This window comes from Wolffia australiana, chromosome 4 (genome assembly GCF_029677425.1).
Source record: "Wolffia australiana isolate 7733 chromosome 4, ASM2967742v1".
Lineage (NCBI taxonomy): Eukaryota > Viridiplantae > Streptophyta > Magnoliopsida > Alismatales > Araceae > Wolffia > Wolffia australiana.
Genome location: NC_135838.1, coordinates 22,488,476 through 22,560,279, shown reverse-complemented (window position 1 = coordinate 22,560,279; position 71,804 = coordinate 22,488,476). Strand labels below are relative to the sequence as shown.

Genomic DNA, 71,804 nt, shown 5'->3' with positions numbered 1-71,804 from the left:
AAAATAGTGTATCAATGAAATCGGATGCACTAGGCCTCCAACAACAAGTTGGAATCAGAAGTCCAAGATAAGATAAAAAAGAGGGGAAAAAAGATTAAATAGAAGTGACCTAATTTTCCCAGGAATTTGATTTATTTCCAAGGGTTTTGAGGGCTAGGATTATTTGATTTACAGCCTGGGTCCATGTTCCATCCTTCCCATATTTGAAAAAAAAGTCTTTCAAATTCAAATTTTGGATTAGTTCTAATATTCTTGCCTTTAGTTGATCTTGTTCTTAAGGAGGTTTGAATGAGCATCTAGAGTGGGCTTCTTGTGTATTAGGCCTCTTCTTATTATAATCTATGAGATGGCTTGTGTTTCTCCTTTACTCCCATTCACATCCTAAATTCACCATTTTATTTAACCAAGTATTGTTTTTCAAATAAAACCCTGAGAAGATGTGAGAAATTCACTTAACTCTAAAGAGTAAAGCGGGGTTTCTCTAAAAATCAATAAAAAAAAATAAAGCATATAAAATAAATCATAAGATTATCATTTTATCCTCAAACGGTGAAAAATTTAGTCTAAATCTAAAAATATTTTGCTAAAAAATATGTATAAAAGTATAATTTTATTGATCTAATTTGATGTTATCACCCATCAGCACCTTGTACTCTGATTCACCCATCGCTTAAAATGAAGATAAAAATAAATAAAAATAAATAAAGGTTAATACTGTAAGACAATTCTTGTGGTCTAATATTTCTTAAGAAGATCAGAAGGCTAAGATCATGTCCTTCCACTTAAAACGACCCACTTCAAGGCTTCGAGCCAGTTCATCCTAAAGTCCAGTCATAATTTCATTTTATTTCATAAGATCCTAGTCCAAGTGGCCACAATCCATTTCTTTGTTGTCAGTCTGGACCAGTGCAAGCCTGTACAGGACTGACAGTGGAATCTTATATCAAAAAAATCTGAAATAACTTTACTATATACTTGCCCCTCTCTTGCATCCTTTGAATTAAAAATCTATTTCCCTCTATCATGTGCGCTTGTGGGCCTCTGTGTGGGAGTCAGCTGCTCACTGGCTGTTGGCGGGCTTGAGCACCCATGCGCTCACCCACCTGTGGCTGGCTTGAGCGCTGATGCGCACTTGTAGCAACTCCCTCTATTCCTCATAAAAATACATTTTTTATTATTTCTTTCCTCAAAAAAATAAGCTAATATACTCGAAATAAAATTTCTCATTGACACTTTAAAGCTCACTTTGCATGAGAATAATTGAACATGTGATTTATGCAATAATTACATTAAAATTTATTCACGTAACAAGTAACTATATTTAATGCATGAGATTAAAATACATTTAAAGATGAAGAAAATATAGTTAAAATGATCCCAAAATTGGGATTATAATATGCATAATTTCATGATGCATTTAGTGTTCATCAACACTCTAAGACTCTCGAGCTCTTTATCTAACAACCTATGGCCTCTCTTCTCATGCCTTATGGACTCTCTTGATGCGATTGCTTTGTCAGCTAATATGGCTTTGGCATGCCAGACCTTATGCATTCTTTCGAGGCCTATATACACAAGATCTTGGTCATTTTATGCAGATACCTCTTAAGTCTCACTCGCTCCTCGTGAGCATGCTAGCACCTCTCCTCATGAGCATTAAGGCCTCTTTTTTTTTAGACATTTCTATACCTTCTTGTACTTCTCAGGATCTAACTTCCTTGTAGAGTCTTCCTCACACAAACTGACATCACCAGCAATCCTTACTCTCACAACAATGTCTTACCACAAGAGCATAACAAAAATAAAAGAATTCAAAAGAAGAAATCCATGCTGTTAAAATAAACCTTGATTTTCTCTATAGGTTAAAGTCACGCTCAGCCTTGAACGAATCTGTTACATATGAATCGGCTAGATATAAAATAATATAACATGTCGCAGCAATGGAACCCTTGATAAATACAAGACTAGATAAAATCTCGTGGACTCCTGACGGAGGCAAACTGCATAGTTAATTTTTAGTGTCGTTGTAAATTTAATTTGCCTCAAATCAAATAATTTGATAAAAGTATAAACTCAAACATATAGTTGGAGTAAGATCGTCTCCGCAGGGACTGGCCTTTAGAGATGTATTTAATAATTGAGTTACTAGTTAATAAACAATAGTGTTGAAAATAAGGTAGAAAGTATAGGAATAAATAAGAAGTAAGGTAGTATAGAGAATAATAGCTGAATAGATAGAACGGAATATCAGATAATATTTAGATGTTTTTGTGAGACTAGAAAGAGTAAAGAAGATAAGTGGAAGTATAGAGTTTATTTAATTTGCAAGAGAACTAATTAGATATGATAGAAGAATCTATAGGTAGTACAATTAAATTTATGATTTAGTTTGGAAAAGCTCAAGTAAAAGGATAATAATAAGAGAATAGAAGAAAGTTAGGCACTAGTATTAATACTCATAAGACTTTTACGGACGAATATTATTTTTACTAAGTTTGTTATAAGTGTGGGATTCGATTTATATGAGTTTAAAAGCTATTATATAGTTATATATAGGTATTTATATATTTTTAGGGTTGATTTTTAGAGCTAAATGGTTGATTTAGTCAAAATCAGATATATGTATAATCTATTTAATTTTATATGCTTTTTTATATATGGTATATAGATTTTATAGAAGAAAATTGAGATATAAGGGATGCTTTGTCGAATGCCCATGGGGTGTTTGACAGAATGCCCGAGAGTGGGTTGATTAAGAGAGATCAATGTTTTTCTTTATTGGTTTTCAAACTAAAAAATAAGAAATAATAGAGGTAATTCCGTCGGAACCCGAGAGGTATTTGATAGAATCCCTCTGAGAGGTCGATGTAAATGTGTATACTTCAATTTTATAAGATAAGTAATGAGAAATGAATACAAATTGATAAGTGCTCGATGGAATGTCAGAACGAAATTCGTGAATGATACTTATCAAACAAACTGTGATTTCTATAAAACATTTCAATTAAATTTTCTGTTGATAGTAAAAAAAATGTTGGGAATCTATCTACGAAAATCAGACCTCACCGAATGCCCTTATTTGAAGAGCCAGAGTGCTGAGGGACGAGGATGGGGAATCTCCTCTCATCGGTGGTTTTCACCGGCTGGCAGACAAAGAGGATGGCCAGGGGCGAAGGACTAGTTTGCCCCGCTTCTTTCGGCCATCTGATTTTCTTTAATTAATCGCAGCCATGGACCCATTCTTATTGATGTACCCCATCTTGTGCCAGGTCAGCACGCCTCATTAGTGCCTCGTCAGCCTTCCCTTTCTTCTTATTTGTCTGCCTAGGGTCTCTTAATCTGCGTCAACACCGATCAACCAATCATGGAAAGAAATACAAATGAGTTTTTTAAAAAATCATCTATATATCACCGTCTGATTTTCTTTAAGAAGATTGAACGTGCAAGATCATATCCATCTACTTAGAATGACCCAAAATGATACGGGTTTTGGGCCAGGTTGGCTCGAAGCTCGATGGTAATGGGTGTTAGTCTAGGTGGCCAAGGAATAGCCTAAGAACGGGGGGTGAATTAAGTTCTCTATTTATATTCTATTTTAATTTTTAATTAGCCTAGGATTTTTTACCTAGTAAATGAGGTAGGGGCAATGGGAGACAATTTTTTTTTAGACAACTTAGGCTAATCCTTAATGCTGTTCAGTGGTATCTATCCCGACGTGATGATGTGCCCTTACCAAGTTTGTGTGAATGCCCCCCAAAAAAATAACTTTGAAATAGGGATGAACAAGGATACCAAGAAAAAAGAAAAAGTAAATGAAGCTTTGTCATGCCCAACCTGAAAGGCTTCCGTAGAATGACGTTGCTTGATCTACTTGAACTTGGTTCCCAAAGCCTTCTTCTTATGGACCCCAAAGCTTTAATCTGAGTGATCACAAAGATCTAGAAATAACATTATATTTCTAAATAATGATTCTCCTCAACAACACTTAGTATTGATGGCTACTTAAAATAATATTCAACACAAGGACCAATTTTAAGTATTTTAACAAAAATACTTTTATGTCAAACTTTTATTAATTTAGAGATAAAAATTTATGAATATAACTATGAATTCCCTTCATTAATACCTCCTTGGTCGTTCTTTCTTCACTCCTCTTCTCCTCCACGTTTTTCTTCGAACGAAATTCTCGTTTCGTGTTTGACCTTTGATGCTTAAGACTCAAACCTGTTTTTCAATCCTGCACCAAATACAATGATTCCACCTGTAACATTTTTGTAACAAAATTTTGCACAATTGTTCTGTCTCAAAAGATCTTAAGAAACAAATCAGATAAGTCTACAGAGATCAATCTTTCAACGTCCTTTGTTTATCGCTCGATTCCTCCGTGTCCAACTTTAAACCCCTGTAACTCTTTCCAAACTCAACCAAGTGATGTGATTCAAAATTTATTTGGTTTTGTACGGATATTAGAAAAAAATAATATATTGAAAAAAATATGCTAAAAATCAGTATAAAAAAATATGCTAAAAATTATAAACTTACCACAGTGTCGAGGATGTGAGAAGTTTGGATCCCAGCCTTCTTTTCTTTGAATCTTGAAATACCGGCACCAAAAACCACAATTCCAAGTTCTGTGAACTTGGGTTGATGTTAGGAACAAAATATCTCTTCAAAGAATGCTAAAAAACTACTTGAAATTACTCCAAGAATTGAGAGATCTCTCTAGCTTTTGGACTGTAATTTTCAACGTGCAAGAAGAAGGGGGTTTGAAATTAGGGCTCAAAACTGTATACATAGACTTAGAAATCTGAAAGGGCATAATGGTAATTTTTCAGAATTCCAACAATCATATGCATTGATTATGATTAAGAAATATGAAATAATAATAATTTAATTTTAATTTTTTATATTTAAAATTTTGCCATCAGTTCAAAACACCTTTCAAGAGTTAAGAGAAAAAATTAGCCGTTATGCCAATGATGTGCATTTTAAAAATAATCTTAAACTTTTAGGTATGTTTACCACATCATTTAAATAAAGATATGACCATTGGATAATAATATCTTCATATAATTCATTTTCATTAAATCATCAGTAAATTTAGCCGTAAATAATCGAAGGTAATAAATAGGATTTTGGATAAGTTATTCAACAAATAAAATGAAAATAAATTCACACAAATACTTGAACAGTGTTAAAAACTATGTTGATCGTCATGCCGTAAGAAATATAAGTCCTAAATACGTGATTTTACTTGTTCATCATATGGTCAAACGAAGTAGGCTTTTATTATATCTAAGGCTCCTATTTTATCTTCACATAAAATCAGTCAACTACTTGGCTAAGGGCTTATTCTGCTTTGATCACAACCCATATTGAGGCATGCATCAATTTGAACATTCATCAAAATGCACATTAAAGTATTGTGCTAAAAATGCCCTTAAAGCTTAATCTTCAATTTGTTTTATAATTTCTTCGGATCGTGGCCCAACTGCTCATTGGCCCAGCCCGATGTGAATCTGGCCTAGGCTTTGGAAAATAGATATCATAGTGATGGGTCATCAAGTCAGGAGTAAGGGGTTAGAGGTGGACAAAGCAAAGGTCGAAGTGATCAAGAACTTAGCTCTGCCCACCAATTCGAAGCAACATGGAGGTTTCCTTGGCCACGCAGGCTTCTACCAAAGATTTATAAAATAATTTGCGCAAATCTCCAAGCCTTTGACCCATCTATTGTCTAAAAATGCTAATTTTATTTTTGATGAATGCGCTAAAAGACCCTTTTTGCATATTAAGGAATCACTCATCAGTGCTCTGAGCTTACAAGCTCCTGATTGGAATTTACCCTTTGAATTGATGTGTGATACCTCTGAATTTGCAGTGGGAGCTGTCATAGGTCAAAGAAGAGAAAAGAAGCCGTGGCCTTTTACTACACTAGCAAGACTCTCGGTGAGGCACCAAAAAACTACACTACAATTGAAAAAGAATTGCTAGTGAGTATTTTTGCTTTAGAAAATTTAATCTTATTTTTTAGGTATTAAAATCATCATTTTCTCTGATCATGCAGCTTTAAAATTTTATTTTTAAAGAGACAAAACCTCAGCTTATGCGGTGGATTTTACTCACGCAGGAATTTGATTTGGAAATCAACGACAGGAAGGGAGTGGATAATGTAGTAGCAGACCATTTATCTCGACTCTCTCATCACTCTATCACTCTCATTCTAGACTCGTTCCCTGATAAGCACATATTAGAAATAAGTAATCGATCTCTTCCATGGTACGCCCATAAAGTCAATTACATTGTTACTGGACTAATTCCGAATGAATGGGATGTCAATGATAGAAATAAATTTTAGAGATATCCAGTTTTACTTTTATGAGGAGCCAGTATTGTTTCATCAAGGAGTTGACCAAATCTTCAGGAGATGCGTACCCGAAGAAGAACAATGGTGTGTTAAACTTATGTCATTCTTCCCTTTGTGGTGGACACTATGCAAGTAAGACTACTGCTTTGAAAGTCATATAAACTGGATTCTTCTTGCCCACTTTTCTCAATTTTGTTCTACTTGCATTCAATGTCAGGAAGGATTAACATTAATAAGCATGACCATATGCCACTTCAACCCATCATTGAAGTAGAGATTTTTTACTTATGGGGAAAAGATTTCATGGGACTGTTACCAATTTCAGAAGGGTGTTAATATATATTACTGACATTTGATTACATGTCCAGATGGGTCAAAGCCATTCCCACTAGGAAAAATGATAATAAGGTCGTTTGCAAGTTCATTCAGCAAAATATCTTTTCTAGATTAGGGTGTTTAGGGGTATCATCAGTGATGGGGGACTCAATTTAATACTCACATTTTTTTTTCCCTCTTGAAGAAGTATGGAGTGCACCATAGGATACTACTCCTTATCATTCTCAAGCAAACAGGCAAGTAGAAGTGTCTAATAGAGAAATAAAAAAATATATTAAGAAGATCATCAGGCCAGATGGAAGATTGGTCACATAGGCTATATGATGAACTTTGGGCCTACAAAATAGCTTTTAAAACACCCTTAGGAATGTCTCCCATCGACTAATTTTTGGGAAATCCTGTCACCTATCTGTGGAAATCAAACATTAAGCAACTTAACCTCTCCTTAGAAGATGCAGGAAAAAAATGACAATTGCAGCTACATGAACTTCAGGAACTCCGAAACAAAGCTTATGAAAATTAAAAGATCTACAGAGACAAAATGAAAGTTTTCCATGATATGCACATCAACCGATGAAACTTTAAAGTTGGGCAAAAGGTTTGGCTTTACAATTTGCGCTTAAGGTTTTTTCCAGGAAAATTAAAATCCCGGTGGGATGGACCTTTTGAGATTCTTGATGTTTTCAAAAAATGGTTCAGTAGCTATCTAATCCTAAAACTAATGCAGAATTACAATCAATGGTCAACGGCTTAAACCCTATGTAGAAGCCCCTCGTCACCTCTATCCATGTTTTCTTTTTTTATAGGAACTCCCAAAGTCGATAGAGGCCTTGTCACCTGCATGATTGGTTTATGTTTCTTTCCATTATTTTATTTCTGTTCTTGTATAAATTCTTTTATTTTATTACTGTATGCATTTAGCTATTTCTCTTTCAGATCGGCTTTCCCAGACTTTTGCTTCCATAGCTCCCCATCTGAATTCGGCAACTTCGCATCGAGTGTGACACCACCACTGTTTGCCCTTCTTATACCTGGAACTCTTTTTTATTTTTTTCTCTTTCCAGATTCATTGAGGTCCCTGCATGTAAAGTTGGGGGGTACGTACTAATTATGCGTGTTGATGAGTATAATAGTCATGTCAAAAATTAAAGCTGGAATTCATGCATACCTCTAGGAACACATAAGTTTTGACAAATTATAAGCATAAATACCCCATGTAGATGATGTCATTTGAGATCCTTTCAGTTAAGGATGAATGTTGAGTTATTACTCTGAGCATATTGAGATCATGAGGTCTAGGGCCTCCAATGGAGAATTTGGTGGTTGACCTTCTCGGGGCAGGAATCTAATGAGGCACCAAGAGAAATGGGAACTCGAGGGGTTGATGTGCTATGAGGAGGAGATGGAGTGACTAAGAGAAAAAAAGAGCGATGAGTACCTTCCCTTCCCAGACGATGGCCGACCCTACTTAGTGAATGGGCTCCTCACTGCTCGAATTCTCCAAAAGAGTGCATTGGGAACGTCTTTGATATACCTAATTTTTTTTATGACTAAGCCTTTCACGATCTCCATTGTGTAGCAACCCCTTTCCAGCCTCACTGATGATTCTAAGATCCCAGGTAATTTCACACATAGGTTCACCCGCTACACAGCACTCCACGAACCATTGTTGTACAATCAGTTCATCTATCGAGCGCACATACGTTCATATTGTCAGTTAGCATTGGGAGTAGTTGCAAATGGCAATCATTTATGATGCCATGAGAAGCATTCCCAACTTATGTGGAGAATGTGTTTCATCTTGTATGTTCCTCCTCACTCAAAAAAAAGAAAGAAAAAAAGGGGAGAAAGAATATGATTTCTCAGAATGTTAAAAAATAAAAAAAAGAAAGAGAAGGGGAAGAAAGTTCAGAAACATACCAGATCATTCATCTTCACATCTATTATCAATGCATGTCCAGCACCACCTTATCAACCATTCATCTTCACCAATGCATGTCACCATCCACAACTCTACAATAGCAGCCAGATTAAGCCATGCATGCATGTTACCTAGGATAATAACTTTTATCAGTGGAACCTCTTTTTGCTTGTTGAGTGTACACCCTTTTCACCCAAATGTTAGCCTTTTCCACAGCTGTTCATCATGTTTTCTTCCAGCCGCCTGTTAGGATGATCACACATAGGAAACACTATTGACGATGCACTCTGAGAGGAAGGCCCGTTGGGGGGGAGCCTATATACACTATGAAGCCTCTAATCTGTGTAAATAAAACATCCATTATGGTAAGGGGTTGAGGATTTAACTCCACTTGTTGAGAGAGTGAGAATCATTTTTTTCTCATAGCATCATACCCACAGATGGGCCTAACCTTGACTCAAATTGAAGCGTAGGCTTTGAGCATTCGCCATTGAGCAAGTCCTAACATACTCTAAGAAGGTCGACCTAGCTTTGGAGTTAGACTGGCATGATTATAAGTGGAAATCCATTTAATAAATAGACATTGCACACCTTGACTTTTGGGATCAATTAATGACATTGTTCTCTAGGGGATCCAGTAGGGACTCTAAAATTAATCTCTAGCACATTGCTAAGGGAATAGCAATGGGTTAGGTTGGGGGGTATATAAACCTTAAAATAAGCATGAGAACTGATATTTAATTATGAATATTTAAGGATAAGTTGACCGTGTTTGTGCATGTTTACAGGAATTTTGAGGATACAACCAAAACTAGTTAAATCTAATAGATGATCAGCCTTTGCGTTAAACTTACTGTGTTATGAAGCTTTATGAATGATTATTGTATTAGATCTGAAATTTCACTCCTAAAGGGTTCGATTGAAAAGGAACTAAAAAAAATATATTATATATTTTAATTTGTTTTCTAAGGTACATTGGGTTTGTTTTTTTTCTTTGTGTATGCACTTCCATAGCAAAAAGGAGCCTGCGTCCACAAGGCCAGCTTGGCATGTTCCATAGGCAATAATGCCTATGTGGTGCACGAACGAAGCATTGACTGAGCACATCCCTGGAAGGGAAGTTCATGAGAGGGGATGCGTAGGAGCTTGGGTGCACTTCTTCAAATCCCTATTAACAGGCTTCAAATTTATACCCGCACGTAATCTGACATCCAGACATATGGGATAAAAATACTCACAGTAGACAAGCATATGTGGCAATATCCAGACCATGCAATCAAGAACTTCACGCTAAGAAAACAAAGGCATGGTAATGTGGCTCAATCCTAGAGGCAATTTTGTCTCGATCGAAGCTGACGACTATGGATGATGCTAAAGGAAATCGAATGGTCAGGAAAGGAAGAAAAAAAGGAAGGAGAATGTAAATGGAAAAATAAAGAAAAGGAAAGGGGGAAATGCGAAGGGCTGCCAGGGGGAAAATGACCGAGAGCATATAGGAGGAATTTCTGAGCTGTGGAGGATATTGAAAAACAAAGGAAATAGGCGAGAGAAGAGACCAAGGGACCCAGAGTCAGGGGAGACGAGGCACTACCTTCTTCTATTCTCACCGTGAACTCCTTCCCATTTTTCAATTTAGTTTCATGTTGTTGCAATACGCCACACTCCATGTGAAATGTATGGGTATGAAAAGAGGTTAAGTTTTCTTGGGAAGCATCACTAGAGAAGAGGTACTGTAGTCATTGTAACTAGGACAAAATTTTTCCATTTCATATTCGTATTACTTAAAAGCCTATAAATCGTTCATTTCCTTCCCTTTGAAGCTAATAATTTTGTAGACTAAAAGTTCTGAACTCATGCATATAATCTAGTTAACTCAATTCATTGTAGAAACATCTCTACCTTTGGTGTATGGTTGTTAAGTTAGTTTCTTATTTTCATTATTGATGAGTGTTATCAATCAATCCAATTATAAACCTCTCCTAGTGGTTTGACATCCTACACACAAATGTACGTAAAATACGTGTCTTAAGGTACTTAAAAATTATTGCATAAGTTTGGAAATTATGCAAGGATTCGGTGTATCAACCTAAATTTCAACTCATCACCATTTCATCCCTCATCTTCTCATTTATGGAGACAGCAATGGAGTCCAGGTTGGAGGTGCCGCCATTTGAAACACTAGAGGACCTTCTCCGCCCCGACAATGATGGGTATAAGGAGAAGAGGAGGATGATCCAATCCATCAAATTTAAAGTTGACGTGCTAGTGAGAAGGGTGCACTTGCACCGCAGAGGTGCGGGGAGTTTCTCGGCGCACTTGCAGATCACACAAGTGTTGCAAGGTGGCAGAGAGCACACGTCGTCCAATGACGTCGTTGCGGAAGTTGCGGCCGTGGCAGATACAGTAAAAAATCTTATACTTGCTTTCTTCAGAGAAGTAGGAGTTAAAGTTTTAAAACCTAGAAAAGCCAAAAACTTAACTTAAAGTTTCAAAACCTAGAAAAGTAGAACCGAAACTTGCCCTGCATGTTGCAGCTTGCAGTCAGCAGCTCCGTCCCCCATCTGCATTTAACATATATGTACCAAATGGGCTCAATATCCCTCTCCTTCTGTGTCCACCCATTTTCTCACTCTCCATCTCTTCATCCCTGGTTTTCTCGCTCTCCATCCCTCCACTCTTTTGCTTGCTCTCTTTCTCTTCATCCCCCCATCCCTCATTTTCTCGTTCTCTATCTCTTTATTCTCTATTCCCTCATTTTCTCGCTCTCCGTCTATCATCCCTCATCTTCTCGTTTATGGAGACAGCAATGGAGTATGGGTCAAAGGTGTTGCCATTTGAAACACTAGGAGAACTTCTTTGTCGCGATGATGACAACTATAAGAAGGAGAGGAAGATGGTCTCATCAACCAAATTCAAAGTTGATGTGCTCATGAGAAGGATGGGCTTGCACCAAGCAGATGAGGGGAGCTTCTCGATGCACTTGGGGATCACACAAGTGTTATAAGGAGGGTGGCAGAGAGCACACCTACATCCATTGAAGTAGTTGTGGAACTTGTCGTTGTGGCGGACGCGGTAAAACATTTTATACTTGCTTTCTTTGAAGCGTCAATCATAGTACGGTTGTTGGTGTTTAAGTTTACTCTCTTTACGCTATGGTCATTGGACTTGATTTTTGGTTACCATCCTTTCATCTCTTCTCTACTTTCCCTTTCGTGAATGCATGATCCTATCAGTTCAAACCAAATTGCGCATATTGTGCTCATTTGGAGGATTTTTTGTTTGTCATCTACAAGAATAAAGTCCATTCACCAGTTTAAGATGCAAAAAAAGGTGAACTTGAAGATTCAAAACCCAGAAAAGCGGAAAAGAACCTGCTTTGCCTGTTGCAGTTTGTAGTATGCGGCTCTGTACCCCATATAAGTCGAACAGATGTGTATGAAATGGGTTCAATATCCCTCTCCTTCCGTCTCCCCCGGTTTTCTCACTAACAATCTCTTCATCCCTTGTTTTATCAATCTCCACCTCTCTATCCCTCCATCCCTCATTTTCTCCCTCTCTATCTCTCCATCCCCCCATCCCTCATTTTCTCACTCTCCACCTCTCCAACCCCTCGTCCCTCATTTTCTTGCTCTCCATCTCTCATCCCTCATCTTCTTGTTTATGGAGGCAGCAATGGAGTCCAAGTCAGAGGTGCCACCATTTCAAACACTAGAGGAACTTCTCCGCCGCAAAGATGACACATACAAGGAGGAGAGGAGAATGATCCAATTAGTTATATTCAAAGTTGACGTGCTCGTGAGAAGGATGGGCTTGCAACGCGGAGATGGGAGAGATTTTCGGTGCACTTGCATATCGCACAAGTATTACAAGGTGGGTGGCTGAGAGCGTGCCTACTTCCATTCACGTAGTTGTGGAACTTGACATCTTGCGGGTGGCTTCAGTTTACTCTCCTTACGCCTATGGTCATTGGACTTGATTTTTTGTTACCATCCTATCCTCTCTTCTCTACTTTCCTCTTCATGAATGCATGATCCCATCAGTTCAAATGGGATTGCAAGCATGATGCTCATTCAGAAGAACTATCATTTTTCATCTACAAGAATAAAGTCCAATCACCAGTTTAAGCAGCAAAAAAGGTGAACTTAAAGTTTTACAACGCAGAAAAGCAGAACTAAAGCCTACTCTATCCATTGCAGCTTGTAGTCTGCAGGTTTGTCCCCCCATCTGTGACGAACAGATATGTACCAAATAGGCTCAATATTCCTCTCCTTCCAACTCCCCTTGTTTTCTCACTCTCCATCTTTCCATCCCTCATTTTCTCACTCTCCATCTCATTATCCCTCCATCCCCTGTTATGTCGTTCTCCATCTCTCCATCCCCCCATCCCGCATTTTTTCGCTCTCTATTTCTCTATCCCCCAATCCCTATTTTTCTTTCTCTCCATTTCTCCATCCCCCCATCCCTCATTTTCTCACTCTCCATCTCTCATCTCTCATCTTCTCCTTTAGGGAAGAAGCAATGGAGTCCACGTCAGAGGTGCTGCCATTTCAATTACTAGAGGAACTTCTCCGCTGCAACGATTACAGGTATAGGGAGGAGAGGAGGATGATCGAATCAATCGAATTAAAAGTCAACCTGCTAGTGAGAAGGATTGGCTTGCACCGCAGAGACATATGAGAGTTTCTTAGATCGCACAAGAGTTACAAGGTGGATGGTGGAGAGCATGCCTGCAGCCATTGACGTAGTTGCAGAACTTGCCGTCATGGCAGACACAGTAAAATATCGTATACTTTCTTTCTTACTGGTGGAAATCATAGTGCGGTTGTTGATGTTTTAGTTTACTCTCTTTATGCTATGGTCATTGGACTTGATATTTGGTTACCATCCTTTCCTCTCTTCTCTACTTTCCTCTTCGATAATGCATGATCCCATTAGTGCAAACAGGATTGCACAGATTATTCCCATTCCCTGGAACTGTCATTTGTTATCTACAAGAATAAAGTCCATCCACCATTTTAAGCAACAAAAAAGGCGATCTTAAAGTTTCAAAACCCAAAAAAGCGGAACTAGAACCTGCTCTGCCCGTTTTTGCTTGCAATCTGTAGCTTTGTCCCCCCAACTATGTCGAACACATATTTATCAAATGGAATCAATATCCCTTTCCTTTCATCTCCCCCCATCTTCTCACTCCCTTTCTGCTCCATCCCTCATTTTCTCGCACTCCATCTTTCCAACCCTCTATCCCCTGTTTTCTCACTCTAGATCTCTCCATCCCTCCATCCCTCTTTTTTTTGCTCTTTTGTCACTCTATCCCCCAATTCCTCTTTTTCTCGCTCTCCATCTCTACGTACCCCCATCCCTCTTTTTCTCGCTCTCCATCTTTTTGTCCCCCCATCCCTCATTTTCACACTCTCCGTCTTTCATCCTTCATCTTCTCGTTTAGGGGGGCAGCAATGGAGTCTGGGTCGGAGGTGCCGCCATTTGAAAGACTAGAGAAACTTCTCCACCACGACGATGACAGGTATAAGGAGGAGAGGAGGATAATCCAATAAATCAAATTCAAAGTTGACCTGCTCGTGAGAAGGATCGGCTCGCACCGCGGAGACGTATGGGAGTTTCTCGGTGCACTTGTGGATCACACATGTTTTACAAGGCAGATGGTAGAGACTGCGCCTGCAGCCATTGACGTAGTTGCGGAACTTGCCGCCGTGGCAGACATAGTAAAAACATCTTATACTTGCTTTCTTTCTGACGGCAATCATAGTACGGTTGTTGGCATTTCCGTTTACTGCCCTTACGCTATGGTCCTTTGACTTGATTTTTGGTTACTATCCTTTCCTCTCGTCTCTACTTTCCTCCTCGTGAATGCATGATCCCATCATTTCAAATGGATTGCATGTAATATGGCCATTCTGAGGAACTACTGTTTGTCATCTACAAGAATAAAGTCCATTAACCAGTTAAAGCTACAAAAAAGGTGAACTTTAAGTTTCAAAACCCATAAAAACGGAATCAGAACCTGCTCTGCCTGTTGTAGCTTGTAGTCTATAGCTCTGTACTTGCATTTACGTCGAACAGATATGTACAAAATGGGATCAATATCCTTCTCCTTCCGTCTCTGCCCATTTTCTCACTCTCCATCCGTCCATCCCTTGTTTTCTCGCTCTCCATCTCTCCTTCCCTCCATCCCTCCATCCCTTGTTTTCTCACTCTCTATCTCTCCATCCCCCCATTCCTCATTTTCTTAATCTCTCTCTTTGCATCCCCCCATCCCTTGTTTTCTCGCACTCCATCTCTCCAACCCCCATTCCCCGTTTTCTTCCTCTCCATCACTCATCCCTCATCTTCTCGTTTATGGAGGCACTAAAAGAGTCCGGGTAGAAGATGCCGCCATTTGAAACACTAGAGAAACTTCTTCGCTGCAACGATGACAGGTATACGAAGGAGAGGAGGATGGTTCAATCAATCAAATTCAAAGTCATTCTGCTTGTGAGAAGGATGGGGTTGCACCGCAAAAATGTGGGGGGGTTTCTTGTTGCACTTGCAGATCACACAAGTGTTACATGGCAGGTGGTAGAAGTGTGCCCACATCAATTGACATAGTTGCGGCTGCAGCGGACAATAAAACATCGTATACTAGCTTCCTTTGCTGTAATAATCATGGTACTGTTGTTGGCGTTTCAGTTTATTCTCCATACACTATGGTCATTGGACTTGATTTTTGGTTACCACCCTTACCTCTCTTCTTTGATTTCCTCTTCATGAATGCATGATCCCATCAGTTCAAAGGGATTGCACACATTATCCCCTTCGGAAGAACTATTGTTTGTCATTGAAAACAATAAAGTCCATTCACCAATTTAAGCGGCAAAAAGGTGAACTTTAAGATTCAAAACCTAGAACCTGCTCTGTTTGTTTCAGCTTGCAGTCTACAGTTCCGTCCCTCTATCGGCATGGAACAAATATGTGCCAAATGGGCTCAATATCCCTCTCCTTCAGTCTCCTCCCGTTTATCACTCTCCATCTCTCCATCCCTCATTTTTTTGGTCTCCATCTCTACATCCCTCCATCCCCTGTTTTCTCACTCTCCATCTCTCCATCCCGGGAGGATGATGGGGGACCATCCAGCGGACGCCAAGAGGGACTCCAGCCACGCCGAGCTGCTCGCGCCAATCCTCGCCACCTGGGGTTTAAGTACTCCACGTAAGCATCTTATCTTTGTCTTTTATTTGTTTTGTCTTTGTTTTGTTTTCTTTCTTGGATTTTGCGGACTGGGCCAGTGTTTTGGGCCTTGTCCGCATTATGTTTTCATTTGATTGTAACCGTTAAAGAGGGGCCGAACCACGTCTCGCGACGGTTCATCCTCTCCACGATCTCACTTGGCACCTATCCTCATTATATAAGGGGATAGCATGCCCAAGTGAAGGTTGAGACATTTGTTGAAGGAAATTCCAAATTCGTCTCCACCATATCGTAGCTAGAGTGTAGAGAGGAGTGGCTGCCATCGCCCACGTCGAGATTACTCCATGGTTAGAGCCCGCGCCGTCACGTCGAGATCACTCCGTGACGACGTGCCTCAACGCCCCGTCGAGATCAATCCGGGATGCCTAAAGATTCAAGACCGCCCTTTCTTGAAGCCTGAAGACTCCTTCGTCGAGATTACTCCGAGGGTATCTTGAGGTTCAAGAAGCGTCCGCATCGGGGGTATCGCCGCCAGCCGTCCTCGTCGAGACCACTCCGAGTCCGTGTCGCCGGCGTCTTCCTCCACGATTCATCAAGAACTCTCCAAGAGCCCTCCAAGAAGATCAAGAAACGTCCTCTCCATCAGAGTCTCCTTGGGTGGTTATCTTCAAGAAATCTCCATCTGGGAGAACACGCACCAGCCGCCACTGTTCGCGCCCGGCTTCTCCACCGACCGGCCGTCTCCAGCGCGCCGTCGACTCTTCCTCCATTTCCCGTGCCCGCCCGTCCGCGCGCCCAGTGCCAGCACGTGCCCAGCCGCGCGGCCCACTGCCATGCACGGCCCTTGGTCGCACCCGCCTACCTACGCCCATGCGCGCGGCCAGCACCTGCACGCGCCCTGCCACGCCCTTGCGCCCTCAGCCACGCGCGTCACCGCCCTCGCGCAAGCTCAGCCCCACGCGGCACCGCTCCCACGTCGCTCAACCATGCGCGGCACGGCTCCCGCGCGCAGCGACACGCGCTCGGCCCTCGCGCGGTACCACCCCCGCGCGCGGTCTTCAGCCACGCCCGCTAACCCTCATCTGCGTTCGCGTCTGGCGACCGCTTGCAGCCAGCCCCCGCGCAGCTCCGCACACGCGTGCCCTTCCTCCCGCCACTGTTGATCCGTGCCCGCACCTGGCTCCGCCGTCCGCCTGCTATCATCTCGCGCGCGCCCTGCCCGCGGACCTGTTGGACATCCATCTACGTCTCCTGGCCCTCTGAACATCTTATTGCGCCGTGGACTATCATCAAATCAGGTACCCATTTGTCTCCCGTCCGTTAAATTCCACTATTATTACGTCTTACAGTACTGTCCCCCGCTATCTCGTCCTCTGCCCGAATCTCCGTGATTTGTTTAGGATAGCCACATTGTCGAGTGGAAGGTTTTCTTCTTGTGGTAAAGGCTTTGCCGTTGACTTAGGCGTCGAACACCTTTGGGCCGTCAAACACCCCTCACTTCTTAGACGACGTAGTTGGTCCCAAGGGTCACCAAGAGTCTAATTCGATCAATATCTTCCTTAGCAGACGGCGTTGATCATCCTCCCTCTTTGGAAACGTCTCATTTGCTCATTAAGTGGTTTTCTCGATTGGCATTCATTTCATTGCTAATTTCGAACCCACTCATCCTTATTCTGTGACGTAATACGAGCCGTCCGATCCCGGCACGATCATCGTATTACATCAGCATCCCTCAATTTTTTGTTCTTTTATCTCTTTATCCCCCCAATTGTTGTTTTCTCGTTCTCCATCTCTCCGTCCCCCCATCCCTCATTTTCCCTCTCTCCATATCTTATCCCTCATCTTCTTGTTTAGGGAGGCAGCAATAGAGTCTGGATCAAATGTGCCGCCATTTTGAACACTGGAGGAACTTCTACACCATGATGATGACAGATATAACCACATCCATTGACGTAGTTGCGGGAGTTGTCGCCGTGGCGGACACAATAAAACATCTTATAATTTCTTCCTTCACGGTGGCAATCATTATACGGCTGTTAGCATTTCAGTTTACTCTCTTTTTGCTATGGTCATTGGACTTGATATTTGGTTGCCATCCTTTACTCTTTTCTCTACTTTCATCTTCATGATTTCAATATCCCATCAGTTCAAAGGGGATTGCATGCATTCTGCTTATTTAAAGGAACCATCATTTGTCATCTACAAGAATAAAGTTCATTCACCAGTTCAAGAGGCAAAAAAGGTAAACTTAAAGTTAAAAACCCAGAAAAGTGGAACCGAAACCTGCTCTGCCCGTTGTAGCATACAGTCTACAGCTTTGTCTCCCAAACTGCATCGAACACATATGTACCAAATGGAATCAATATTCCTCTCTTGCCATATCCCCTCATTTTCTCACTCTCCGCCTCTCCATCCCTGGTTTTCTCGCTCTCCATCTCTCCATCCCTCCATCCCTCATTTTCTCGCTCTCTATCTCTCCATCCCCCCATCTCTCACTTTCTAGCTCTCTATCACTCCATCCCGCATCCCTCGTTCTCTCGCTCTCCATCTCTCCATCGCGCCACCCCTTCTTTTCTTGTTCTCCGTCTCTCATCCCTCATCTTCTCGATTAGGGAGGCAGAAATGAAGTCGCAGTCAGAGGTGCCGCCATTTAAAACACTGGTCGAACTTCTTTGCCGTGACGATGATAGGTATAAGGTGGAGACGAGGATGATCCAATCAATCGAGTTCAAAGTTGACATGCTCATGAGAAGGATGGACTTGCACCGCAGAGCCGTAGGGGGGGTTTTCGATGCACGTGCAGATCACACAAGTGTTACAATGTGGGTGGCGAAGAGCGTGCCCGCATCCATTGATGTAGTTGCGGAACTTGTCGTCGTGGCGGACACAATAAAACATCTCATACTTGCTTTCTTTGCAGCATCAATCATAGTACAGTTGTTAGTTTACTCTCTTTATGCTATTGTCATTGGACTTAATTTTTGGTTACCATCCTTTCCTCTCTTCTCTACTTTCCTCCTTGTGAATGCATGATCCCATCAGTTTAAATGGTATTGTATGCATTATGCCCATTTGGAGGAACTGTCGTTTGTTATCTACAAGAATAAAGTCCATTCACCAGTTAAAGCGTCACGAACAAAGTATGATGCCACCAAATATAAAAAAATAACTAGTATTCTACAACACCTTACTTTTACTGATCATGAATAAAGGATGTCAATTCATGCAGGATACCTAACAAAGTTATCGGTTTCCTCTTAAGCACTCGTACGGTATATTAAAGGGATTGACACTATCATTTTATTATTTAACAGAATTTGTTTCCACAGCTATAGGTTTTCGGTGAGTCTAATTAGCTGGGAGACGAGGCATGTCATTGCTTCACACAAGTGAGAATCTAATCTTTCTCGGCTCAAATTTGATAGCTAGACTTCTCAAAAAAAATTGCTCACTCTAGGAATAGACGCACAATATAAGGTTATGGCCAATGCAACTTGTGGCCCTTATGGGTATAATATCTCCTTAACAAAAAAATTATTAATCGCGTCCAAACTCCTATACTTTGACACAATAACCTCAGTACAACATATCTCACAAGAATCCCATTTTTCATGCTTGAGCTAAGCAATAAAAAAAAGAGTATCATATTGTTTGCAAATGAGAGCTTGGAATGAATTGAAGGCTTTCATCATCCCTACTCGAAAACAAAATGAACTATCATTTTGTTTGCAAATTCTTTGACCAAGCCACTAAATAAAGCATGCTTCAACTGGCTACTATTGATGTTCAATCACAACTAAACCTTGAGATTACCAGGTTGTGGTAAAGACATCGTGCGGTGGATTCATCTATTGCCTTCGACAACATCAAGACAAGAAATTCAAATGACACAAGGATGTTGAACATGCCCCAAAAGATCTCATGATTACCTGATACAATTGCCACATGGCCCTAGCACTGCCCCTTGTTATCCCCGCTTCCATCATCTAGAACTGTCTTACATCATGTAAGTGAATGTCTAGTTTTAGAGATAGAAAGAAACTTCTTCGAGAGAGAAAATGACTGAAATAAAGAGATCAAGAGAGAAATTCAAGAGAGGGTGTAGAAGAAGCTTGAAATGGAATTTGAAGGTATAAATGAAAAAGATTTTTTATAATTTTTTTAGGGCATGAACGGGGGATGGGTGAAGATCTAGAGAGAGAATGAAATGATTATAGAGAGATAAAGTTTGGAAAATGAGTGTTTAGAGTGAGAAAATGATGGATTTTAAGGGTAAATGGATGGGTGATGATGTAAAATGGAAATCTAGGCTCCTAAAACCTAAATGCAAGTCTGGTGAGCCCTCAAGGCTTCCTCTCAAGTCTGGATCCTTATATTTTGCCAGGATCAGGCATTTTTTGCCAGATTGAATGAAAACTTCAACAAACTTACATTAAGCATGTTGAACAACCTGAATTCTGAAATATGCCTTGTCCTGCTGGCCAGCCACTTGCTAAAGCATGTCCATAATGAGGGGAAACGAGGGAGAAAGAGTATTTATAGATTAGAATAATTACTAAAATACCCCTATGGTATTTTCTATTTTCTTTTCTTGCAATTTTTGCCTCTTTTTCTCCATGGGTTGAGAGTTTCCCGTTGTAATCTTCAACTTCTTTCTTTGAAGGCTTTCGAGAGTCCAATGGGAAGGTCAGGTACTGGCCCATCTCCCTTCGATTTCTCATTTGAAGGCCCAAAACACCATTTTTCTCCTTTCAATCCCCCTTTTGAGAATCACTAAACTCTAAAAAATTCTCCAACTCTTGAAGAATTGTATCTTCTCATTCCTGTGAATTTCTGCACATGTGAAACTATTGAACACTCATCAGTACTAAAACTTCTTTACTTCAAAGAAGTCAAGGAGTTTAGTCAGAAATAAACATAATGTGCAAAAATTAGAATTTATAGCTTATGCATAAATATTTAGTTAATTCAAATAATAACATGATGAATTCTGAATAAATAATACCATAATCATTAAAATGTATCTAAATATCCATGCATTTATCATGTTATCACTCCATTCTTCATGTTATTTTTTCATTCAATAATCTTCCCTTTTGAGAACATGTTGGAATGTTTTAGAAGCACATGCGCACACACACATGTGTGTGTGCGTGCACATTCTCTCACCATCATTGTCTTTCTCTCTCCTTCTCTTTGTACGTGCATCATTGGCATATTTGTCCCTCACCACCTATAATGAGGAGTTCGATTGCCAGCCTTTTTGGTAGTTTTTAGCATTCATGTCTCTCTATCTCCCTTCCTCTTTTTTATTTTCATTGATCTGATCCTCTCCCCCCTCCCTCTTCCCTCTTGCCATCACACTCATATTACTTTTTACTCATGATGGGAGAAAAATATACACATTTTTTAACATATATCTTTTATATAATAAGATTTATGTATTTATCATAAAATTTAACACTAATCTATAAAAATGCCAATGATATTAAAATCAAGAAGAGGATAACTAAGTGATAATATGAATAAATATTTAAACACCAATGAACATTTATGAAAATGTTGTGAGAGAGTGAATCTTAACTGGAGGCCAACACAGTGGGGCAAGATAGTATTGAGGTGGCAATCACATTAGTGGGCAACAGGTCACTGCTCATGTGAAATTTTGACACATAAAATGTAAAAAAGGATGGGCTTTGTGGTGGCTGATCCATAGTGAGAGTGTAAAATCTACACACATAGAATTGAAGATTCTATGGCTGGGGTGTGGGTGGCTGGTTGGTGTGTGGGTGCATGGTTGGACGCGATAAGCAGATGTGTGATAGCATGTAGGTTGATAAATGATCTGCATATGTAAGGGTGGGTAGACTTCTTATTGGAAATGTGTCTGTCCCCCTCCCCCAACATTGTGGGAATGCAAGAGAGGAAGGCTTAACTAGTCAACCCACTAAGAGAAGGGTATATGGGAGACGTACGTCCCCCCCCCCCTCCCCCAACTTCTCTTGCCATTTCCTTTAGGAAGGGCATATGTGTAGGCTGTTCCTTGTTTATTTAAAGGGGTTTTCCCTCTTTATCACTCATCCTCTCCCCCTCTACCTTGGTTGATTCTCTCTTATGGATTATTCCTTGTTGAGTAATCCCATGTCTTGGGAGTTAAAGGTGGAGCTTGTCTACTACAGCATGCGAAAACCTTACACCCAATACCAAAGACATTAGAAGTTGACATCATGCTGGTGTCATATCAAGGTCTCTATAGACCATCAGGTTGATTCTATCATACTTGATATAGTTTGCATTTTACCACAATGTCTTGGGGTTTTCTTTAAACAAGTGGTATTAGAGCTTATTTGTTATTTTATTCAAACTTGATATGGTGTTGTCATCATCTCATTTTGATGTTGAGAATATAGACATATCGTGAAACTTTAATCTGTGGAAACATTGTCTATACAATCTATTGATTTGGAAGTAGCTAACGTTAACCTTTGATGGGCCATAACCTGATAATTTTACTACAGACGATTAGCACAAACTTTAGCAAAGAGCCACAAGAACCATTCATTCATGTCTGTACAATATTACTCTTTATCATGTTCTTCTTTGTGATAAGGATCCCATAATGAGTTGGGATAAGTTGGAGAAGCACTTGTGTCATAGTCGATGATGAGCAAGTTGGCATTGAAGAGAATGTTGTTTGGGCTACATATGTATGAAGGTGATGATTTATCTTTTAATATTGATTATTTTAAAAACTTGATTACACATTTATTAAAAATAAAGGAGGTGTTCTATGATGAGAACAAATTTATACTTCTGCTCATGTCGCTTCCTGATAAGTATGATCGCCTTGTGACAAACTTGTTGCACGGAAGCAAAGCTCTTGACTTGAAGAGGTTATTATTCCTTCCATGGATTACTATTAATAAAATAAAGGAGCTGAAGATAGGAAGCGCTTTGCATGAAGAATGGGAAGGAATATGGAAGGCATATGGAGGAAAAGTTAGGAGAGAAAAACCATCCGTCCAAATCTAGGACCCGCTAGTGAAAGAGTATTACATATTATAATTGTCATGAGAAACACACTTGAGAATAGATTTTCCAAAGTTGATGAATGGGAAGACGGTTATTGGTGAGGCGGGTGTTGCTAAATTTGCAAGGGTCAAGGAAAGTAATGATGGAGAAGTCTACTCTTCCTTAGTTGCGGATAATGAATTAGTAGACACATAGATTATTGATTCTGGTATATCTAATGATTTATGTCTTCACACTGGCCAATTTCACTCTTATTCTAGTGCATAAGGAGTGGTTTCTATCAAAAATGACTCTCCTTGCAGGGTTATTGGTTTGGAACAATGAAGATGTAGATAGTTGATGGACCATTAGAGTCTTGGGAAATGTATGGCTTGTGTGAGAACTGTGGAAAAATTTTGTTTTCCTTGGCTATACTTTTAGGATTGTGAAAGGAGTTCTGAGCATTTGTAAGGGAGTGTTTGTGGTGATGACGAGGACATGCCTAAAAAAAATAGTTATAATCTTGAAGGAAGCACTATGATAGGTAGAGTTGTAGTTGTTCCACCAACTGAGTCAATTGTAGATGGCACACTCTTGTGGCACTTGCCTCGGGTCATATGAATGAGGCTGGTATGTAGAACATATGTGAACTTGGACTGCTACTTAGGGTTCGAGCTTGTAAGTTAGTTTTTTCAGGTATTTTGTGTGTTGGGTTCTATGGTCCTGATCCGGATGAAGAAAAAAAGAATCTTACTATGGAAAACTAATAACAGAATCAACACAATATTAACAAAATTTTTGATGAAATCACTAGGGGATGAATTAAATCTGCAATTTATTGGATCCTTAAGTTAGACGTGTTGAATTGCTCATGTGTGCAGCCTCTAAACGTATCCACACATTCCTCGACACATAGAATCTCCTCCACCACCTTGAAAAGCCCAGTTCTTGCTCCATCATCATTGTTATGTCATCCCAATCATGTTGGGAATAAGAGGAGCCTTATCGATAAGGCAGAAGAAGGGGAAGAGCCTAGGAACAGTTATGAGTTGGGTGAATTTGTTTGAGGCCTTCACCTATTTATGCTAAGGGGATTACCTTAAACTTAAAGCATATCTTACTATATCCAAAATACTACTCTGTGTGTGACTCTATAGTCCCATGTACCAATCTAGTTATCAAATCCAATGGCCCAATAACCTTTATTCATCTTCTAAATTAATTATCAATATCATCATATCGATCAGTTTAACTCGATCGATAGGTTGAGTCTCAAACCATTGGAGTGTTAAGCTACACCTCGTGCTTTAGAAGATACAAATGAGTGAGTGTCGACTCACTCATGGAGCCTGGTTGTCATCAGTGTCCATCATTTGCTCGACGCTCATAGGATGACTTAGGTAATGTAAACTATTAAACCCTAATTAGTCATCCAAGTTAGTACTGGTATTTTATTAGAAAACTCTTTTTTATATGTCATTGCCTTGGCCAAGGACTTCATCGCATCATCTTCCTTGAGCTATCTTGAGCTATCACCGAGGGTGAACGTTCCCATCTTGAAAATTCAAACATCTTGATGAACTTCTTGCTACAGTTTTACTAATAATATTTGGAATTCCATGATTAGTAAGTCATAAACTATAGTCAATGCAAACTCATCTATCCACAATACATAGTTGGTGTCTCAAGTGTAAGGACCACGTACACTACTGTGACATGAATCAATCTAATTAATCGTTTGCGCTTTTTCTTTCAGAACCTTCCCTTTGCTCTGGACAAGAGTGCTAATAGACTTGGGTAGGTAGCATGTGAAGTGTGTCGTTTGTAATGGAAAGAAACATTCCATCCCTTTAGAACCTATATTGGATTGCCAGTGCGAACGTAGTGGTCTTTGACCAGGACAATGAATCCATTCGAATTTGGATCTTGACTTGTCGGTTGTTTTTAAGCGTAGGCATCTCACTAGGAAGTTGCTGGTCTCATCATGAATTAGGTCCTGGTGGCTGGTGGTTAGTGATTAATGTCTCCATACTAATGGTTGCATGATCGATCATATTCATCATGTGAATGAGACTATAAAGTGTTATTCTATCTAGATATTTTGATGTTTTTCTTGAGTATTCTTCAAGAGATAATATTTAGAACACATGCCTACGGACACGTGATCTCCAAAGTTTGATCTTATCATAGTTTACTTAGTCTGATCATGTATTCATGGACTTCATTATAAGCATCACACATACACTATAATGCATACATTATATTTAATAAATTTTATGTTGACCTTATTGGAACATTTCCAATAGGCTATATGAACCTCCATGTTTTACAAGCATGGTGCCAAATGTAGACATTCTATCTTTTGGATATCATGGAAATTTCTATTCTGTGAATCTCTTGAGTTTCATTTCATCCTCTTCATGAACTAAAAGTATATCGTTCAATCATCACAAGACATCAAGGATATATTTCACATCATTTAGTGCTCATATTAATTGGAGCTTATGCCGAGTTTATGAGTGTTTACAAGCGATGAAGGTTCTGACGGTGCAAGTTTATGAGCGACGCGTCTTCGAGAGCAGAAGGGACCGAAGCGATGGAGCAAAAGGCACGACTTTAGGAGCGTCAAAGAAAGGTCAATCATTTTCTTTACTTTGACTTTATTTATAACTGAAATTTAATTTCTTGAAGCTCCTAAACGCTCCTAAATGCGTGCCTTATGAAAACACCCGATTTCAATTGCTGAGATGTCACATACATAGCATTATGTACATGATGAATCTTATAATCACGGTACAATGATCCCATCTCAGAGTTCTCCATCCCAAAACTCTTTTGGTGTTGATTTCAATGTTCATGTATTTAGACAATACTGACCACATGAAAACCAAAAACATGGAAAAGTATTAACCATCAGCTCTGCATAGATCGAGTACATGATTTGTCGATTCTTTGAATGAGCCTCTAGATGTATCCATGAGATAATTAGAGAGCTAGATATGTCTTGCTACAGGAAATCAAATTTTCTCTACATCTTTTCTCACAAGAAGTAACATTTGGGAAGAGGAAGAGAAAAAATGGGGAACTCAACATGACTTGCACAATTTCAAGTTGAGGGTGACCCCCTTTTATTTGGAAGCAATAGAAAATTTCCATAAAATTTCTTAGGAAAATTTCATAAAAGTCCCCATACTGGGATCATTTTAAAAAGGTCCCAAAACATGAGTATAACCACGTTGTTTGAAAATCTGATGCATGTGACCCTCTTGGTTTGTTTATCAGTTAACAAATAAATTTAGTGCCCCAATATCCTAAACGGATGACCTTATCAATTAAATATGTCAATAGATGGAATAATTAAGCAATTGATTTAACCTAATCCTAATTGATTGGTTAAGTTATTGGCATTTCAGGTGCAAGGCTATGCCTCATATCGTAAAAGATATAAGGAGCATGTCAACTCTCATAAAAAATTTGGCTTCATTGATTATTAATTATTTGGGCATAGTTAACCATAAAACCTTAAAAGGTCATTCTAGTTAGTATGGATGTATGTATCAATATATTAATCAATGATTGAATTTCCCCAATCCAGATACGTAGATTAATTAATCAATGCTTGATTTAAGTTGTCAGCCTTTTGGGCACCAAGATACACCTCATGCCTAAAAGATACAAAGGAGCATGTCAACTCTCATGTAATGTTTATTGTCATGAATAATCCTTCATCCATACAAGATCCCCAAAATAAATTAGGGCATAGGCAACTGTGAAACCCTTAATTGGTCATTCTTACTAATATTGATTAGGCTTTGACATTTTCGATGGGGGACCAGTCAGACCAGACCACATGGGGACTGGCGCTCTTCCATTTTCTAGGGGACTGTTAATATCAGTTCGTATCTGGTCTCAATATCAGACCAGACCTGTACCAATTTATATTAAGTATTTTTAAATATTTTTTTCTTGGTCAACCCTACTCCCTAGCACACGATCGGCACATCCGTCGCCCCTTGCACGTCTACCGTCCCACACGCATGTCGGCGCCCCCCCCATGATGTCGGACGTAGTCAGTGATTTTGTCTGATGAGTATTTCACTAAGGTGAATATGACTCCGTGATACGATGAAACTCTAGATGAGTGTACGTGAAGGTCTGACTTGTGGGAATTTTCCAACTTTTGAGCTCCGGGGTGAGTGACCGATGATGATGACGATGAACTTCTGACCCTCGTCCGAGTGACGACAGTGACCATGGCGCCGAACAGAATAACTCCGTAGGGGCTCGCACGTAAAGGACAGGCTCGACCCGTACCTAGAGAATTCACTCAACTTCATAGTTTTCGTTAGATAAACTCTCACCTATTCTAACCCAAGTGTGGTGGAGTGCCGCCGAAAATATACTGTAGAAAGTAATGTAACTGATGCGCAAAGGGGAACGACATACCTTGTCGATGGCGCCGTTCATCGTTAGAGAATTTGTCAGTGCACGGGCTGGTACGAGCAGGGACGGTGGAGTGCCGGGGAGGGGACTGGAGTAGCTCGACAAGTGGTGCTGGCACAACACTGGAGAGAGGTGTCAAAGAGAGGAGGCGAGGTTGAGAGGAAGAGGCTAGGGTGGCGCGGCTACACGAATCATCGGTGCGGTTGCGAATGGCACGAACATTAGTGATGGCAACATTGACCGTGGTTGGCGCTATCAGCACAGTGCCAGCGGTGCATGGGCAGCATTAGAGGAGGCACGCCCGGTGGGACAATTGTGCACGCTGCAGCGGTGGAGCAACTTGACAATGCAGCATTGACTTGGCTGCGATAGCAGCAGCGGTTGCGTTTGCTGGAGTAGCCGACCATGTTGGGGGAGCAGAACGGTGAACAACAGTACAGAGGCAGCGTGTGGCGACAAATGGATCAAACGAGAGGTTCAGCGCTCGGTCGAACCTAGTTGCGGGATGCTCAAAGACATCATCCTCGTGGAGGTCGTGAAACACCCGTGCGAAGCCCACGATCAGTGTGGTGTGGGTTAGCAGGCTGTAGCTAGAGCCTGCGACTCCTGATCAAAGCCAGTGTGAGCGGTCGTCATCTTGTCGGGGCCTTCGTTCAAGCCATAACACCCACGGTTGGTGCGACCATAGTCTGGTGGGAGACTGAAGAGTAGCCCAAGGGCCATCCAGTGCACTCATGCAATCGATTCGAGCTGTGATCGCATTGATCACCGAAAGGCTGGGCTAGATCACCGTGATGGTGCAGTCAACGTCTTGAAGGGCCTTCGTATGAACCAGTCCACCCACGGTTGATGCAAACGTTGTCTGGCGAGCGTTCAGCACACATACCTGATCGTTCGGACTGTGATCGTGTTGACCGACAATGGGCAGAACTGGGATACTGTGATATCGCGACACTTGATTAGAGCGACAAGGTGACATCCGACATGGGTATTCCTCGTGGACAGAATCTTTGCGCCAGAAATATGGGCGGGCATGCCGGTAGATGGGGCATCCAGAGAAGGCGGTGCAGGAGTCTCTCCGTTGGGGAATTGCGCAGTCGCAATGGAATGGCCAGGCTGATCAATGTCGCAAGAGTGCTATAGTCGGTGTCAGCGCATGAGTGTGGTCGGTTGGAACACCGTTAGGACCTGGAAGTACACTCTGTGCAATGATTGCTTTCTCCGTTGAGTAGGTTGTGCACAACAACGAGTTGGATGACACAGATCTGACAATGCACGGCGATAGATTTGAAACGCGTCCAGGAGATGGGGAAACGTCCTTCGTTGTTCTTCTCCCTTCTCTTTCTTTCTTCCTCTTCCTCTTCTTCATCATCTTCTTCTTCCTTCTTCTGCTTGATGAGACCTAGATGTGGGTAACTGCCAACAAAAATATTCCAGATCTGACCAGAATTGATGTCCATCATGGCCTTATATAGGGCCATGATGGACCCCTTACAAAAAGTCCAATAAGAGAGGTCCATTAAGTGAACCCCTTTTACAACATAAATAAATGAACTAGGTAAATTAAAACGATGTGAAAATAAACAATACGGATAGATACGGTGATACAAACACGAAAAAGCATAACGATACGGACGATGAAAATGAAAACATGATAAATTGGTGAATGAAACGAGCACGAGCTGGTGAGAGATTCGATTCAGTCAATGGCGCGGTCGTGCTTCTCACCTGGGATGTTTAACCCGGATATCTTCACCGTAGCCTTGGTGTGCTGGTCGTGCGGTGCGTGAGCCAGCGGGTTGTCGGTGACGATGATGACGGCTTTGACGATGTGGTGGTGATCCCGGACGAGCGCTCTCCATCATCCCATCCCTCGCTCGCTGCCCCCCTTCCCCCCCGCCCCCGCTCGCCCCCCCCCCCCCTCCCCGGCTCTCGTCACTACCCACCCCACCACCCCATCACCGCTGCCCACCCCCACCCCCCTGCTTTCATGTTCTAGTTGTTTTTTTGGTAATTTTATTTCTTATTATGTTGGTTAATATTCTTGCAGTATATCCTCTTATATCCTCTTGATTAGTTAATATTGTTTCCAAGATAGACATTCTAAATTGCCTTTTAATGCCATATTCTTTTAGGAAAAAGTTCTTGCCAATTTTTAATCTTGATTTTGATTTTGACTTTGGCTAGTCAACATGAATGGACCGAACAAGACCGGACTGGGACTGAACAAGACCGGACCTGAACTGGACCAAACTTCAGGTAAGGTTTTAGATCCATGCCAAAAAAACAGACTGGACCAGGACCGTCAAACCCTAGTATTGATGCATGGCAAAATCATCGAAGAACACCTTTGATATTTTGAGTACCCTTGTTAGCAATTTGGCTGTATCTTTTTCCTTCAGTCTAACTACTCTAATACCAAGGGCAGATGATCCCCTCTTGACCACACAATAACCTTCATAGACTTTTTAGAGTATTTGACTTTTCTAACAGGAATATTAGAAAATAAGTTTTACAGACTAGTGATCATCAGAGTGTGATCTCATTATAATTGACTTAGTCATTGCATGAATTCATATGGACTTCAATTATAAGCATCTTAATTACAATAGAATAAATATACTTTAGTGTTTACTATTGATAAAGACAGAATGTCTTATAGGCCACATATATTTTTGAACAGACTGATGATTGTGTCTAAGAAAAACTCTTCTTGTATCTTTATATGGTAGATCATTTTCCTTCTTAAGGTAAATCATTTTCCTTTCTTAACGGATCCCCATCATATCCTGCCTTGTTTCTCATTGCACTAGAAGTCCTTAGCACAAATCAATAAGTCACACTATAGGATTTGATCTCACCTTATCTCCATAAAAAATGTAGCCCTTTGGCCACCCTTTTTTTTCAAATGAAAATTAATTATTAAATCTAAGTGCTTGTTGTAATATCTGGTGCAGATCTAGTCATCACCAATTATAAAGATGTATTCAGAAAACATAGTTTTATAAAATAGGATATTATATGCATCTGCTAAAGCATCTCAAAGGAAAGAAAAAATAGACTATTTTACATTACATTAGATTCACCTTGGGTCTCATCCAATTTTTCAAGTTAGGCTGTCTCAATTTTATATGAGTCCTTTTTTTGAGCTGTCATGATGAATTTTTTGACTATGTAGTAGATGCCTGAAGGATAGATTTCATCACAATTATATCTTGATGCTAATGCTAAAATCATTTTAACTGTCTATACAAGTATACCAATTCATACCATTTGGTCCTTGATTCCCTGAATTATCATTTCATGCTATATTTAGAATTTGTGCTAACACTTGTTAGTAAGATCTGGAAGGCGAAACTACGTCCCAGTCGCCATGGATAAAGCTTCTCATCATGATGAAGATGGATAGTGCATCAAAACATTACGAGGTATCCAAAACACTCAATAAAGATATCATAGACAAAACACCCAATGACACAGCTCAGAAATAAATTTCGCAATAAGAAAGAAGACTACCCGACATAAGAGTCCCATGCAATCGTGAAAATGACAGAAACATCAGCCATAATATTAAGATGCGGCATGGTGAAATTTAGAACACTAGGAGGTATTAATGGCTCATCCCAATCATATACATTCATATATTAGAATAACCATAAAATAGCTCATCAATAGACAAACTGGGCTCCACATATCACAATATAATCTACTCAGTTCACAGGAACCAAGTATATTTTTGGTTTTGACCGACGAGGGAACCATAATTTAGCCAAAACCAAGTTTGACCGTCGAGATTTGACTGCTCAAAGTCAACTATATGGACTTGGACCTTCAAAACATGGAAAAGTCAACGCTTGGTTAAGTAGGAAAACCATAACCAAATTTTACTAAATTGTGCCTATGGAAATATCTTAATGAGAAAAATCAAATGACACTAAAAATGGACAGTTTCAGGGGTTGACCAAAGGATTATGACCGTTTAAAGTCTAGACCTTGAAATTGTGACTCGCATGAGGATGATTTAGTCAAATGTCAATTTTCTTGGTCAAACATTTATAGAGTTCCATGAAATTGGTGGCAATGGAAAGATAATCTATATGCACTTCTATTGATACCTAAAACACGAGGATTGGAGCAAAACTCATAGAGAAAACGTTTCCGTACATTGACTTCAGAAATCTGAGACTCATATGGACATGCGGTGGTCAAAAAGAGAATTACTGGGCCAAATGGAAACCACATCGTGCCTTTAAGCTATCCAAGGATTGGTAATCAACAGTAGCATCTGTTTCCACAGATGTATCATAGATTGATCGAGAGGAGAGGGAGAAATCACTGTCATGGTTCATGTGGTAGTCAAACAATGGATTCATGTGTCTATACTTGATCAATCTTTGTGAAATGATACCTGAAGAAAGCTAAGTCAACAAAGGACCAAATGAAATAAGAATCGCACGAATCCATTGATTAGTTTAAGCAAAATCACTAGATCAATCAGCTTATAGAAAATTGCGACCAAAGAGGTGAGTTAGAGTGAATTTTGATATAATTTTGATCTTACAACTACATTAAATGCTAAATTTAATTTAACAGATAAAATTCCAGAAGAAACCCAAGTTTCCTGACTACCTCTGTCAAAACTATGGCCTCGAAACAAGATTAAGGGATGATTTTAACCAAATTTCCGGTTCCAAGGTAAGTTAGCTTGAAGGCGTCAAATTTCTCCCCTCAGTTGACCAAATTGTGAACTTTCTGTGCCAGAACAGATGTCATCGAGTCCTCAACAAGTCCAACTCGTGATTTTAATCTAAGAACACGACTTTGGGCTCAGATTTCACAAGGTTTCAACATACATTTCCATCTAGAGAGAGAGATAGTTCTAAGCAAAAGGATAAGAACTCTGGCGGTCTCGCTACGTCGTTCACCTTCTTATCCTCCTCTTGGGTTGCACATCCTCTCAGATCCTGCACCATTTAGCGGAAGATAATAGTTAATATCAAAAGAAGTTGACCTTAAGGAAGGTTAACTACCTTGAAATCGTATAATTGTCACTAATTATCTAAAATTCAGAATCTGGTTAATTGACAAGTCCATGGAGAAAATTACTTAAAATACTGATAACATGCATCATTAAGAATGAAATTAAGCCGTATAAGCATGAATTTGATACATAAATGCAAGTGCATGATGCATGTCATCAATCCTCAATCACATTTGTAAGTAAACTTAAATGTCCTATTGGAATGTTGTTATAATTAAACATAGGCCAGTTCAATTGGGAATAACTATTTTGTGTACAACAAATCCCCCAAAAGATCTCCTTCCTGCTAGATATTCTCCATACCGGAGTACCGACTCATGAGAGATTCAAAGGCAACATTCATCCTAAAGAAATATATTTGGAGAGTTTAACTTTGAATTTAAATTTATACTTTAAACTTCTGTATTAATTTCAATGCTTTAAATTAAATGATAATCCACAACCATAGGATGCAATGGTGAGGAGGTTAGAAGGCTACTTCAATCGCGAAGCAGACTGCAGGACCCAACCCACCAGTACTGTGTTGTAATAGCGCACCTAATGTCATGACTTTTTTCTAGTTGCATGCATTTTTTTGCGGCTGATGCATGGTAGAGGGATAGAGGATGGATGGAACTGATCAACATACGGTTGCATAATTGTGTAAGACAACCTTTTTGACAACGTTTGACTGACCATGACCCGTATACAAGAACTAAACTGATGCGTTTTATCTAATCTCACAAAATGTTGGATTTGGTGTAGGATCTTTAAATAATGATAGTGACCCAAAACCATAGCCGCTTAGCGAAAGACTGGGGAAAGTTCTTTACCTTACAATTGCTCGTACGACCGATGTGCTGGACAAGGAAAGATTTCATGAGCTTCTTTCCAACGCTGACCCCACAACCTGTCGTCAGCCTCCGAAAGGTCATTGCAAAATAATTTCGCCCACCTTACCCAGTCCCCACCTTCATCCCCCCTTTCCCTAGAACATACCGCCGGCCGTTCATCGCTTCTACAGTCTCTTGATCTCAGCTTTCGAGGAGAAGATTATCCATCTTCTGGGGCCGCCGGTACGTTTTCTTTTCCTCTTCGCCCATCTGTGTTCAATTCCCCACCGAATGATCCCGCCTCTGTAAAATATCATACCCGAATTCTTCAAACTTGATCATCTTCGCTACCCTTCTTTCAGATTTCCACCCGGTGGAAGCCCGGATTCCAAAAAGCCGAAGAAAAACGGTAGGAAGAACAAGACATGAATAGGGTGAAGATTTCGTCGCACTCACCAGTACAGAAACTCGGACATTCCCAATTATCATCCTCGCCCAAATTCAAGCTAGCGGCGGTTAGCTCGCAATCTTCCGAGGCACAATCCATGGAATCCTCGCCGTTGATCCCCGGTCTCCCCGACGATGTGGCCATCAGCTGCCTGCTACGCTTGCCCGTGAGAAGCCTCCCCAATTGCAGCTCTGTCTGCCGCCAATGGCGCCAATTGCTGGGTAGCAGAGAGCGGTTCTTCACCCAGAGAAAGCTCCGAGGCTTGAGCAGTAGTTGGCTCTTCGTCTTGGCGTTCGACAGATGCGCAGGGAAAGTTCAATGGCGCGTGCTGGATCTAAGCCTCCTCTCCTGGCACACCATCCCTGCCATGCCTCACAGCGATCGACTCTCTCCTCACGGTCTCCGCTGCCTTGTTCTTCCAGACGGCGCGCTTCTCGCCTGCGGTGGTGCAGTCGCGGGGACGGACCGGTCTCTGGATATGGTGCTGAGGTTCGATCTGCAGAAGGACCGGTGGACCAGCATGAACAGGTTCGGCCAACTCCGAGGCTTGAACATTCAATCAGCGATGATGATCGTTTCGAGAAGATGAACTCGGAAATTTGATGCAGGTTGCTCACCTCGAGAAGATTCTTCGCTGCGGGGCTGATCGGCGGTGCCGTCTACGCCGCCGGCGGCAGCGTCGCGGATCTCGCCGAGCTCGATTCCGCGGAGTTTCTGGACCTCTGCGGAGGAGAATGGCGGCCGATGCCGAGCATGCTGTCCAACCTGGTCGCCTACGACTCCGCCGTGCTGGACGAGAAGCTAATGGTGACGGAAGGCTGGACCTGGCCGTTCGTCTTCTCCCCCAGAGGTCTCTCGTACGATCCGAAGGCGGAATCGTGGAGCCAATTGCCTACCGGACTCCGCGAGGGCTGGACCGGGCCGAGCGTGGTGCTTGGCGGCCATCTCTTCGTCATCTGCGAGCACGAAAACTTGAGGATGAAGGTCTACGACAAGGAATCCGACGATTGGGAGGCCGTCGCCGGATCGCCGGTGCCGAGGAAGATTTCGAAGCCGTTCTCCGTCGGCGGCGAAAATCACCGGATCTGCGTCGTCGGCCGCGATCTTCACACCGCCATTGGAGAGGTGAAGAGGTCCGATCGCGAGCTTCTCCCCGAGAGGAAGAAGGCGAGCTTCTCTGTGCGATGGCTTGTCCACGACGCCCCCCAATCCTTGCGAGGTTCTACTCCTTCGACAGCTCTCCTCCTCCATGGCTGAACAGGGCGCTTCACCATCGCCGGGGTCGACCGGTTACCGCCGGTGACCGGCGACATCTCTTTGTATTTACGGTTTTACCGCGGTAACTGCGCGCACGACCGACACGTGGCAGTCCTGCCTTAGCACGAAAGCGCGGGAAAGGAAAGAGCGGGAAAAGAAGCAGGGCAGAAGCGAAATTATGAGAAACCAAGGGGCGGTCTTAGTCATCAAGTCAACGCCACGTAAGCGGTTAGATCTGGCACGTCGGCCGCTCCCGTTGAAGTGGCGCGAATAGGCATTTCGAAAGATGACGAAGGGGTTTGCTTCTAATCATGCGAACTCGGGGGGACACGTGACGGTCTGGGTGTCCGCGTCAGCGTGGGATTGCCACGTGGGAAATTGGGTTTATTTTTTTTTATTCGGGGGGTATTGGTTGAGCGGGTCCGCATCGCTATTACGTGTCCATCAGAAATCCGAACTATAATTTCCCTCCTTCCCCTCGTCTGATCTCTCCCGCATTTTAACCCCTTGCTCTACGCTCTCCTTTCCTTCTCTCTTTCTATCTCTCTCCCCATCTGTCGAGAATCTCCTCCTCTTTCCCTCCGCCATTCCCACCAAAACCCTCGCCAGGCTTCCGCCATCGCCATCGCCGATCAGCGGCGTGGGTGGCGGCGCCGCCAGATCGCCGCCGGACTCGCCATCGGCGCAGATTAGGCGGCCGGCTAACTTGGCGCGGCATACGGAGACTGCGCGTGGTTTGGTGTGTCTGAACCACGTTTGATATCTGGATCTATCGCTGGTTCGGCTTCCTGCCTGGATATCGCTCGAGTTTTGAAGAGAGGGGGGAGATGTCTAGCGGTGGCAGCCGAGCCGTCGCCAATCACCTTTCGGGGCAGCCGACGGGGCAGATCCTTCAGCCGTTGAAGCGGCACTTGCCTTTCCTCTCTTCGAGACCTCCCTTTGTTTCCCCTGACGATTATCACAGGTTTTCTGCCGCCGAGAACAGCCAGATCACCGAAGAGGCTGCCGAGGCAATTGTGGTGAGGAAACCGGTGGGTTTCTTCTACTTGTCCTCGTCTATCATTTTTATTATTTTTTTGTCGAGTGTCGTGCGGCCGCGGCAATATCTTATGAAGGGGAATTTTATTATCTTGTGCTTTCCAATCTGGAATTCTTCTTGTTTAATGGGTCGAATCGGATGGAACCTTAAGGTTTTGTAGCCAGAGAGTTCTTGAAAAATCCGAAATTTTATGTAAGAAACATAATATTTTCTGTAATCAATGAGGGATTTCTCTCTGGGGCTCTTTAGCTTTGAATGTGGGGGCGCGGGAGTCTACATCTGTTAATGCGCTTGCGCTATCTCATAATTATGTTATCGATTCACGAATCTTTTCCTTAACCTCGACCCAAAATCTTGTTGAACCCTAGGTCTCAGTGTATGATTCCTATCGAACTTATCTATGAGTTACCCCAGAGGATCCATTAGAACCATTTTACCCTCCGCGGTTCATTTTATATTTTATGTAATTTCTAGAGATGCCCGGTGGAAGAGCAGTTAAATCTCAATTATAGTGTTTTTTTGTGTTTAGCCTATATTCTTTATTTTGGGTTTGCTACTGATCGAAGAATTGTTTGATGCCTTTATCATATTCATTCGCAAGGCCTCGAGGAGTTTCAAGCAGATTATTTTTGTCTCTCTTTATTCAAATGTTGCATTCAGTCAATTGGACCCATCTCTAATCTACCCTAGATTTCATTTACTTGGTCTTCTTAATCATATATTTTATTTTCTTATTTTCTTGTATTTCAATATTTTCAAAGAATGACTTTGTGACAAATTCCTCTTATTCTAATCACTCAGCTTTAAACGCAAGCTAACATCGTCATTGTCATTTTTAGCATTTGGCTCATTCTTCAAAGAGTAAAATGATGTCGGAAGATATTCCTAGCTGAAACGAAGATATATATTTATCTATGATGGTTGTTAGGATCTAAATTTCTATGAATATTTTGTGCCGTATGACTAATCCATCTCTGGATGGATGATGATGAAGGCGTAAGGCCCTTTTAACTGGAATGTGGAGACAGTTATTGAAACTGTTAAGAGAAGGGGAGAGGACGGAGCCAAGGAAAATAGGGCAGAACCTCACTTTTTTCTTTATTCATTGTGAATAATCTATACTGGGGTTGTTGGGCTGGAGAGGGGAAGGCTAATAGCACGACTTAGGAGTAGGAATGGCTTCCAATTGTTCATTCCTGGCTTATTGAAAAACACAATGTAAACCGGTTTGTTATAGCTGCAGATCGTAAGCTTGGTTAAAAGAGGAGATCTCTTCGAAATACATGGTCCTCATTACTAGCAATTCTTTTTGGCCAGCAGATGTTCCGTTCATGGAGTTATGCTTTATTCCGTTTGGATCTTTGCCCTTGCATCTGTTCTTGCATCCTGGATATCTTGCTTCCAATACGATGAGTTGGAGTTCCTTCGGGGACATCTGATAAAATTGGAATGATACACATAGAAGATTAGCAAGGCCACTGCGCAAGGATGAGACGTACAAATCAAGAAACGGTCCAAAAGTTTGATATGATGAGCTGGAAACATCAGCCTAGCCATTATATTTTTAAAAAACTTGAGATCTTTACTTGCACTCTATAAATGACAAGGATAGTTCATTTTCGTTTGTGATAGTCTTATATTTTTATGCCTAAGCATCTTGTACAGCTGGTATTAGACTTTAAATAAATTGATCTGGCGCAGTTGAAACGGAAGCCTGATTATGAAGAGGGCGACGCTGCAGAATCTGGTGAATGGCCGACCAGCCCAGGATACAATGTAGTTAACAGCCCCATGCAAACCCCCGTTTCAGGGAAGAGGGACAAGGGCCTTGGGCGATCAAAGTCTGTGAAGAACGTTAGATCGTTGCCTCAGACACCTGTTTCAAACGATGGTGAGTTGTTCACCGTTCGAAATTTTCCGAAATCCTTCAACCGCTCTGATCTTTACACCTCCGATGAAAATTTTCTGTGTCCACCTTGTAGGCTCTCCTTCCAGTAATGCAGTGACCCCTGTTGGCACTTGTCGGTATGACAGCAGTCTAGGTAATTTAATTCATCGTTACATCTTAAACCCTATTAAGAAGCTATTAGAAGTTTGAACTTAGTCGTGATACTTCAGGTCTCTTGACGAAGAAGTTCATCAATTTACTTAAGCACGCTGAAGACGGCATCCTTGATTTGAATAAAGCTGCAGAGACTCTGAGAGTAAGTACCTTACTTGAAATAATCAAATTGACTGAAACTGTCAGCTGTGCTTCCTATCAGCTCTCTGTCTTTTTACTTGGAAACAGGTACAAAAACGGCGAATTTATGATATCACTAACGTCCTCGAAGGAATTGGGCTCATTGAGAAGAAGCTCAAGAACAGAATACGATGGAAGTATGTTGTCGTCAATTTAACATTATCCATCTTTCATGTGTTACATTCTCCAATTTTTCAATAGGGGCCTTGATGTCTCCCGGCCTGGCGACATCGACGAAGACCTCGCAACGTTACAGGTTTTTCCTAACAAATGGTTAATCTGTTGGAAGAAACGATTAACCATTTTTCTTTTTCAGGCGGAAGTTAAAAATCTATCAATCGAGGAGCGCCACCTCGACGATCAGATAAGGTTCATAGATCATTAACTGGGTTGAATCACTTCTTCTATCGTTCAATTATCAGTCTAATCCTCCGGCTAACAGCGAAATGCGTGATCGGCTTAGAGACCTTAGCGAGGACGAGAATAATCAAAAGTAAGAACCAGGACCCCACCCTGTTCATTTCTGGATAATGCGAATGAGAACCCCACGAACTCGACTGTTGCAGGTGGCTGTACGTGACTGAAGAAGACATCAAAGGCATTCCATGCTTCCAGGTCCGCCCTCCTCCCACTCAAATAATTTAATTGTGTATAATATTCTAATCGTGATAGAACTTGTAATATTTAAATAACTACCACGTCTATTATTTCATTCATGTGCTGTCATCTCAGAACGAGACCTTGATCGCCATCAAAGCGCCGCATGGAACCACGCTCGAGGTTCCCGACCCAGACGAAGTACGACTTGTAGAATTTCCTCTCTCTTTCTATCACACTCTTTATCCATCTACTTATCTATCCTATCTATCTCTCTTAAAATCTCCGCGCAGGCCGTGGATTATCCGCAGAGAAGATACAGAATCGTCCTTCGTAGCACCATGGGCGCGATTGATGTTTATCTCGTCAGGTATAATGTCCTGCTTTATCTCGTCTTTCTCTGTCTCGTTTGGATTTAGGGTTTCTTTCTCCCTCGTTTCAGTCAATTTGAGGAGAGATTTGAGGAGATGGGTAGCATCGCAATGGCGGCGCCATCACAACTGGTTCAGAATCCGCCGGCTATTGAACAGGGGACAATGATGATGCCTGATTTCTCCCGGGACAGCAACTCGGACAATCCTCACATCTCACAGGACTTGGTCGGCGGCATTACTCGCATCGTCCCCTCTGACGTCGATGTAAGTGGCCCGATTTTCCATCTCTCTCTCTTCGATTTTTCCTCTTTCCCCTGCAGGCCATGTCCCCATCTCTCTCTCTCTCTCTCTCTTTCTCTCTCTCTCTCTCTCCCTTTCCCCCTCTCTCTCTCTCTCCGGTTAATCTTCTTTCTCCTGCAGACCAAGTCCCCATCTCTCTCTCTTTCTTCAGTTAATCTTCTTTCTCCTGCAGACCCAGTACCCATCTCTCTCTCTCTCTTTCTTCGGTTAATCTTCTTTCTCCTGCAGACCCAGTACCCATCTCTATCTCTCTCTCTTTCTTCGGTTAATCTTCTTTCTCCTGCAGACCCAGTCCCCATCTCTCTCTCTCTCTCTTTCTTCGGTTAATCTTCTTTCTCCTGCAGACCCAGTCCCCATCTCTCTCTCTCTCTCTTTCTTCGGTTAATCTTCTTTCTCCTGCAGACCCAGTAACCATCTCTCTCTCTCTCTCTTTGGTTAATCTTCTTTCTCCCGCAGATCAAGTACCCATCTCTCTCTCTCTCTCTCTCTCCGGTTAATCTTCCTTCTCCTTCAGACCAAGTACCCATATCTCTCTCTCTCCGGTTAATCTTCTTTCTCCTGCTGATCAAGTACCCATCTCTCTCTCTCTTCGGTTAATCTTCCTTTTCCTTCAGACCAAGTACCCATCTCTCTCTCTCTCTCTCTCTCCCCGGTAAATCTTCTTTCTCCTGCGGACCCAGTCCCTATCTCTCTCTCTTCAATTAATCCCATTTCTCATGCAGACCAACTCCCCGTCTCCCTCTCTTGGATTAATCCTCTTTCTCATGCAGACCGAAGCCGATTACTGGCTTCTCTCTGACGCGGAGGTGAGCATCACTGACATGTGGAAGACCGAACGTAAGTCCCCGTCTCTCTCTCCAACCAAGAACACGATCTTATCAATGATGGGCTGATTGGGGGGGGGGGGGGCTGTTCGCGCTGTTCTTGGTGATGGTGGTGGGAACAGAGGCGCCGTGGGACGGGATGGGGAGGCTCAGTGGGGACGACTTCCTGATAGGCAATGTGGGCTCGCCGCGGCCCCAAACCCCCCGGCCCACTATCTCCAACTCCAAGTAAGAAAACCCATCTCTTTGAAGGACAATTCTAGAGAGAGAAGTGGGCAGCCGTAAGAACAGCGGCCGATCCCATTGTAAATACCGTCCTGGCAGAGGTGTCGCTTCCTCCTGGGTAATGCCGGGTATGACACTCTACTTGTCCCATTTGATTCCATTGTTAGGCTGTTTTTTTCTTTGTTGCTAGTTAAGAGTTGAGGAGAATTATTGCCTCCTCAAGTAAGCAAGAGCTGGATTTTGACATCAATAAATTTTGGTTTCTCTTTGGGAACTGGTGATTAGAAAACAAATTATGTTGGTGGGTTTCTGGAACGTGGTGAAGGTAGGTGTCATTCATCTTCGTAGACTCTTCAGCATCAGTCTTATTTGAATGAAATTTCCGCAAATATCTTTCCAGTATGACATTGTTTTAAGAATTGATAGGAAGTCCATTTGTTTTGAAAATCCTTTTTTTTCACTTACCCTTGATCCCCACTTGGTTTTTATGGTAAGCTGCTGCGTAATTGTAAAAGTGATACTGCATTTGAAATAAAGTGTCGTTCAGTTTATAATTCCAAAGGAGTTGCAAATGGATTTCCTAGTTCACTAACCATTGGGGAGTTTAGTTCACTTACGTGTGTATATATGTTGTTCTATATAAGTTTTTCTCCAGAAAAAAATAAGCCACTCGAATGATGACTAGTAAGGTTATCCCCATTAGGAATAGCATTTCTGTAGGACTACTTTGGAATTTGAAGAATAAGATAAGATTACATTTAAGAGATACTAGTGGAAGATTTCTAATAGAAGATAGAATAATCTCTTTAATTCCCATTCAGTAATATTTTAGTGATGATAGAGGTAAAATAGGGAGAAGAGTATACTGTATATAATTTTGGAGATAGGTGAGAGGGTGTTCATATACACTCAGGATGATTAGGTAAAGATGTTATTTATATAATTTGAATGAGAAGGAAGTATTTAAAATATAGATTAATCTTACAGGGATACCAAGGAAGTGAGATGAGAGGGGGTTGTATCATATAAAGGATAGAGAAACATTTTGGAAAGCAAAAAGAGAAATATTGCAGATGTATATAATATGATAATATAGGATTGTCAGTATTATATTATGTATGAATATACAAATATTTAGGGGGCAGGGTAGGTAGATACTATAAGAGAATGTGGAAGGGTGATGAATTTAAGCACGGTAAATAAGATTGGGTCAAATAGGATTTATTATTTATAAATTACTTTTTTATTTTTTCATGGTGGGAGTGCAAAGTTATAGAATATTTAGGTGAGGTTATAAAGATATTTTTTAGTATTTTAATTTCACATTTTTGTGTCTTTTTTACTATTTTAAATTTTTCCTTATGGTGATGTTTAAAAACTTAGGGTATACTAAGCGGTTTTACTGTATATATTTGTATCTATAAAAAACAAAATGTTGGCAGCGCAAATAATCCGTAGTCAATTGGATCCAGGTCTCCTCAGGCGAACTCATCCTTCAGGAAAGATCTCAGGTCCTCTCTTCTTCATTCAAGCCCTCCTTCAGGTGTGAGGGCTGTCACTTCCTCGGACCAATGAGTTTGGTGATAAAGATAAGAAAGAAGAAGAAGAAGAAGAAAAAGAAGAAGAAGAAGAAGAAGAAGAAGGTGAAGAAAGAAGAATAAATAAAAAGGAGGAAGAAGAAGAATGTATCAACAATCACATGTATATTGTGACCATTAAATTGGATGTGATGGCTAAACTAGTGACAAATCCAGCCAAATTGGCTATGGATCATTGCAGCGGCAATGATCTGTGCTCAATGATGATGGGCTAATGCATTCATATGTGCTCAATGGTGACAGGCTATGGTATTCATGGCCACAAACAAATTCTTTACCACCATATTCATCATTTTTTGACACAGGCCATCAGTTTTTTGCAACTTGTGGTATTTTTTGGCAATATCATCAATGGTACCAACAGTGTGGTACAATCGTTCCCATACATTCAACACACTAGGGGTATGACTTTCATTCCTGTCTCTTGTAACCCCTTTTTAAGATGTAGCCCTCCTTTTTGGAGGGATGAGTTTGACTCTTACAGGAACCCTTTCTAGAAACTACAACTCCATTGACAATGTCCACACTGTCAGTCCTTCATCTCTCTTGGCAATATCCACTTTGCCAATATTCTTCCTCTTTGTAAAATTGCTGTCCACTTCTATTCAGCTAGACCATCTCTCTCTCTCCCACAATAATAGAATACTTGTAGAATATGAGATAGGGGAAAGAGTGAAATGGGTAGATAAGAAGATAATACGTAATTTTTACAGATTAACATAAATGAAAAAAGATAGAAGATAATGTTTTGAGGGAGAGAACGAAAAAGAGGAATGTACATTAAAGTGAAAATATGGTGAGGGGACGAGAGAGTGGGATAGAGAGAAATGGTTGGCGTAAATGTATAAGTAGAGGTGAATGTGATGAGAGTCTTTTAATGATGAGATGACGAGGAAAAGAGACGATGAGGGTGGAGTGTGATGTGATGAAAAAATAAGATATGATAATGATATAGATATAAGCTAATAGTGAAGAAAAGTATATAACAATGTAATTCAAGAAGCTTTGCCCTAAGTCCTTACATATTGTCAGGACCACAGAAATTTGCGGTTGTATGTAAGCTTCTCCACTTCTCTGTTGCTCTTCCTCAATCACCCAACGCACCAAGAACAAGCTTCAGGGATCTCTAAGATTCAATCTCTTCCAAAAATACCCACAAGAAGCTCTCTATCTTTTTATATTATCTTTCTTTCTAGCTCTCTATCTTTTTATATTATATTTCTTTCTAGCTCTCTATCTTTTTATATTATATTTCTTTCTAGCTCTCTATCTTTTTATATTATCTTTCTTTCTAGTTCTCTCTCTCTAGCTCTCTCAGTCTTTCTCTCAGTCTTTCTCTCTGTGTCTCTCTCTATCAGTCTCTCTCTCTATGTGTCTCTCTATAATTCTCTCTCTCTGTGTCTCTCTCTATCATTCTCTCTCACTGTGTCGCTCTCTGTGTTGCTCTCTGTCTCTCTCTATCATTCTCTCTCTCTGTGTGTGTGTCTCTCTGTCTCTCTCTATCATTCTCTCTCTATCTCTCTGTCTCTCTCTATCAGTCTCGCTCTCTGTCTCTCTCTGTCTTTCTCTCTCTCTGTGTCTATCTCGATCAGTCTCTCTCCCTGTCTCTCTCTTTCATTCTCTCTCTCTGTCTCTCTCTATCATTCTCTCTCTCTCTGTCTTTCTTTATTAGTCTCTTTCTCTTTCTCTCTCTGTATCTCACTCTATCAGTCTTGTCTCTCCCTCTCTCTCTCTCTTTATCTCAATCTAATAGTCTCTCCCTCTTTCTCTCTCTTTGTCTCCCTCTGTCTTTCTCTCTCTCTGTCTGTCTCCCTCTATCAGTCTCTCCCTCACTGTCTGTCTGTCGCTCTATCAGTCTCTCCCTCTCTGTCTCTTTATGTCTCTCTCTATCGGTCTGTCCCTCTCTCTCTGTGTCTCTCTCTATCAGTATGTCCCTCTCTCTCTGTGTCTCTCTCTATCAGTCTCTCCCTCTCTCTCTTTCTCTCTCTGTCCCTCTCTCTGTGTGTCTCTCCCTCTCTACTCTCTCTCTCCGTCCCTCTTTGTGTGTGTCTCTCTGTCCCTCTCTGTGTGTGTATCTCCTCGTAGTCTCTCTCTCTGTGTCTCTCTGTCCCTATGTGTGTGTCTCTCTTCTCAGTATCTATCTCTCTGTGTCCCTCTGTGTGTGTGTTTCTCCCTTTCATCTCGCCCTGTCTGTCCCTCTCTGTGTGTGTCTTGTCCTCTCTGTCTCTCTCAGCATCTCCCTCTCTCTCTCTCTCAGTCTCTGCCTCTCTAACTCTCTTTCCCTCGCTCTTTCTCTCAGTCTCTGTCTCTCTCAGTCACTCTTCTCTCTCATTCTCTCTCTCTCTCTCTCTGTGCCTCTCACTATGGCTCTCTCTATGCCTCTCTCTGTGTCTCCCCCTCACTCTCTCTCTGTCTCTTTCAATCACTCTCTCACTCTCTCTCTCTCCTCAGTCTCTCTCTATCTCTTTCAATCCCTCTCTCTGTCTCTCTCTCTCTCTGTGTCTCTTTCACTCTCTCTCTCTCACTATCTCTCTCTGTTTGTCCCTTTCAGTCTCTCTCACTGTCTCTTTCAGCCTCTCTCTCTCTCTATCTCTTTCATTCTCTCTTTGTCACTCTCACTCTCTCTGTCTCTGTCTCTATCTCTCTCTGGCTCTCTGTTTCTTTGTCTCTGTCTCTGTCTCTGTCTCTCTGTCTCTCTCCCTCTCCCTCTCTCCCCCTCTCCCTCTCTCCCTCTCACCCTCTCTCCCTCTTTCACTCTTTTGCTCTGTCTCTCTGTCCATGGATTGTTTTTCGATTTGTAAAGTTGAGGCACCTGGGAAGGGGACAAGTTTTTTTTTGTTTGTTTGCTTCGTTCGGGTTGATTGAATTTACTGCATAGTAAGCAATGAATCTACACTCAGGTGGGATAATTAATTTTGTTAGTATTATTTAACAGATTTAATTAATTTAGGCTTGATAATTCGTTAGATTGTTCTTTTTATGCAGAAAATGTATAAATTAGTGTCTTACTTGCTAATTATAGAAATTATAGAAAGAGATGGCCACGAATGCTCTCCGTGCTGCTCTGAAGCCCGAGCTTTGAAGCAGAGTCAACCATCACAACCCACAAAACACAAACGACCTGATCAACTGCACCTTCGAAGTGGAAGCTATGTTGGGCCTTTTCTCCTCGAATATTTGGTCTCCTATTCTCATCCAGATCCTGTCTTTATATCTCCCTCTTCTCCAATGTGCATAAAATTTAATTTACAAAGGTCATGTATTTCAATAAAACTGCAATACAAGGTAAGAATTTATCCACATGAAGAAAATGATTCAAGTGAGATTCATTTCAAAACTCATAAAGAAGTTTATAAAATAATTCAGGACTTAGGATGTACCTATTTTATGCATAAATGATGATTTAATATGTGTGTAAAACCATAAATAATTAATTAAATATATCATATTAACACAAAATACATAATGGATGATATACATCATCAATCCACATCCATCCATTTATATTTATCCTCATCTCTTTACTTTATTTACCCCTATCTTATCCCATAAATCTACTATTATAGTTTATCGCCCTGTCATCTCACCCATCATATTTGTATTTCTTTTTATCTTATAAAATATCTCTTCTCATCCCTTAATCATCATTTCAGAAGTCATTAATTTCATAATCATCATTTCCTATGTAGACAACCCTTGCTCCTCTCTATATATTCATATTTTTAAGATTCAAGATCTTTAAAAAAACATTATATATAAACTATTTTATGAATGAAAACTTAAACCTCTTAAGTTTGGGCTCATGAGTATTAAAAAAATAAGACTCATGTATTTTCAGAATCATATTGCTTTCTTTTATGTATTATTTTGTTTATTATCTACATTATTTTTCATCCTGTGAATGCATGTACTATATTGTTTTTAAACAATGAGGAAGGTCTCTGAGATGATTTTTCAAGAAAAGTTGAGTATGCAACGTGACAAATACAATAGATATGAGAAAGGTAATTAGAAGTTGTTTTAAGGGTTGATAAATCATTTGAATTTATAAATCAAATTGCTGTTTACAAAGTGAAAAAAAAGTTTTTTGAGTCGAATATTCCAATATGTATAATAGCTCATTTAGAATTAAAATAAAAATAATGAAAAAAATAAAATGTGTATTCTTCTTGGATTCATGCTCTTTCTCAACGACTTCGCAATTTCCTTTGGTGTTGCTCTCTCTCACAATTTGGTAGTACAATATATTTCATGATCCGGCTCTTCATTTGTCCAATAGATGATATCCTGGTCTGCTATTATTTTTTATCTCTTTTGTAATCTGTATTTCTGAGCCATTCTCTCTGAAATATTTCTTTCTCTACGATTTTTGTGAACGTCCCGCTGATTGGCTAAAAAATATCTTGACATCCTGCTGATCTCTCTGAAATATCTTTCTGAATCCTTTGCTGATCTGATGTAACACAACGTAATGCGAGTGATGATGATGCAATGTTGAAATCACTGAGAAGTATAAATTCGGCGTCGGCATACCCCAACGTCCATTAGGCTAGGCAAGTAAGACCTGGGAATACCACTAAGCTCCCGATGATCCAGACATCGGGTTGAAGGCCAACGGCAAGCTTGGCTACTGCCGCTTTTGCACACGCCTTTGACGGTCTCAACCAAGGACGTACCGAAGGAAATCCTAATCTATCACTAATCTAACCCCGGCTATGGAGAAAACGTTTCGAGGCACTAAAAGAAATAATATAATGCCGAGGGAGAATCGAAGAGCGTACCAGGAACGGTAGGCTCGAGAGGTGTTTTGTTCGGCAATCATGGAAGGCGAGCAACAAGGCGCGGCGTTTTCAGGGCAAGGAGGTGCGACAGGAACCACGGTCAGCCGAGGCTGGATGCCGTGGTGACCGAGGAGCGGCCATAGAGGCGGGTGAGGGGCAACCGCGGGGCAGCTGAGGGGCAGCTGAAGAGGCGACCTCAGGGGCGGCCGAAGGAGGCGACCGAAGGGGCGCACGTGTGGGCGGCCTAGGCGCGGCCGCGTAGGCAGTCTAGGTGCGGCCGCAGGGACGGCCGCGAGGGCGTCCAAAGGGAGACCATGGGGCGACCGTATGGTTGGCCGGGGGCGTCCTAGAGAATGGCAATAGGACGACCGAGGGGCGGCCTCGGGGAGGGCGGCCTCAAGTCTGTCTTGGGGCGGCGGCCTCCGGTGGGCCGCAGGGTGGCGGAGCAGCGACGGCCTCCGGTCGATGGCGGGGCTGCAGCCTTTGATCAACAGCAAGGCGCGGTGGCCTCCAGTCGGCCGCAGGTCATGGCGGCCTTCGGTCAGCTGGGGTTGCGACGGCCTTCGGTCAGCTCCGGGGCGCGACGGCCTCGGGGCTACCATGAGACGCGCGCGGCTTCGGGTCGGCCACGGGCCTGGTGCTCTAGGGACGGCGGCCGCGGTCGGCCCTCTGTGGCCGTTGGCCGCCCTGGGCGGCCTCTGGCGGTCCTTTGCGGTCGCTGGCGGCCCTCTTCCTGCTGGTGGCGCTGGGCGGCCGCTGGCGGCCCTCGGCAGCCACTGGTGACCCTAGGCGGCCGCTGGCGGTGCTGGGCAGCATTGGGCAGCCTCAGGAGCAGTGGCCAGAACTCCAGCGAAGGCGGCGGCGGTTTCCGGCGAACTCTAGGGTTTCCTTTCTCTCTTCTCACTTTGCAGTGGCATTTTTGTAAATATAACAAAAACTCAAAAACACTAAAAACAATCAAGAAAAATCACAAAAAATCACATTTTTTTTTCAACCTTCTTCTCTTCTCTCTTCCTATGGGTGAGCCCCACCTTTTATAGGTGCAAATATGGGCCTCTCCCTTAAAGATAAAGGGGAGAAGGCCCACTTAAGAATCGTTGGGGCCCTATAATAGGAGAGAGAAAACACGAACATGTCCACACATGCACTAACACACGTGCAAATGTGTAGGTCCGTACAACAGTCCAGACATGTGCAAATAAACAAAAACAATCAGATAGGTGGCCGACACACATGGCCTACTAAACAAGGAAATGCAAGGAAAGATAACGTCAAACCTTTATAGGCCGTTGAAGAGGCCGGGTACTCCAAAGGCTGGGTCTTGCGTGAGCCTTCGCGCGACGAACTGGATTGACAAGTTTTTCAAAGCTGGATCATCCCCCATCATGATCTCTCTGAATATATTAATGAATGGTCTGGTGATCTTTCTGAAAATCTTTCTCTATGCTCCATTGGCCCCTCTGAAAATCTTCCTAAACATCTCACTGATATTTTGGTCATTATTCCTGAATGATCAAGTTGAGATCATTCTCACCTTTTTAGCTCATATTTTGGCTCAAAGTTTTATGCATCATTCTCGATCAATGATTCATGGCACATTATGTGTCCTTACACAAAAGAGACAAAAAATAATCAATTTAAATGATTAAAAATGGGATGTGTCCTTGCATGTCTGACACATCCTTCCTTTATCATTAGCGTCATTTGTTTGAGGATGATGTGTGCCATATTTAGACACATGTAAACCACATACACAAGTGGAACCACTTGTACATGTGGACGCACTCTGCACCCACCGTATTCAACACCACAGTTGTTGAATTTTTAAGGAATAAAGTAAGTAATACTTTAATATTTATTTTCCTCTAACTTCGCATCATATGTATTAAAATTTAAATGTTCATTTTTACATTGGTCCACATCATCCCTTGCAAATAAAAAATAATAAGGCATCAGTCAATGATTAGCCATTTTTGTATCACGATTTGTGATGGCATAATCCTTTTTGTAATACTTACCTGTTCTAATAATTGGGTTAGAGGTGATTGGTTGCCATTGACGAATCAAACGGCAACATGTGGCATGGCAAAAGGTTAAAATTCAAAATATTTAATTAATTCATATTAAATTCAATACGTCCAAAAATTATTAAAAAATTTATTTGGACTTAAAAAAACGATACCTTCAAGAATTTAATGTCATAAACATATATTTTGACTAAAAAATTATTTCCTTTCCGAATATGGCATCAGAAAAATCTCTAAATATCCCTTAAAGTCCGTAAAAATACCTGGATATCAAAAAGTGCAAAACATGATTCTAAAAATTAAAATTAAAATTTTGAGACTTTATAATGTGCATATATAATCAATTTAATACAAATAAACAAGTAATTATAGTTAGATTAACCCACTAAAAATGTGTGTTATGACGAGTCCCTAAAATTTTATTTTTATTCTAACTTCCATCACTCATGGACATCAAGAAACTTGATAGGTATCAAAGACACTCTCTTTCACTCAGCCGACAAATGTAAGAGGAAGTTCAAAATGATTTTTACATGGATATAGTGTCTATTTGTAGATCGGAAGATACTGATGGATATAAGAGAGATAGAGGTGTATTCTCAAATGTTGGGGCCCGAAAATCCTTCTAGATTGCCAGATATCGCATTGTAAAGTTGGATAATTGTTACATGTTGGATTTTCTCCCTCATTGTTGATCCACATGTCGAAAGGCTACTGTATCAGCCAAATCCTCATATTTGTCAAAAACTACACATTGATTTTATGTTTCAAAAACTGGTTTGACATATGTTTGTTAGCAAAAAGAGTCGCCTCAGATTTTTTGAAATGTAGCATTTTTATCTGCATTAATTATTTTTTAAGAAAATATGAAACTGCCATGTGTCCATAACTTTCCCAATATTCAATTCGTATTTACAGAAATTATTAAGCACTGATTTAATTCACGCCTTTCTTATTTTCTCTGGTGACACATGGAAGAATGGAAATAAGCCCCAAAAATTGTTTACCCTTTTAAAAAATTATTGAAAAATCACTATATTTAGTTAAAATTAATATGTTCTGACTTAAAATGTTAATATCTTTACAAGTATAGTGCCAAAAACTTATTGAAAGCATAATTGTACTAAGAACATTATATTCTTTAAGAATATGGTGTAATAAAATTCAATTCCATGAAAGTACCAAAAAATCCAGAAAATTTAGAATATCATTCAAAAAAATAGAGTTTCTTAATGGATCTGTTAAATTATCAGTTAATGGAACCCTTTACATCATGATGTCTCCTCTAGAAATGGTATCCCTAATCATGTGAATGTGCCTCAAAATATATTTTGACTTTTGACAACACCATGGATTTTTTCTTGTGCAATTACACCTTTGCTCACACAACAATGGAATGGTTTATGAGAACAAAGGAAAAAAAATTGTCAAAAAATAACTATTGATCATTCATCCCTAATGATAATCTCAAATTTAGGGTTTTAATTGGTTGTTAGTGTTTTGAGTTTATTCAATAAAAAATATAAATCTGTACTCAGTAATTTTTAGCTAGTGATTCCGTTATCATTGCCTGACGTGACATGCATTTCTGCGTGCCGTCTCAGCATTTTTTCTGCTTTTTACTCAACTGTGCACCACGTGTACTGCCATAATTGTTGACTCTATTTTACTTTTTTATTCTTTTCTCCCTGTATTCTTGTATCACTTTTATTGTGATTTAAATTGTTTTTTTTCATTGGTCCATGTTGCCTACTATGAGAAAGGGCATTAGACTGTCAGATAATATGATTGGCGCATTAGGGCATCGCAATTTGCAATACTATAATTGTGCCTTTTCGTAATGATTAGCACACCTAATCATTGTGAAAATTTGTAATCGGTTGACATTCAAGGAATCAAATGGCAATATGTGATAGGAATATATTAAAGCCAAAACAATACAATATAACATAAATACCAAGTCATAAAAATATAATAAATAAATATTTTAACATAGAAAATTCATTTCTCTCTGAATATAAGTCTAAAAAATTCATAAAAATATATTGTGAATCAGACACTTAAGTTGTTTAAGGATTCGATGTCAGAAAAAATATTTAAAAGCTGATTAAATCGACAAAAATAGAATATAATTAAAAAATAGGTTTAATCATTTAAGGATTGATAACATGCATTTATACTCATTGTAATGCATAAAGGTGTAACTTTGCCATAATTATCCCAATAATTTATGTGTCGTCACCTAACTCTAAATATTCTTTCACATTAGTTTTTTGACTCCTTTACTGTAAAAAAATAAACAAATCATCCTACTCTTAATTGATTAAAGTAAATAATTGTGATTGAATAGCTACCTAACCTCAACATCTATGAAGCAATGTAAACAAGTTCCCTTTGAAACAGACAGAGGTGTCATTCATGTTTTTCTTTCCAAGAAACTAATAGCCCTTAACCTGATCAGCTTTAAATTATAATATTCTTATTCTTGCTCCTATAGTCGCACTTTCTACCCATTGCTTCACTCGTCAAGTTGTGTCACTCATAAACTCATGTTGTTGGAATCTTCTTCATTTTTTGTGTGTTATATATAAACATATAATTTTATTTTTGAAACTTCAAATGAACATTTTAATCCATCCTCATTATCTACGTTCAACCTCAGAGCATTTCAACCCTTAGAACCTGAATTAGTTAGGTCTTGAAACTTATTCGTTGGATAATTCATCTTCATAAAATTGCTTACTTTGATAATGTTTTCCTAAGGATAAGCATGACCAAGGAGTACAAGAGATGGTCTGCTTCAGTTTATGCGTGTGCCTACTGTTACCTACCGTAGGTCCTCTGCTAACCATAATCGGTGATGAACTTCCTTTAAAACACAACTTCTTTCTCGGAATCGATTGCACTAGTACACAGCTTCCATATTTGATTCTGTAGTTGTACTTTTACTCGAAAACTTTCCAAGATACTACATTATGTTAAGTTTAAACATGATACTTATCCTTCCCCATAAATCAGAAACATATCCTTAGTCCTTCCTATCCATTCATGGATATATTTCATATTCTTTGATATTTCCTGTCTTACATAAATAATAAATATGACAATACATTATGATATAAATGATGGACCTAATTTACAAGACATGCATGATTTTATCTATCATGTTTCTCCCTTCAAGAGTCTTGAGTTAATGCTCCTTGGATATCTGAGCTCCATGTCTCATCTGTATGAGAACTCCTTTGGAGTTCACCAAGCCAAACCTTTTCACACCAGTGTCTTTGTTGATGGATTGGTATAATCCTAGTAACCTCCTCGGTACATCACTATATATCTGTATTCCTAATTTGCAGGTTACTTCTCCCAAATTTTATGGAGAGGTTCTTTGACAGCCACAACTTTACAAATGATAACATTCCTTGAACGATCAAAATGAGAAGACAAAATAGTATACAAAAATAGATTACAAAGACTGGAACATTCCCACTTATCTTAATTCCTAGTAAATTTTCAGGATTTGACCAATGCATCAAATATTAAGTTCCAACTTTTAAAAACCTGTTTCAATCCATAAATGGATATTTCATTCACACCTCATTTAGAAAAAGGTTCTGTGTATATTTCATATAGAGCTCTTCCTAAAAGCTTACATTAAGGAAAGTAATCTTAAAATTCATTTTTAGATCTTGTAGTAATTGTGTGCTGATAATTCAAGAATTCTATGATTGACTTAATCATGAACACTGGAGAGAAGATTTAATCATTTTCAATTCTATGTCTTTGATGATAACCATTCACAACAAATATTTCCTTGAAAGAGGCAACTTATCCATTTGCAAAAATGCATTTACACCTACATCTAATGTGTATTATACCTTGAGAGATTCCACAAGGTTCCAAGGCTGGTTATTGTGCATGGATGATAATCCGAAGTAATTGCTTCTTGCCACTTAGGAGAGCTAGAAACTAGAATGTCTATCAATCAGGTTTTCTAAGATCCCTATCAGATTTAAATGGTTCTTATATTTGTGCATGAACAACTTCACTATGTGAGTCCTCATCCAATGAGCTTGTATTTATGTCTGGATATTTAATTTCTTATGATACTAATTTAATTTCTCCATCTTCTTGAAAACTATATGTGTCTTCTAAGAACAACTTATGTTCCTTAGGTTGGTATAAGTAGAGGCCAATTTATTTTATGGATATCTAATAATTACACACTTCTCAGTAATAGCCTATAGATTCTACAAGTCATGATGCCTTGCATGGGTCATACACACCCATGATTTAGCATGTTTTTAAGTAGGTTTCTTTGCATGATGTATCTAATATTGAGTGGTAATGACATATGTTATTGGTAATATACTATTATACATTAAACTCATTTAAGTACTTTTGAGAAGGGAAAGTTGTATTTTTGAGAAGCTCATCATGGACTGGACTGCCTATCAAGGTAAGATTTCTCCTCCCTGGTTCATCATTCATACATAGTGCGTAGGGGAGGATTCAACTAAGTTAAGATACAATTATTTATAATGAATTATGCGAATTATTTATTCAAGTACTCTCCTCATCAACATGTTCAAACTATTTTGATACTAGTAATAAATTATTTCTCTACCTAGTTCTCAAAATCTTTGAATTTATCGGAGGTCTCGAATTCATGCTTTTTAAAGTATATCCATCTTAAGCTAGAGAAATTATTAAAAAGAAATAAAGTATGAGTAACCACCTCTTGCTTGAGTGGATATAGGACTGCATACATCAGAATATAACGGATCTATTTTTTCCTTGGCCCATTCTCCTTTACTGAAAAAATAAGATTTGGGTAACTTAATAATGCAAAAATATTCACAAGTTGCAGATAATTAAAAAAAAATTCATCTAATTTTAATCATCAAATTTTTGGGTTCTATAAGCCTAGATTTGGATGAAGAAAACAAAAACATTCCGTAGCAGAAGACTTTTGCAAAATCGCATAGCATCGATGAAATCATGAAATGAAGTACCTTTGCACAGATCACATCCGTGATTTCTTAAATCCGGGGCGAGGCAAGTCAAGCTGCTCAACTGTGCAGCCTCTAGACGTATCCACGAGATGCTTAGCACGTCGAATCTCCTCCTCCTCGTTGAGGAGCTTTGTTCAATCTCCGTCATCGTCGTTATGTCATCTTGATCGCATCAAGAGTGGAGAGGGGTTGTGGAGAGAAGGGCGAAGAAGGGGAAGGCCCCTCAATAATTCTGGCCTAGGTGAATTTCGTTCAGGGCCTTCCCCTATTTATACTAAGTGGGTATTTTTCATAAAACCCCCAAAACATAAGTATATCTTCCGACGTCCAAAAGACCATTTGCGTGTGACCCTTTAGGCCAATGTGTCAGTCTAGTTAACGATTCGAGTGGCCCAATAACCTTTATTGGCCTTCCAAATTAATCAACTATATCAACATATAGATTAACTAACGTCAGATTGATTTAACCCAATTGATATGTTGAGTCTCCAATATGTGGGGTGCCAAGCTACACCTCGTGTTCAAGAAGATACAAAGGAGTGTATATCGACGCACTCATGGAACATGTTCATCATCAGTTATCATGTATTTATAGTCCCTCATCCACTTAACACTCCTTGGATGATTTAGGGTATAGTCAACTGTCAAACCCTAATCGGTCATCCAAGTTACTACTAATGCATTTGAAAATCATCGAAGAAATCTTCTCCGATATTTCACTACCTTGGCTAAGGACTTCATCGCATCGTCTTCCTTGAGCTGTCACCTCTTATACCGAGGGTGGACGATCCCATCTTGACCACTCAATCATCTTCGTGAACTTCTTGATGTACCCAAACTAAGACCGTTTTAGAATCCCATGGTTAGATACTTGTTAGCCATAGTCAAAGTACAACCGTCTATTCACAAGACGTCTTTAGTGTCTCAGGTCTAAGGACCACTTACACAACCATAACGTGAATCAACCTGATTGACACTTCAGTATAATACCATTCAAGGATTCTTGCGGATCAATTCAGTGAACTCTTTCCATTAAAGAGTACCCACTATCTATCCTTAGTGTCTTCACACTAATGGCTACGAGATCAGCCATACTCATCATATGAGTGAGGCTGGATAGTGTTATTCTATCCGGATACTTTGATGTCCTTCTCGAGTATCCTTCGAATAGGAATGTTTAGAGCACATGCTTAAAAACTAGTGATATCTGTATTACGAGCTCATCATAATTCACTAAGTCCAATCATGTATTCATGGACTTCATTATAAGCATCACACGTGCACTATAATGAATATGTTCTATTAATAAACATGGAACGAGATGTGGAATGTGTGAGTGGCTTGCCCACCACATATATTTCCATCACAATTAACTTGAGTAACCTTTGTTTAAATGGCCAACGGAAGAACCTTTGTTTAAACAATCTGCCCATGCCTTCAATTCCAAAGTTAGGCCTTAGTCACACATTGTTGCTCTTCTTACGGGAAACTTTAACTTAGATATTACAACAAGAAACATCTATCTATATATATATATAACAAGAAACATCTGACCATGCTAGAGCGTTGAACATGTTGACGAGGAGAATTTTAATATTCCTTATAAACAAAGGAGATTATTATTCTTGCAAGGTTTAATGGTGGCTTTTGATAGAATGAGATGTACCTTTTTTCATCAATTATTAATTAATCAGTATAGCTAGATATAATAAATATATCTATATACATATTTTTATTAAAAACCAAAAAAAAGGAAACATAGTTATTTAAATGTCATATATTTATGAATGTATCAAGAATGTGATCGATAAAGGCTGTAATAATACAAAAAAATAAATAAGTTGTGATGACAGAGTGATTAGTAATGATCTAAATTAGATCACATGAAATAAAGTATTTCTAATAAATTTGAAGATCCAGTGAAGATAAGTGCATTCATTTCTAGCCATATTAGCTAACACAATAAACAACACAACTAAGTTGGATTTACTAATCACCAAGTTCATGCTTACTCAAAATTGATGATAAGAGACAATATCTTGGGTAGAATTCATGGACCATCCAAAGATATAAGAACGAAAAATAAAACTCTAGATAACCAAAACAAATATATTTCAAGTTTGTGGTTCTTCTATATTTTTCATCTCATTTATGTTGGAAAATTGATGAACAAAGATTGTAAAGTGGTTAAACATTCCGCAATGTTTCAATTAAAATATTTATGAATATTGATATATCTAGTAAACTGATATTCATTTTCACAAGCCATCGACAGCTTATCAATATATATGAGTGTTAAAGGTAAATGATATTTTGACTGGTGGAATAAATTATGATTCATATAATGATCACCTGTATAAATCATTTGATATGTAGGCTGATGAAAATCATATTATTTATTATGTATTTGGTGATCAATGCTCCTCATAGGAGTGCTTTTCATGCAACCAGTGGAAATTTGGTACAATGTGCAGTCCAGTTTAAAATTCAGAACACACATTGGACAGCCCCTAAAAAATACAGACTTCAAATAGTACACAGCCATGTGCAGTGCAAATGTGTGAATTTGTGGAAATTTTTGTGATGTAAATTGAAAAAAATGGTGGGCTACACTATTGTGTGCATTGTTACAGTGGGTGGTGGCCTTTTTCATTCTGGCAGAGCTCCTCTCTTTCCGGTGGAGTCTATGTTATTCCAACCTGATCCCTCTTATGTAGACACATGTTCCCTCTTCTTCGTCCTTGTAAGCTCTTCCTTGCCATTTTCTCTTGATTTTGATTCATGTTTGGTCGTAAGCTTGAAGTATGAAATACATTGAGTTGACCGAGAGTAAATTGACAATGTTATGTCCTTTTCCATGCATATTTCTCTACCAAACTCAATTTTCATCTAATGGTAAGAATTACTAAGGAGGTCTTTTTTTGATAACGCTCTATGTTTGATTCCCATTTACTGATTTCTGAACAACTCTTTTTTGTTTTGCAACTTATTTTGATGACTTAAGTACTCAGTTAATTGGGTTAAACATGTAATGATTTAATCGACCATATTCTTTCCATTTAATTGTGATATTTGGTGGAATATATTGGAGAATCAAAATCAGAAACATCTTAAGAAGAGATTCCTTCAAGCATGGAACATAACCTACTACAGCTCGGCCCTGTCATGTGCAAAGAAATTCATGTGCAAAGAAAATGATCACTTATATCTGGTCCCCAATTTTTTAAACTTATATTTCATGCCGTGAACAACATTAACGTGTGCAAAAATCTCTCACCAATGTCGACAACAAGATTCTGCAGTTTCGTGGAATACTTGTCTCTTCAAAGTTGGATATGAGGTCATGATACCATCAACTCAAGACACATCTATATTATGGACCCAAAGTCATATTCATACCCATAAAGGGAAATATGTATTAGGATGTAAACATGCTAATGCTAATGATGTTTAATTGTGAGAGATATAGGAACATTATACCCAATAATGAAGGTGGTTTTTTCCCATAAAAAATAACATCCATCTTCTTTGAAGGCATCTTGGTCTAGAGTAGATCCGACCAAAAACATCAAGGGCACCTTTGTTTGTATTTCAATTGCCAAGTATTACTCTTCTTATAGAGCCAACTGAACATATCAGATGTTAGCGAGTAGAACGGCAATGAAAATAAACAGTATCCAATCATTGCTGATGCCCAGGAATTTTCATCAGCTAAATGCTTTTTTTTTATTGACTGAGTACCACCAGCAATTTGTGGAAAATTACACTTCAACTACTTGCCCTCACTCAACTCCCAAAGAAATATGCCTTCAAAAGGTTGACTGAAGCAAATTATGCTTTCATCCAGCTAAGTAACTCCATAAATCTGAATCTTTGTCATTATTTCCCCAAATTGATTCCAATAGTTCATCATGGAGATAGGCACATCTGATATTGGTGCAAGGTAATGCTAATGCAGAAAGGGATCATTATTGTCTACTTCAGCATAGATTTTATACCCACTATATGCATGCACTCAACCTGAAAAAGGGAGCTGGTTGCATACACAAATGTCCTCTAATGTTCGAGAAATTTATTTTTTGCATGGACCAGTATAGTGTGTACCTATTAGGACAACAATAGCTCCACATAAAATATCACAAGAGGTTATCCAAGTTCATTGGTAATTTTTTCTTGATGTTAAGAACTTTAATAAGGATACATATGCACTCTCATTATTTCCATCTCTGTGAAATGATACCTTATTATCACATTCTATTTCCAAAAAGAGATATGCACTTGAAAAGATGCAGAGATACAGAACTGAGATATGACTTCCTACCCAAGCTTCTGCATATTCATTATGATGTCAAAGCAAATGTGTCTTGAAAACTGCCATAAATTAAAAATGGCTTTTTAGTCAGTAAAGGTTAATTTCTCATCCAAAGATCATCCACTGTCATTTACCAGCTACTCCAAGAAACCTATGGAAATATTTTGGGAGGCCACACAAGTTGTACATAAACATATCATTACTTAATTAGCAGTCCTTTTGGACAATGACTAAGTTCATCGAGGGACATATGAAAATTACCGTCAATTTTTTTGACAATATAAATCCACAAATTTATAACATATTATTCACAACCTTATTGATGAGGACATCACCATGGATTTCATATCGGACTTCCCAAATTCGAGGGATTTTTGATACATTATGAAAGTGGTTTGATTCATTAGATAGAGTCGTTTTACTGACTTAGAAACAAATCACTTTTATCCAAGAGAATGAATCTCTGCATCGTATATAACATTCAATTGTTCCCAAATGGAGGTGGATGATAATCTTCAAAAGTCAGAGCTATAATGAACTTCATAAGGAGTTCATCGTATTATATGGAATCTAGAGGTGTGTCATTGAGAGTGCATTCTCACTCAAGACTTCAACCAAATTATTTCCCATTCTCTTTCCTTAAAAGGTAAATCTATTTATCTATAATTGGGATGTGAATAACTGGTAAACCAGAATTTGAGTCAAGTTGTTTAAAATATATTTAGATTGTAAATTAATCTCTCATTATGTGCTCCTTGTTATTTCTACCCTTACCCTATTCTACGTAAGAAAATTTTAATAGATATTGTTGCATAAATATTGTTACAATCTAAATATATTTTAAATAATTTTTTTTGGTGATTTTATATTTTATGGATTTTTAACTATTTTCTAAATAACAAATCAACTAAATGATGGAAAACTAGTCAAAATTATTTTAATTAAATGAAATACATGTTTATCTTGTTTCTAATAAGTTATAATGGTTTGTTATAATTTTTTTACAAATATTGTTGGTATTTTTAGGCGAAGAAATAAACTTGAAGTAAAAATAGAACCTTAGGACGCCTGAAATGAAATTGCGGTTGAAAGTGGTAGTAGACTGAAAATGTTATAACTTCTGCTACATTAGGAATTTTTCAGTGCCTTTTGATGTGTTGGAAATCTTGAAGTCTATGCTATCCTCTGAGATTTAGGGAAAAATATAACAAACCATTATAACTTATTAGGAATTTTTCAGTGCCTTGGATTTAATTCCAAGGGTTCTGAGGGCTAGGATTACTTGATTTTCAAACTCAATCCATGTTCCCTCCCCAGATTTAAAAACAAGCCTTTTAAATTCAAATGTTGGATTCATTTCACAATTCTTGCCATTAGTTTGAACATTTGAATGATGTTCTGGAGTGAGCTTCTTGTGCATTAGGCATCTTCATACTATCTATGATATTGCTTAAGTTTATCCTTTCCTCCCATTTGTATCTCAAATTCACCATTGAATTTAAAAGTCCTATTTTTCAAATAAACTCTAAGAAGATGTGAGAAATCAACTTGACTCTAAGGAGTCAAGTGGGGTTACTCCCAGAAATCAATAAAATATATGAAAATAGAGCTTAGGAAAATAAATCAGAAGTTTCTCATTTTATCCTTGAATGGTGAATTGATGTCGGACGTCATCAAGGATGGCGTCCGGTCGATACTGAATCGATGGATCGGTACCTAGATAGTGAGGTCAGACATTGACGGTGTCATCGTCCGACGGATAAATAAACCCTCAACGGGTATGTGTAACTACGATGCAATGTGAATGCGTCTTACGTGTCGTACTTGTAGGCCCCAACTCGATGGGGATACCGAGCTCTGAGCTCCGAATGGGTCACCGGGTGTCGGCGATGGTGGCCTCTTGAGCCTCATCGAAGGGGATGAAGGCGACTACAGTGCCGAACAAAATCAATCCATAGGGACCCGTACGTAACGGACGGGCTCGGCCTGTACCCGTAAGACGTGCAAGATGTTCGTAATTTTCTCTCTAATTTCCTCTCTCACCTATTTAGCCCAAGCGCGGTGGAATCGATCGAAAGTATACTGCAAAAGGTAATATAACGAGAAATGAGCGAGGACGACGTACCTTCGAGGTGTGTGGCTTGTCGGTGCAGAATCTTCGTCAATTACGGCAGCCGCTGCAGGTTGCGAGTGGAGAGGGCCGGAGAGGCAACGGCCGGGCTCGACTGGCGATAGGGCGCATGAGCAAGTGATTGAACTTGGAGGTGGAGGGAGGATGAGCTATTGAGGGTTGCGTTAGCGGGACGGCGCAAGCTACGGCGATAACTCGGGTCCGCGATCAAATCAGGGAATTGGGCGCTGGCTGGTGCGGCGATAGTGCTGTCAATGTGCGCACGCCAATAGGCAGCAGCAATGGCTCACTAGGAGGGGGGGGCACGCATTGCGGCGATCGTCCGGAATTCCCGTAGTCACGTTGACCAGGTAGGGGGGTGTTCCTGTGATGGTGTGATCTGACTGCGTGACCCGTCCAGCACAACGGTGATCAGCGAGGGCCCACACACACACGTCCACCGATGGCCTACGATCGAAGGTGATTGTTCATTCGACTTGGCACAGGTGGGCATCGTTGGGTGTGGGTTGTTGATCATGGCGGGGCTCTTCCCAACAGAGTTGCAGGTACAAGAACTCGCCAACGCTCTGCTGCGGGTAGTCTCTGGGAGAATATCGACGTGGAGAAGGCAGGGATGGATCGACTCCACCCATAGAGATGACCTAGGGCCGGATCCTGTCCCGACGTCTTATCCTTTCTCCTTCCTGTTCCTCTTCTTTGCTTCTTCCTCCCTCAGTCCATCCTCTTCTTCTAGAAGGTGGGATCTGATAACTGACAATAACTTCCACAACACCAGATCTGAGTCTTGACGCTCCCATCATGGCCTTATATAAGGCCATGATGGGCCCATTACATAGATTTCTTTATGGGGCCCTTATGATTTGGGGCCCCATTTTACAACAAATTAAAAATAAAGAAAATACATTACAGAAAACACAAATCAACTCTAATACAGAATGACACGCGACTGGACGGGTATGGACACGAGAAGAACAAACACGGTAAAACAAGGAATCGAATGAGCACCAACCGATGAAGATCAAAACGCGAAGATTACGGACGTACTTTACCTGGAGTATTTAAACACGGTGGCTTCACAGACACTTTGGCGTGCCAGTCGGGCGGAAGGCGAGCCGGAAGGGGTCAATGAAGATGATGAAGATGGCTTCGAAGACATGGTGGTGATCTCTGGCTAGTGCTCTCCATCATGAATAATGCTAGTGCAGATCTAAAATATGTTGTAAAAAAAAACTATTAATGCATACTTTTGTTGATCTTATGTTATCAATTACATAACTTATTAATTGGATATTATAATGAAATTTATGGGCCATTCGGCTGCATTGTAATGAGATGATCTTCAAGGGGATGATAGCTTAGACAGCGACATCATTCACGAGCTGGAGGTCTTGTTTCATGCTGGTTCAGACGAACGTGCATGAGGGTGGACTAATTTCATGCTGTTTTATGAAACTGTTTCCCTTGTAAACTACTTCCTTTCTCTAAAACAAAAAAAACAATTAGATCTTGAGTCTGAACTTTAATGGTGTTATTATTTCCAAGGGGGTGTCCGAATGTCAACCCTTTTTTTCTCTATCTCACCTTGCTCTATTCCTTGATCTGACACAAATATGACATGACTGAGGGGCCCACATTATTTTTCATGAAGTATTCTTATTTCTTAAAGCCAGAATATAGTTTTCAAGGGTATCATTTTTTTCCAAATTAAAAAGTCTAAATATCATTTTTTACTGTAATTACTGGTCAAACATTTTTGCTCACGTGGTGAAAATTCTCACATTTTTTATGTTCTCCTTTTCCTTCCTATATAAAAATTTCTAAATATGAAGCTCTCATATTATACACTTTAGGAGTATGAAAAGAAGATTCCCGCATCACTCCTAACATTTTTATTCTCGTGCCACCATTTTTTCATTAGAATGTAGATTCAAATGTCTAAAACCAGGACACTATAATCATCTTAATTTGAAGAGGATCATATTGATCATCTTGGTCTTCCATCTCATTGGCACTCTATCACTGATATAAAACGTTGTGTTAACAGCTTCAATGCAAGAGTACTTGAATGGATCAGTTCCAAAGGAGAGCATAATGGACATGTCTATCAATGTGCAATTAATTTTCTATTTAACTCTGTTTTGAATTGGATAACACAGAAAGGGAAAGTGATGGATGATCGTATGGTCATCAGGTACTTATTAAAGAGTTTGTTTCTGAATTCTCCATCACAAATAAAATCACTTTTTCTTCCCCATAAGTTTAACTTCCTTCACAAGCTCCTTGATGTAGTTTCCCAAAGTTTGACATCATCAATCTTATGGTTGAAAATGAAAATACCGAACATTCTGAAAAATCATCTTTGAGAGCAAGCTAAAGATTTCACCCTCAATGCTTGCACCTAAGTAAGAAGAAATAGGTCTGGATAAAATATTTCCAATTTATGGTCTTACCTAGACTAACAATAATTATTCAGTTTGGATAATGGTTTCTTATGAAAGTTCATTACTGTGAGGCCAATATAAAATATGGGAATTCTCTCATGTACTGAACCACTGAAGTAAAATTATTCAATCGGAAAGGTGTCAATTATTCAATAGAATACATCCTCAGCAAGTGAATTTATATATGAAATATGTTTTCACACAACCAGCTTCACTCATAAATTATCATGAACAAAATGTACTAAATTTTATCATCATTTTTTGTACTTATTACTTATTTGTAAAATTTATAGTTCTATTGCTTCTTAAAGTATTACTTTACGTCAGGTTAACCTGTTAAATTATCAGTAACTTGTTATGTATCATTTGTCGAGCAAACTTGCCGTGAAAGAATAATAATTTGATAACTTGTTTTGGGACGCCAAAAGATCTATGCATCAGACCATATTAATCTTAACATTATTAATTTTTCATAACATAATTATTATTATCTACAAAGTGGTGGTTGTCATTAATTATAAAGTTAATTTCAATCTTATTATAAATTAATGTCCAGGGAATATCAGATGATACTAAAATATTATTTAATTTTTATCATTTAAATATTTTTCTATGATGGTAACGTAAAATATTTTATTAAATTACAATGTTGCAATCATCTGTGCGAAGTTGTAGGATGTGCAACATGAATTTCTGCACAAATTTGCACTGGACATTGCACAGAGTGTTTGGTGCGACCAAAATTTGCACAGGTGGTGTGAATATTGGCACCGCACCGCAGAATCTTCTCTAAATACAGTGAGGACAGCATTGACGATTATGATTTGGATCACTATAGTAATTATCATGAGGTAAACAATATTCCAGAGTCTTCCGAGAGTGTCAGGAAAAACAGTAATGCGGCTCCATTTTATATTTTCTAAATATTAATTAAAAGTAACTATATTTTAAATTTACGAATTACCCTTCTGATTATCATAACTATTGTGCTGGCACATTTGAAATCTTGCAGGGAAACGATGGCTCTTTTGTAGTGCACTTGCCCAGTAAGGCACAAGTTGAGTGGCCAAGATCTTCTAAGAATAATGCACTTGCCCAACAAACTACTATTTGTTGTAATAATACTTCAGCGGTATACTACAACATACATTTGACGGGTAATATAAACTTTCTTCTCACCTGATGTTGAAAATTTTGCGAGTCTCTTACATGCGTACGTATACGTTACAAACAGAACAAAGCGGTCAAATGTGGATCCGCTGACAGCGGACGGAAAGGTGAAGTAACTGCAGAAGTCAAATGTTGAAAGCTACCGTGGATGAGGCAATGTGTCTCTGTCAGCCGATCCATCGGAAGCTACCTTGGCCTTTCCTAAAACTCAACTCGGCCAGCACCATTATTTCTCTCCCCCCTTTCGCTCCCCCTCTTTCTCTCTCTCTTCTCCTGTCTTTTTTCTCTCCTTCCTCTATCCCCCTTTTGCTCCCCGATTCTCTCTCTCTCTCTCTCTCTCCCCTTTTTTTCCTCTCTCCTTCCGCTATCCCCCCTTTTCCTCCCTCTCTCACTCTCTCTCTCTTTTTTCTCTCTCCTTCCTCTCTCCCCTGTTTTCTCTATCTCGCCCTCTCTCCCCGTCACTCTCCCTTCTCTCTCTCTCCTCCTCTCCCTCCCTCTCTTCCGTGCTTTCTCTCTTCCTCCTCTTCCTCTCTCTCCCCCCTCACTCTCCCCTTCTCTCTCTCTCCTCCTCTCCCTCCCTCTCTTTCGTGCTTTCTCTCTCCCTCCTCTTCCTCTCTCCCCCCACTCATTCTCTTTCTCCCTTCCTTCCTCTCTCTCTCGGCCCTCTCATTCTCTTTCTCCCTTCCTTCCTCTCTCTCTCCCCTCTCTCATTTTCTTTCTCCCTTCCCTTCCTCTCGCTCTCCCCCCTCTCATTCTCTATCTCCCTTCCCTTCCTCTCTCTCCAACCTCTCATTCTCTTTCTCCCTTCCTTCCTCTCTCTCTTCCCTTATCTCACTCTTTCTCTCTCTCCCCTCATCTCACTTTCTCTCTTCCCTTCTCTCTCTCCCCCTCTCTTCCCCTTCCCCCACTTCCTCTCATTCTCTTTCTCCTTCTCTTCCTCTCTCTCTCCTTCTCTTCCTCTCTCTCCCCTCCTCTCACTCTCCTCCCCGCTCTCTTCTTCTCTCCCCCCTCCTTTCCCCTCTCTCCCTCTCCCTACTCTCTCGTCCTATCTATTTTCTATCCATCCTACAAAAATTAGTTATATATATATTTGTCTAACATTTTCTCAAATATACTATACATACATTTTAATATTGGCGTTTCATGTACAAAGCGTATCACTCATTCATATGACAATATAGAACGGGGAGATCCGAAAGACACCTCAGATTTAACCCAGATAAAAATCCTGCTACAGCTTGCTGACATTTAGTGGAGCGCCTGATGGCACCGTTGAGCTTGCTTTCCATGGCAGCAATCCACATCTATCATCTATCCATCAGTCCACATCTATCTTATTGTGGAATACCATCTCGCTAAGTCTCCATAGGTGTCTAGCGGGGCCAAAGTCCGGCAGTGCAAACAGTGATGGATGTGATTTGGGCTCGCCCGTTGACACGCTTTCGTCTCTAAAGTTCTCTCGCGTGGACCAAGATTGTGTTTTTCCCCATGCGCTTAGGATAAACTGGTCGTCCAAGGCTGCCCCTGAGAAAACGTGACCTTTGGAGGAAACGCCATCTGCTTCCATGCCCGTCTCTTTACATCTGCTTGTCATTAGCTAGTAGTTGGCAGCTCAAGCCGTTTTAGACCGTCCACCCCCTCAAAGTTCAATTCAAGAACCGGTCACAGCTCGACTTCTTGAAGAAAGGACGATGAATAACTAAATAGCTGTTGCATTACTGCATTAGCTTTCCTGGAAGTTTCTCAATACAAGTGAGTGTATGCGTTTTTTTTAAAGCTCATCTGCGTCATATGACAAGAGCCCAAACAGCTGCCTAATGCACGCAGGTCACGTCAGCTGTCTTTCTCAGGGATCCATCACGCAGAGAGAGATTTAGAGCTGTTCTCCTCCAACGATGAAGAACGGTCAATGGGGCAAAGCGCTAAAAGTGTGATAATAAAAAAAGTAAAAGCGTGATCGACATCCCAGGGCTGTCTTCCATGAGCTCAGAGAAGACTAATTTTATTTTTAACTTATCCTGGGAAGAAGACGATTCAAATCTTACCATACCATCTGCCGAATAGTTCCTCTTTCGACCGGTGTCGGCTTAAAACAAGGGAATATACAACCTGATGAATCGATGGGTCAGAAGCCCGAACTATGCTCAATAATTTAGAATGGTCTCCCGGAATCCCGAAAAGAAACAATCCTGCAAAGAATTCTTCTCGTTCTCCTCCCGGCTCTCTCCCTCTGGCGAAGACGACTTCATGAGAGCAAAGCAGAAATCTTGTGGGCAGATATTGGATGGGTAGATAGGTACATCGATAGATCAGGATTAGATTTGATTTGGGTTTCAGGGTGGAAAGGTGAGAACGTGCGCGCCTCTTCTTCACGCCTCCCCGTAAGGGAAAGAGAGCAAAAGAAAGATCAGATGACTCAGATACACATGGAGCTAAAAGCAGAGGACGACTTTAAACTCCATCATTGAATCTTGATGGATATCTGGGAAATTTTAATGCAACAATAAACTCTCGAACCGTTAGAGCGATAAAGTGAGTGAGTATTGAGTATCTTGAGAGAGAGATTGAATAAATTGCTGATTGATCTATCAGAGGGCAGATGCGTACAACGAAACTGAGCTCGAGGACTTGGGAAAGTCGCCGTCGTCGGTCATTAATTTGGGCACCCATGCATTCATGCATCTATCGAAGTTCCGAGGATTTTCTGTCCAAGTTTTTGAATTGAAGGTGTGCCCCCACGTATGTGATGAAAGCCTAGATAGGAGGAACCTGGTTGTCAGACATTTACTCCTACAGGAAATACTTTTGTGTGCGGTTCCCAGACAGGTTGAAGGAAAAATAACAAGGACGAGGTCCAATGAATGATGGCTACCGACTGAATCTTTGATTATTGAGGTGAGGAATGCGAGATGAGACTGATCGCAGAATTGAGGATGATAATGGGATAAAGCTTTTCCCATTGAAAGAATAAGTTCTTCGGTTCTTTTGGGGAAAGCCCTCTATCTCTCTGACTTTCGAAGTCTTCCTTCAACCTCAAGCTCCCCCCATCTTGCATGAATCTTCCGATTCAAGTTCAGCATAAAAGAACTCTCCCCTCGTTTCTTCTTTAAGTTATTTTCGTTCTCTGTCACATCCGATGGACAAAGAGACATGTTGATATGGACGAAAGGGATTTCGCAACCCCGATGCTGCTTAGCTGCGCAAGTAGGGTTGTAGAAATAGCCTGAGAAAATAATACAGGTTCCACCATCTGTCCGCCGACGTCAGCGGGTATTGCCGTAAGGTCCTGGAGCTTTGCTTATAAGACAATGCACCTACCTACAAAACGACATCACTAGCCAACGCTTCACCAAGCGTTTTGCCGCACTTGCCGTCTCTCTCGAGTATATCTGGAAAGACTTTTTTCTTGGATAGAAACGGGGTGAGGGATAGACTCGTTCTTACTTTTGTGTAGCTCGAATTCCCACTGTTCATCTCCATTCCCGTACTTTTGGTTTCTTGGGAAAGTGCACTCTTTTCTCATAGCAGACATTTGGATGCCGTCATTCATGGGCAGGAACCTTCCCCTTCTTTTTCCTTCTTGCTGTACAAATCACAAGCCACTCATGACCTAATCGACTGCTTCCGTTTTTTACCATTATATCCGCATCATTCCCGGCAGACTTCTATCTTACGCCAGTAGCATTCCTGAAGCATATAACTCGCCAGGGGCAGCAATCTTCTTCTGGTGTGATAATCACCGTTTCTATCGCTTTCCTGTTTTGCAATCATACGTTTAGGAGCCAATGAAGACGGGTACCGTTCATCCTGATCTCAGCTTGCAGATCAGCCCACCGACGCCATCAGGAGCAGAAACCTGGAACGAAAGAGATCGCCACATATTTCAAAGGGCGAACATGTTTAACGGCGTCTCTTTCCCTTTCTTTTTGAACCATGAACAGTTCCAACATCAGAACAACATTCATCAGTTTATACTCCACAATCCTCATGGCGTAGGCCGAGATTTCAAGCGGAGTTCGAGGCTTTTGCCTCAGGGGAAGAAGAGCAGCCGAGCGCCAAGAATGAGATGGACCAGCGCCCTCCATGCTCACTTCGTTCACGCCGTGGAGCTTCTTGGTGGACATGAGAGTAAGCACCTTGTTGGAGCGCTTCAGAAAATCTTTGGCTAAAAATACCTGGTTTTGAGGTTAGGAGGAGATCACTGGTCTAGCACTAAGATAAAGCGCCTTGGTATTTTAAATGGTTGCCAGGGGCTACACCAAAATCGGTCCTGGAACTGATGAATGTGAAGGATCTCACGCTTGCTCATGTGAAGAGCCACTTGCAGGTGAGGAATATCCCCCGATACCGCCTCCTATTCTAAGCCTAACTTTCCTTTGGTTTGCTCCGAATCGGGGATCTATAGGCGTCGGAAAGAGGTATTATACAATATTATATGTGTTCGCAAATTTGATTTTTGTGTTTATTTCTTGGCATGTTGAGTACTATTTTATGGGTTTAGAATTGTGTTCAGTTTCTCTAGAACCGTATACCGTTTTCTGTGCTTTATTTTTTCGTGTACCGTAATTTATGGATATTGATTTTGTTTTCTAAGGTATCACAATCTTTTGTTGCACAATTTAAGTCTTAATATTCTACTTTCGGGTGATTCCTACCCAGATGTATAGAACGGTCAAATGCACAGACGGACGACCAGGTACACTTGTTTATTCATCGCTTATTCTATACTCTGCGATCAGAGTTTTGACCCATTAATCCTGAAGAGCAGATGATGCATCGCAACAAGGGACTCCGATGATGGAGGAAGGGGAAGAAGGACATTACCCAGAGGAGAATTTTAATCAGTTCATCAACCCAGCAACCTCACCAATGTTCTTGCTGCCTTCTTGCCACAAGTGAGTCTCTTGTCATGAACCCCATCGCCTGGTTGAATAGATCTCTCGAGCGAAAAGGACGATTGAACACCGAGGATAATGTATTATGTTTAATCCCCTGTTGTGACAGAACGCGAGATCTTTCATTGCAAGGCAAGAGGTCGAGGACACCGGTGACTAACAGCGAGCTCGCCAGATTGAATCTGCACCCAACTGTAAAAACTCACATTTTTCTGCTATGTTTGCATAAATGGATGCATCCGACGAATCTTCAAGTCTAAGTTTCCACTAAATGCGCTTCTATCGGGGTCACATCTGAACCCAGAGCTGGAACTCGGGCTTCTGGAGTTCTTTTTGCTTAGCGTTGCTTTCAATCGAAATTTGATGAATGCTCATCGTCCTTTCATGACGTAACAGATAGGAGAAGGATGGCGAGGATCTAAGGCTGAATTGAGCAGCGGCAGCGAGAGGTCTTCTGCTCTTCCGGAGGCACTACTAGGAGGACAACCCAATCTAGAGATTACCCTTGGAAGGCAAAGTTGGTAGGCATACATCGTTCAATCATGTAAGCTGACACCAAACTAACTTTAGTGCCAACAGCGCTTTTAGCATCGTAGACTATCCATAATTTTTAGATTTTGAGTATCTATCACCGGGTTACTCTGTAGTCTCTCAAGTATAAAACGCAGGAAGCATTAGCTGACGAAGACGCAGAGAAAATGTGATGTAAAGGCAGATATATATATATCTGTGTGTGTGTGTGTGTGTGTGTGTATTTGCAAACAATAGCAGAGTCGTAACACCCAAATTGACAAATGAAATAACTCTAATAACTATCTAATAAATATTAGCTAGGTTAATTACTATCATTGTTTGTAATCAACTTATACAATAATATTTATAATGAACCCTCTATTAAGATGTAAATGATGAGTAGAGGGGTCGTCCACAGGAAAGGAGAGTTCAAGGATTTAATACAAGATAATTAGAATGGAATTTTAATAGATTTGATATTTTATAAGATATGATATTCAGGGAAGATCTGGTTTCCAGTATTAAATAGGGATGATCTCTATTGATTTCCCTTCTAAGTAAAAGGGTAGATGTTAAGAGATCATAAGGGAATATAATTGATAAGACAGATGTAGGAGAGATGAGAGAATATAGGTCCTCACTTCATTCAACCTGATCCTCAAAAGAAGATCCATAATTAGAACTGTAATGAGATAAGGAAGAGTACTTAATATAGGGTTTTAAAACAATAATGGTTGGTGAAGAAGGTAGAGATTTGGAGGGAGGTAAGGGACAGACAACCTATGTATTGTTTAGAGTATTTTATGTCTAATAATAGAACCTTATCATTAGTTTACTTTCTTCTTCAATCAAGACAAGGGCTAGTACATTTCACCCTAGCCAAAGCGGTTTGAACACAAATCAAGATCAATGAAGAAAGAAACTAAAACTCAAATAAAATACCAGGCTAAAACGTGATCCAAGGAGAGCTCCCCTCTGAGTGAAGACTACGGTCAAGCATCCAACAATGAATAAAAAGAGAGAAAATTAGGGATTTATATATAGGGTAAAGGGTGAGACAATTCCACTTTTGCACCTAAGTATTCCTTACTTTTCTTTAGTTTTTGGGCTCTTCTTGTCAATCCATCTGTACGGAAGGAAAGAGGATACACTAAAGAACTAACCCTCAAAATTTGAACTCAATCAGACGGTTGGAACAAAAAGCTGTACCGCAAGGAGATAAAAAACTGTACCGCAAAGGAACAAAAAGCTTTACAGAATCAATGGTCTTCTTCCCTATGAAATATGCTTTTACTTAATCTCGTGTAAATATTTTTCCACCTCGGCATACTGAAATTAATAAGAGAGATAAATAAAACACGGGGACTTTATATGAAAGAAAAAATGGAGTTGCAAATGCATGCAAGTGGAGGGTGGAGGCCCAAGGGATGTGTTAAGAAAAATCTTTTTAAAAAAATCCTTAAACACGCCCTTATTTATCAGGTTAGTAATAACATTATAATTATTATATTAATTTCATGAATTCATCTAATGAGTGTTTCTTTTAGTTCATATACTTTATTCAAAATCTACATATTTGTATTTTATTCCAGTATTTACATTGAATTATTCTATTTTTTAATTCAATAAAAGGATATCATATAGCCACTATGATCTTACCTATTTTATTTCTATTAAACTTTTTTTATTAAACCATTATCTTCACCTGGAAAAGTGTTCAAAATGCACAATGACTCAAGGAGAAATTGTTCTTACTTCTCAAGCTAAGTGCGCACTATGAACCGCGTTTTGCCATATTTTATACATATTTTCATTATATTTATTTTTTTGTACCATCAAGGGACGATCTGTATCAAGTGCATTCTAGGTGATCAAATCTTCACCTTTTGTAATAAAGCCTCCATTTTTTTCATCCGTTCAAAACAATAAAAGAAAACCAAAAATTATACATTGCGAGAGATATTATACATCCTCATTTTATCTACACCCTTCTAGTGTATTCTTCTCATTCATTTATTTCTTATGACTGAGTTATCTGCAAAGTATTTATTTATCCATTTTCTCCTACATATCCTAAGACCTTCTTTTGATTCATGCATCCTTCTTTCCGTAATCATAGCTAGATAGTAGCCTCATCATCCATATTTCATTCACACACATTTGTTACTATGTATTTGAATAAGAAGATACTAATGTCCACACATTAATTTCAGGTAGGAAAAAGGTGTGAGAAACCCTAATATTAGATAACGACCAATTGTGAGAGAAAGACCTAGAATGGGAGAAAATTGAGTTCCTCACCTGAATTATAATATCATACACCAGAAGAAATAAGGTTCACCAATGGCCATCATCTATTTCAAAACAACAACAAAGTTTCTTGGGGATGTTCAAGTATTGCATGGAGATATTGTACTTATCCTTTTAATTGATATATTTAACATGTCATATATGTTTTGATGGAGTGTGCCAGCTTGCTCCCTTGAAGACGTCATCATCACCATCATT

The 71,804-nt window shown here is 40.1% G+C and overlaps 3 protein-coding genes, 1 long non-coding RNA gene and 1 other non-coding gene across 9 annotated transcripts; 4 read left to right on the top strand and 1 right to left on the bottom strand.

Moving 5' to 3' along the window:
• Nucleotides 1-32,059: 32,059 nt before the first annotated feature.
• Nucleotides 32,060-34,317, bottom strand: LOC144702422 (uncharacterized). 3 transcript variants are annotated; one of them, XR_013581248.1, is made up of 5 exons: nucleotides 34,176-34,317; nucleotides 33,567-34,054; nucleotides 33,277-33,413; nucleotides 33,111-33,187; nucleotides 32,060-32,221 (listed from the first exon to the last, which is right to left on the bottom strand). It is a non-coding gene; the product is annotated as an uncharacterized LOC144702422 (long non-coding RNA). The 3 variants fall into 3 exon arrangements; XR_013581246.1 differs by having other exon boundaries at nucleotides 33,111-33,413; XR_013581247.1 differs by having other exon boundaries at nucleotides 33,111-33,413; nucleotides 33,567-34,104; nucleotides 34,176-34,299.
• Nucleotides 33,222-34,917, top strand: LOC144702421 (Galactose oxidase/kelch repeat superfamily protein). The gene is made up of 3 exons (XM_078574457.1): nucleotides 33,222-33,353; nucleotides 33,473-34,086; nucleotides 34,167-34,917. Exons 2-3 carry the CDS (start codon nucleotides 33,536-33,538, stop codon nucleotides 34,813-34,815), a joined length of 1,200 nt encoding a protein of 399 aa, XP_078430583.1. The 5' UTR covers nucleotides 33,222-33,353; nucleotides 33,473-33,535; the 3' UTR covers nucleotides 34,816-34,917.
• Nucleotides 34,918-35,062: 145 nt separating this feature from the next.
• Nucleotides 35,063-40,731, top strand: E2F3 (E2F transcription factor 3). 2 transcript variants are annotated; one of them, XM_078574456.1, is made up of 14 exons: nucleotides 35,063-35,846; nucleotides 37,556-37,745; nucleotides 37,837-37,896; nucleotides 37,973-38,058; nucleotides 38,145-38,233; nucleotides 38,298-38,352; nucleotides 38,413-38,465; nucleotides 38,539-38,589; nucleotides 38,663-38,711; nucleotides 38,829-38,894; nucleotides 38,987-39,063; nucleotides 39,136-39,331; nucleotides 40,138-40,204; nucleotides 40,314-40,731. In XM_078574456.1, exons 1-14 carry the CDS (start codon nucleotides 35,643-35,645, stop codon nucleotides 40,421-40,423), a joined length of 1,353 nt encoding a protein of 450 aa, XP_078430582.1. In that variant the 5' UTR covers nucleotides 35,063-35,642; the 3' UTR covers nucleotides 40,424-40,731. The 2 variants fall into 2 exon arrangements, with proteins under 2 accessions (XP_078430582.1, XP_078430581.1); XM_078574455.1 differs by having other exon boundaries at nucleotides 38,298-38,465.
• LOC144702803 (U6 spliceosomal RNA) lies at nucleotides 37,274-37,378 on the top strand. The gene has a single exon (XR_013581382.1). It is a non-coding gene; the product is annotated as a U6 spliceosomal RNA (small nuclear RNA).
• Nucleotides 40,732-67,291: 26,560 nt separating the features above from the next.
• Nucleotides 67,292-69,409, top strand: LOC144702670 (putative transcription factor KAN4). 2 transcript variants are annotated; one of them, XM_078574676.1, is made up of 7 exons: nucleotides 67,293-67,615; nucleotides 67,706-68,016; nucleotides 68,139-68,215; nucleotides 68,548-68,584; nucleotides 68,657-68,783; nucleotides 68,893-68,977; nucleotides 69,180-69,409. In XM_078574676.1, exons 2-7 carry the CDS (start codon nucleotides 67,785-67,787, stop codon nucleotides 69,306-69,308), a joined length of 687 nt encoding a protein of 228 aa, XP_078430802.1. In that variant the 5' UTR covers nucleotides 67,293-67,615; nucleotides 67,706-67,784; the 3' UTR covers nucleotides 69,309-69,409. The 2 variants fall into 2 exon arrangements, with proteins under 2 accessions (XP_078430801.1, XP_078430802.1); XM_078574675.1 differs by having other exon boundaries at nucleotides 67,292-68,016.
• Nucleotides 69,410-71,804: the final 2,395 nt, after the last annotated feature.

Bases quoted from the DNA above. Each gene is read 5' to 3' on its own strand.
- LOC144702421 (XM_078574457.1), top strand. From the start codon at position 33,536: ATGAATAGGGTGAAGATTTCGTCGCACTCACCAGTACAGAAACTCGGA. The intron at 34,087-34,166 runs GTTCGGCCAACT...AATTTGATGCAG, and splicing joins CGGTGGACCAGCATGAACAG to GTTGCTCACCTCGAGAAGAT.
- E2F3 (XM_078574455.1), top strand. From the start codon at position 35,643: ATGTCTAGCGGTGGCAGCCGAGCCGTCGCCAATCACCTTTCGGGGCAG. The intron at 38,466-38,538 runs GTTCATAGATCA...TCCGGCTAACAG, and splicing joins CACCTCGACGATCAGATAAG to CGAAATGCGTGATCGGCTTA. The intron at 38,590-38,662 runs GTAAGAACCAGG...CGACTGTTGCAG, and splicing joins GAGGACGAGAATAATCAAAA to GTGGCTGTACGTGACTGAAG.
- LOC144702670 (XM_078574675.1), top strand. From the start codon at position 67,674: ATGAAGACGGGTACCGTTCATCCTGATCTCAGCTTGCAGATCAGCCCA. The intron at 68,216-68,547 runs GTGAGGAATATC...ATTCCTACCCAG, and splicing joins ATGTGAAGAGCCACTTGCAG to ATGTATAGAACGGTCAAATG. The intron at 68,978-69,179 runs GTAAAAACTCAC...ATGACGTAACAG, and splicing joins GATTGAATCTGCACCCAACT to ATAGGAGAAGGATGGCGAGG.